At 45.2% G+C, this 72,089-nt stretch overlaps 1 pseudogene; it reads left to right on the top strand.

The window, feature by feature from the left end:
• Window positions 1–12,323: 12,323 nt before the first annotated feature.
• LOC148213640 (P2X purinoceptor 5-like) lies at window positions 12,324–41,177 on the top strand (annotated as a pseudogene).
• Window positions 41,178–72,089: the final 30,912 nt, after the last annotated feature.

The raw sequence follows: 72,089 nt of genomic DNA on the forward strand, positions 1-72,089 counted from the left end.
TGTGTAGGGAGTGTGTGCAAGTACAAGGATTGAGTGTGCAAGCAGTGCAGAGCATACAGTAAAGAAGATTCTGATACTCTGGTGCAGAGTTTCTGAACCTTCGTAACTCTAATCTGTGGGACTTCGAGAATTCCCCACCCAGCATACCTTAAGATGTGGGTGTTTAACTCCCAGAATTCCACCCATCTTAAAGCATGCAGGCTGGGGAATTCTGGGAGTTGAAGTCCAACCATCTTAAAGTGGCCAAGCTTGAGAAACACTGGGCTGAACAAACCCCGTTCCTTTAATGGTTCTTCATGGGAGAAGTCCACATGGGGCGCCATGCTTCGACCGCCTTCTCCCTTGCATCTTGGTCAGTTGAAGGATTCTTCTGGAAGAAAGCCGGTTGGCTTCCAGCCTTGAGTTCGGGTTTTGGGAAGAAGACTCCGTCCTTTCCTTCTCTCCCAGAACCCGGACACTCCAGATGCTTTGTGTTCCCGTGTCCAAGACTGCACGCCAGGAGAACCAGGGAGATCCGGCAATGGCATAATTGCTATTATTACTGTTGTTACTGTTGGGTGGTAAGATTAACAGAAGACATGAAATATAAATATCAAGCTTTACATCTATATCAAAAGATACAAAAGAGAAAAATTAGGCATAAAACGTATCTTCAACTATACATAAAAGAATCAACGAATACATAATACAATACAAATATAGCAAGACAGCGGGGAATTAAGCAATGAGCCTAAAAGGAAAAAGCAGAAAAGCAGAACAAGTGAGAAGAATTCTCTTGTTAATCTCTTGTTAACTCTATAGTTAACTCTATTAAAGCTGTAGATCTTGCAAATATCCAACACCCCTTCTCAAGATCTTATCAGCATAATGATTGTTAACTACAATTAAACATATTCAGCATTTCTTCAAAATGTATAAACTTTTCTCTTGTCCTTGGCTTGGTTGAAATGTCAGCGACCATTTCATCAGTAGGACAATATACAATATCTATTAGTCCCCTCGGGAATAAATCCTTTACAAATCGACACCTTAATCCAATCGCTCTACTTCTCGCCTTAATACTTTCTTCTTTACATTTAGGAATACAGGCTTGATGTCGTCAAACATCACAACTGGTGTAGTTCATTAATATCAAAGTCCTTGAATAAGTGGAGAATCCATTCCAATTCGTTGCACGCATTCGCTGCTGATCTCCATCCTGCTTCCGCTGAGGGTTGAGCCACGACAGTCTGTTTCCTACTAGTCCAGTCAACAAGATTATTTCCAAAATAAAACAGATATCCACTAGTCAACTTATATTCCATGGACTCTTCTCCCCAGCTAGCATCCATGCATGCAACTAATCCAGGATTTTCACAAGATGATTTCTTCAATCTTAAGTCCTCAGTTCCTTTCAAGTATCTCGCCACTCTCTTTATCGCATTCCAATCACGATCGCTTGGTGAACTCACTTTTCTACTTAAAATACTAACGGCTGCTGCAATATCAGATCTCGTGGTTTTACTCAAATAAAGAGGTTTACCTATAGCTTCTTCGTACTTACCATGATTTGTAAATAACTGTCTTCCAATTTTAAATCAGTTAATTCCAATGGACTACTTACAGGTTTACAAGTTTTCATGCTAACAAATTCTATAAAGTCCATGATCTTTTGCTTTTGACTTAAGAGAAAACTTCCATCATTATGTTTTTCAATTTCCATTCCTAAATAATATTTTACTTCTCCAAGCTCTTTAATTTCTATTTCCGCCTTTAATTTATTAGCAATTTCATTAATATCCTCCTTGTGTTGACAATATATTAACAAATCATCTACATAGGTCAGGATATATTGATATTGTTCATTCTTAAGTCTCATATAGAAGCAGGGATCAGCCTTTCCTTGCTGAAATCCTTGATGATATAAAAGGTTTGTTAATTTATCATACCAACTTTTGGCTGATTGTAAACTTAATATGAGTATATATGGGCTTAAACAAACAAGATTTTCTTGTCCAATTTTTTGAAATCCTTCAGGCTGTACCATATACATTTCTTCTAAAAGATCTCCATTAAGAAAAGCTGTTTTAACATCTAGATGTTCTACAAACATATTTCTTGAACAAGCAACATGAAGAAATGTCCTAAATGTTGTATCATGGACCACTGGTGCAAATGTATCCAAATGGTCAACTCCATATCTCTTGGAAAAACCTTTCGCAACCAAACGTGCCTTATATTTATCTATACTTCCATCTGAATGATATTTGATTATATATACCCATTTATTTCCAATAGCCTGTCTGTTAGGAGGTAATTCAGTAAGAGTCCAAACATGATATTGTAGTAAAGACTGAGATTCCTCCTCCATAGCTTCTATCCATTTTTCTCTTTCTAAGATAGGTCAAATTACTAATTTCTTCCCAATCTACTGGATCTTGCAAATTTTCACAAAATCCACATCTTTCCGGAGGTTTACCTTTATTACTTCACTCTGATCGTCTTACATTAGTTGTTTGTTCTGTTCCTGTTTCACACAGTTTAATTCTTCCTTCCCCTTCTGTTATAACAACATCTCCCAAAGATGGACCTACTGATTGATCCATGATCTCTATAGGTAACCCGGTGACCAATTCTTGTGGAACGGTATCTATGCCCTGTCAATCAGGTGTTAGCATAGCCTCAAGGGTCTTTTGCATTCTAGTTCTCTCATCCACATATCCAACATTGCAACATTTAAGTTCAAGAGGTTTAGGATCAAGGACTCTATACTCCTTCCTCTCAGAGGCATATCCAACCATAATTCGAATTTCAGCTCGTGGATCAAGCTTCCCCCTTTCTTCTTTTGGAACATAAGAATATGCTTTAGCACCAAAAGCTTTTATGTGCTTTAAACTTGCTTTCTTTCCAAACCATAGTTCAAAAGGGGTTTCACCTGTCACTTGACTAGGAATTCTGTTCTGCAAATAAGCTGCGGTAACGACCGCTTCAGCCCACAAAGAGTCAGGGAGTCCAGCTTGCATCAACGTAGATCTCGACATCTCCTGCAACGTCCGATTCAACTGCTCCGAACATCCCTTCTGTGGTGGAGAAGAAGGTCTGGTTCCTTCGTGTTCTGTGCCCTCCTGTTCCACAAACCTCCTAAACTCTGCCTGACAATATTCTCCACCTCCATCAGGACGTAGCGTTAAGGGTGCCTTCCCAAATCGATTCTTAATTGCGGCTACATAGCACTTAAACCTTTCAAGGGTCTCTTCCTTGTTTTTAAGTATACTGTACATAACGATATCTACTCTTAAATTCAGTAAAAGTAAGAAAATACCTGTTCTTGCCAGAAGATGATGGCATAGGACCCACAATATCTGAATAAACCTCTTCCAAGAAATCCTTATCTTGTACTTTGGATTGTCCTGAATAACTAGGAGCCATTCCCATTGCTTTTATACAGATTCCGCACCTTTCTTTTGCTTCACATTTAACAAATCACATTTAACAGCATTAACTCCGCTTTCTGTCAATCATTTTTCAATCCTTTGCATGTTCTTGTGGGCTAGCTTCACATGCCATGAATAAAGACAAGTTTTATGATCACAGACATCTTGCCTAGTTTGACATATAGGCCTCCCCTCATTTATTATAAGATTATAGTTAACTCCTTTAATCTACAATACTTAGCAATAAGCCCAGTCTTCGGGCACACATAACATGTCCTTTCCTCCAGATCAGGTCTTGTTCTTAACACTGACATCTCTCCAGGCGTGTTATCCATTACCCTTTTCAGGCCAGAGTCTCTCAAATGAGCAATGGTATCATCTAAATCCACTTTTGCCATAGACTCAAGCACAGCCTTTTGGGTTGCAAAGGATTGGGGCAGACTAAGGAAGATACAGGTGTGAAACTCAGAGCCAGATCTCTCTGCTCCTGCAGACTGAAGCTCTGAAACTAGCTTTAACGTTTCCTCTCAGTGCTCATCAAGACTAGTTCCTTCTTTCATCCTCATACTATGCAATCTTTCTTTCAAAATTATCACATTCTTACTTGATCTAATAAAATATTTCCCCTTGTGAGAAATGGATAAAATATGTTATTATTGGCAAAGAAATAGTAGCTTGAGCATGCTAAGAGTGCAGCTGTGTGAGAGAGAAGGAAGTAGTGTTAAGTGTTATGGTTATCAAATACTGGCAGATGGAGAGGAAGTTGTCTCCTCGTCTGGGACAATCTAAATAAAAGCTAATTTAACCTGGGGCAGTCTTTATCAGTATAATGCCATTAGCTGAAACCTTGAGCAAATTACCATAGACTTGCAATGGATGAGGTGGGAGGGACCAGGAAGAAATCATAGAGCGGCCGGAAAGACTGTACACCCTGATTCCCTTAGCCAATGGGGAAGAGGGGAGGGACTTGCGATCGGGAATGTATATAATGAGGCCGGAGGGTGTATGTGGGTGTGGCTTCCTATTGGCAACGAAGCCCACCAGCCTTTGCAGACGCTTCCAGTAAAACTTTACTTCTGACTGACCCAGAGAGAGATTTGTGCTGCTTGTTTCGCACACCCTGAAGAGCATTATATAAACCTTGAGCTGTTCTATAGTTAGTCCCTAGTGGACTTTCAAGCTCTTCTGTACAGGCGTATAATATCATTCAGACATTGGCTTCTTTCATTTTATACCCCTTCTGCTCTCATTGGCTTCCAGGCAGATCCTCATCTATGATGTCTAAACAGTCCTGTACTTGAAGGGAATCTCTTATCCTTGCACCCCACATTTGAAAGTTATTCCTCTTTAACTTTGGAATTACAAATACACTGTTGTTATTACTTGCACCCTGTTGGAAACTTTGAGTAGATATACAGTGGTACCCCGGGATACGAACTTAATCCGTTCCGTGACTCTGGGCGTATCACGAGTTGGTCGCACCCCGAGGAAAATATCCCCATAAGATTCAATGCAAATACGGTTAATCCGTTCCGCCCTCCGCCCGAATTTGGTCGCACCCCAAAGCAAATTTTCCCATAAGGTTCAATGTATTTACCGTTAATCCGTTCTGGCATTCGCGGACCATACGTCAGGGGCGCAAAAATGGCCGCGGACCTTGTGTCAGGGCGGAAAAATGACCGTACCCCGAGGCGGAGTTCGCACAGCGAGGTAAATTTTTGCGGCCGGAGCTGGTCATAACCCGAAAAGTAAGTTAGTAGAGGCGTTCGTATCCCGAGGTACCAGTGTAATAGCTTCGTCTGTTCAAGTGCCGAAGGTTACGGACATGCAAGCTCCTCTGCTAAATTCTCCTTTAGTTTAAAAGATTTACTATCAATATTTCACTTGCATAAATCACCTTCTCTCTTTAAAAATGTCCTGCCATCAAAAAGAAAAAAAAGGGGAAAAGCTCTTTGCTTCGCCATCTGGATCAAAAAAGAATCCACAACCCAACTTAATAACTTTTAATGTCTTCTCTTAAAAAAGCTCATCAGCTTCCCAAGCCCAACCATCCTCTGCTACCAATTTGTTGGGTAATAAGATTAAGAGAAGACAAATATAAATATCAACTTTTATATGTATTTCAAAAGATACAAAAGAGAAAAATTAGGCATAAAACATATCTTCAACTGTACGTAAAAGTAACAACCGACAAATACATGATATAATACAAGTATACCAAGACAGCAGGGAATTAAGCAAGGAGCCTAAAAGAGAAAAGCAGAACAAGTAAGAAGAAGAATTCTTCTCTTATACAGAGTTCGCCACCTGATTCGATTTTGTTCACAGCCAAAAAGCCATCTCTTGTTAACTCTACATTAACTCTACTAAAGTGGCAGATCTTGCAAATATCCAACAGTCACCCTTTATGGGAGTCATGTGTCACCCACTGCATTCGGTCATGGCGGCTTAGATGTGCAAGATTAAATCTTCATTGTAAGCCCCGTTCTTAGGGGGCTGTCGAGGGCCTCCAAAACTGTATTGGTTGGGGGGCTCTCCAGCATGCTGCCTGGGGAATTCTGGGAGTCGAAGTCCGCCCATCTCAGAGTGGCTCAGGTTGAGACAGGCTGGCGGGAAGCAAAGCTGGGCCATTCGTGGTCTCTGCCGCCCTCTAGCGGGCACCTGAGGAACAGCAGCACAGGCGGGGCCGTCTCTTCCCTCTCGCGACCGCCTTCGCCAGCTACCGATGCCGAAATGCGGCACTGGGGCGCAGGGATCTTCACGGGCACGGTCAGAAGAGTCAAGAAAGCGGACAGGGCGGTGCGAGGGAAGCGCCACGCATGTTTCTCAGGTGCTGGGGGTTCTCCTTCGCTGGAGAGGCTTAAACAGAACTGGGGGGCGGGGGAGGGAAGCATCCGTCAGGGGTGCTGCGGGACTGCCCTGGGAGGGCTGGATGACCTCCCGGACCCCTTCATTCAGTGCTTCTGGGAGCGGGGGTGGTGAGGAAGTATGGCAGGAGACACTGGCTGCCTCCACCATGGCAGTGGAGCTCTTCCTTCCTTCCTTCCTTCCTTCCTTCCTTCCTTCCTTCCTTCCTTCCTTCCTTCCTTCCTTCCTTCCTTCCTTCCTTCCTCCCTCCCTCCCTCCCTTCCTTCCTTCCTTCCTTCCTTCCTTCCTTCCTTCCTTCCTTCCTTCCTTCCGCAGTGCTCTTCTGGGTCCCGCGCTGAGCTGCACGTCTGAACCGCCACGATGCGGACGATGGACTGAGGGCCGCGGGAGCCGCAGGAGGCTACCACTCTCGCCCACCATCTACCTGATCTGATCTCTGCAGCCCCAACATGCCGCCTGCCCCCAGTCTTTCTCCCCGGTCCAGCCTGTCCTGCGTGGCCCCGCTGCCCTCCGCGGTTCGGCTGCATTCTGCTGGCTGGCGAGGTGCGAACGCAGCTGCCGTCGACCGAAGCTGTGCTCCCCTGACCTGCTAGGCTGTGATACAGTTGGCCAGTTTCTTGAGTGTTCACGTTCCCATGCAGCGTTAACCCTGGTTTATTCAAACCCAGTTTTGGGGGTCCCTGTGTCATACTTAACCCTAAACGTCTCCGAGAGGCTGACTTTGTAGAACAACTGGGCTAAAACGTTGCTGGTGTGATCATATATTATGATATTCTCCCTAGAACAGCGTTTCTCAACCTTGACGACTTTAAGGTGGGTGGACCAACTCCCAGAATTCCCAGCGAATGTGCTTTAAGATGTGTGGGCTTCAACTCCCCATGCTGGCTGGGCAATTCTGGGAGTTGAAGTCCACACAATCTTAAAGTCGTCAAGGTTGAAGAACCCTGGCATGGATGAATGGGTGCAATTGTTGGAATAGACACCTGACTTTTCTTGTATTGTTTTTATTACTGTTGTTAGCCACACAGAGTTGTGTGTCACAAAAGGGGCAGCCATATAAGTAAATAACTGACAAAATTATGATTAAAAATGTTACGTGAAAGTTGGCAATAGGATAAATTTCCCCTTATTCTCCTTTCTGTCCCTCTACATATTCACAATTTCTTTGGTTATTTGTGTTAAGCGAGCAATTTCATCTTCTTGGATTCTCTTCCTCTTTTTTAGTAATCTTTATAAATTTTTAAATGTTATGTATTTATCGGTATTTATGGTTTTAATGTTTTGTGTAAACCGCCCAAAGTCCCCCATTGGGGGGAGATGGAATGGGAGGAATTTAATAAATTAAAAATTAAAAAATTATAAAAATTGTAAATAAATAAATACATAAGAGAAGGGGCCCCGACAATCTGATCAATTTGATGATTTTTGTCCCCTGGCTTTGAATCCCACAAATGAAAACCTTTCTCATTCTCTCTCTCTCTCTCCTCTCTCTCTCTCTCTCTCTCTCTCTCATTCCTTCTCTACTGAAATGAAGCTGCAAAAATTCTCAGAAAAAAGGTACGGAGCTGGCCATTTGGGTCGGCAACTCTCTCGATAATTGGAGAGCACGAAAACGTTTCCCCAGGCCTTTCACCATGAAGGGTTCTGCTGTTACTGCACAAAGTGGACGGGGAGGGTTGGCTGAGAAAACAGAGATCTTAAAAAAAGTGTAACCACACCAAGACGGATGAGCAAAGCCTGAGCCATCCGCGTGTTCAAAGATCAACAGCTATGTGAAGTGAAAGCAAGCTTCTTCAGAATCGTTTTATTAATCCAAGACTCAAGGGGATGCTCCTGTAGACCCGCCACGAGCATCTGTTCCTTCACTGCTGTCTGCAAGACTCTGAAATCAAAAGGAGAAAAGTCGATTGAAACACAGCTCCCTGCAGGCAGAAGCTTGGATGGCTACGGATCCAAGATACAGCTCTCTCACTTTGCTTGCTCTTTGCGTCTCTCTAAGAGAACCAGGCCTTCGGTCAAGCTTGGGATTGTATGGGACGTCCACGGTTTGCCCCCTGCCTTCTTCTCGGAGGTCTTCTCGACTCTCCAATCCGGGCTACCACCTTGGGGTTTCCTCGCCATCTCCCATCGGAGAGTTAACCGGGTGAGATTCTGCTTTGCTTTTTCCAGGTCAGCTAAGTTGTGCCAAGAAAAGAATGCCAACTTTGGCTAGCTGAAAGGAGAGAAAGAACAGCTTAGGGATAGATTGTCATGCAGAAAAGTCTATCTATGTGGTGGCTAAGAGTCGAAAACGACTGGATGGCACTTAATCAATCCATCAAAGTTTTCCCAAAGCAGCTGGGAGATATGCAATGGGCAAATCTGGGGTGGCCAAAAGATGCTTCCGGGCTGGCAAAGCCAACATCAGAAGTGTGGAGCTGGACACAGAAACCCACAACGTTCGAGGCTGGGAGGAAAGAGGAATTCCAGGAGCTGGAGAAGTGGGTGGCTTTGACGGCAAAAAACTCCAAAAGAGGTTTCAAAAGCACGAAAGAGCCACGTAAAGGCTCGGCTTCCCGGGATCGCAGCTCAAGCCAGAGGAAAAGGGGGCTTACCTTTTCGCACTCTTGGCAAAGCACAGCAGTGCGACCCCGAAACCCCAGGTCTTCCCCGGAGAGAAGGCATTCAGACAAACCGCTGCCCACAACAATCTCCAGCCGCTCGACCGGCACCTGCAACGCAGAGGCTCCGTCAGAACAGACTCCGATCCCCGGGCTCCTATCGTAGTGCTGCAGAACTAACAGAAACCTTCAAACCTCCCTGGCTTTTACGCCAGGATTGCAACGACCCGCCGTTGAGCGGCTCGGCAAGCTACGGAGGGAAACGCCTGTCTTGGTATCAAGTCAGAAGGGCTTTCCAGGGCAGATGAAAATGGTGGAGAACCCCGAACGTAGAGGCAGGAAGGATGCCATCTGGGGCAAAAATACCTGGACTCAGAGTTTTATTTTTTTTTGAAGGGGGGGAACTCAAGATAGCCAACGAAAACCTTTCCTGTTGAAGATTTCCATGAGCTCTAAAGGCGTGGGGGGGAGGGATTTATTTCTGTATTTATTAATCAAATTTCTACGGCCGCCCATCTTACAAAAAGTGACTCTGGGCGGCGCACCGTTATTACATAAAGCCAAGATGTAATAATTATGAAAAACATGAAAAACTATAAAAACAGAACTAAAGCAGCAGGAGGAAATAATAGGCTGAGGGATGTTCATAATACAGCCACCTCACTAGTGACCTCATGTGGGCCGTGACATGGCAAAAAGGACACAAATGTGCATTATTCGCACTGTGAGGTCACCGTGAAAGGTCTTTGGGGTGTGCACGAGGGACCTACGATTGCAAGGCACAAAATGGAGCCGAGTAGACAACTTGGTCAACCACACCTGGGTTTGTGCATTATCCTCAGCTACGTTTGTCTGGAGTTTATTGGCTGGAGTTTACAGCTCACGGCACCTACTAAGCCAAAACCAGACCAATCACATTTATGGCCTAGGCCATTGTTTCTCAGCCTTGGCAACTTTAAGATGGGTGGACGTCAACTCCCAGAATTCCCCAGCCAGCATTGAGATGGGGAAATTTGGGGAGTTGAAGTCCGCCCACCCTAAAGTTAGAGGTTGAGAAACACTGGTGTAGAGAGAGCAAGCCAACTATAGTGTGCGTCTATTACAGATATAGTGTGTCTACACACACGCACAAATATATCCACGTACTATCTCTGCATCTATTATTCGCTGCCCCTTTTCCTCTTCCTTTCTTAGATCAAAGCGGTTATAACAAACGCCATAAGCCCCTGGCTCCTAGACCCCGGTCCTTGAACCGGGCCCGGCCTTCAGGGGCCGACTCCCTGTTGCCCCGTCTCTTTCCCCTGCCCAGCTCCTTTTCTTGGGGGGGGTCGCCCTTTCATTTCCAAAGGATACTTACGGAAGGAGGAACAGAGGAGACGTAGAGGCTCTCCCTGCCTTGGGAGAGGGAGGGAGGGGGACGGGAGAAGGAAGAGGGGGAGAGGGAGAGAAAGACAGGACAGGACAGGACAGGACAGGGTTAGTCTTCGTGTTCGTGTTAATGTTAGGGTTACGGTTAGTGTTAGGTCAGGACAGGACAGGGTTAGTCTTCGTGTTCGTGTTAATGTTAGGGTTACGGTTAGTGTTAGGTCAGGACAGGACAGGGTTACGGTTAGAAAGGAAAGGAGAGGAGAGGAAAGACAGGAGGGAGGGAGGAAGAAAAAAGGAAGGAAAGAAGGAAAGGAAGGAAAGGGAGGGAGGGAGGGAGGGAGGGGAGAGAAAGGAAGGAAGGTCAGGAAGGAAGGAGAGGAGGGAGAGAGGGACAGAGACATGAAGGAAAGGAGGAGGAGGAAGAGTGGAAGGAAGTACAAGGAAGAAGGAAGAACAGACATGAAGGAAGGAGGGAAGGAGGGGGATAGGAAGTAAGGAAGGAAGGAAGGAAGGAAGGAAGGAAGGAAGGAAGGAAGGAAGGAAGGAAGGAAGGAAGGAAGGAAGGAAGGCAGACAGGAAGGAAGGAAGGACAGGAAAGAAGGAAGGAAGGACAGACAGGAAGGAAGGAAGGAAGGACAGGAAAGAAGGAAGGAGGGGGAGGAAAGGAGGGGAGGAAATGGCAACTGGAGAGCCTTGATGGGTCCACTCCAACCTCCAGGCCTGGTCTGGCTCCCACCTTGGCTCAGCGTGATTGTGCCAGTTAGGAAACCATGGCAACCGGGACAGACAGACAGAGAGCCCCTGGGTTGCTATGGCGAGGCAGCAACCATTGGGCAGGAAGTTGCATTGACACGGGGCAGAGAGGGAGACATCTGTTATGAACAGGACCGAGTTTTGCTTTTCAAAGACTAACTTGTCAATCATGCCCTACGTTTGCATAGCCCACGGTCCAGTCCCTTAAACTCATGGAGCCTTCCCTGAACATCATCAGGCAGACAGTGATCATCATCTATCATGATCTATAGGCAGTGGCACAACATTCACAAAGCTCTGGTTGGACTGGAAAAATATATCCCGGTCTGCATAATAAGTGATGATCGCCTGCATAAGCCCCCCAACCCTCCAACCCTACGTGAAAATGCCGGGATTGTCACGGGGTGTCTTCTGTGTGCAAAACGGGGGCTTTACCGTCCCTTTTTCTTGGTGAAGCAGACTCTGTGTTAGAATGACAAAGAGAGAAACGAGACGAGAAAAGCAGCAGCACAGGGGACTGGATAGAGCGGGGTTTCTCACCCTCGGGCATTTTAAGATGGGTGGAGTCCAACTCCCAGAATTCCCCAGCCAGCCGTGAAGTCCACCCATCTTAAAACGCTCAAGGTTGAGAAACACGGGGATAGAGGGTGGGGTTAGGGTTAGGGTTAACCCTAATTCAAACCACTGTGCATTTAACTTGAATTTTGCTGCCATAGGCTCCGTTCTTCTCTATGGCTGGTCCGTAAACCGGGCACTATTAACCCGGGGACTCCCTTTAAATGCCCGTTTCCCCTCTGGGGTTTTGTGGCTAAATATCCTCTCCACAAGCCGGTTCTTGTCCCCAACCCAGTTACTTCATCAACAAGCCAAGGTCGAGGCTTCCGGCCTCTTCTGCTCAACTAGGCCTAACCTAGCCAGTTGCCACGGCAACCGTCTTCCCTCACGCGGTCCCATCCCGCCGCTAGCGAGAGCGATGGAGACGGAGGCCGCTGACTCCTCTCGTCCTCCTCGGGTATCCTCCTCAAACATCTGGGCAGAAAAACACCTTTTTTGCCCCTTTTGCAATCTAAGAGGAAGAATTTTCTCTTTTGCTGGGCTTTTCTCCACCAAATTACTTTATGATCTGGTGCATTTCCAAAGTATGAAAGAGAACTTGGTGGCCGAAGTTCAAATCTAACAATCGCTTTACTTTTGCCTTCTTTGTTTTTTCTGATTTTAGTCTCACAAATAGCACAGAATAGAATAAGTTTATTGTCATTGCACTATTCGCTATACACCAGGTTCATAATGAACTGATTTCTTGCATCAGGAAAGTCCTCCGATGCAGACCCACGAAAGAGGAGGCTTGCGAGGGACCCTGGAGGTCGTCCAGTCCCACCACCGGTCCAGGGCCGGTAGAGACTGTCACGACATCCCCGAGAGGGCCGGCCGGCCAGCCTCTATTTCGGTGACGGCGAACCTGCGACACGCGTGTCAAGGGTGACACGCCACCATGTTTTGGGGGATGTGCCAGCGTTCACCAACCCCTGACAACAACTATCTCCCTGCGTTACCACAGAAACTGAGTTTGTTTTACTCGTATTTCGTTTTGGTAATTATTTGACGCCTCTTTCTATAAGACAAAGCGCCAGATTTTATAAAAATGCGTGAATATGGAAAGAATTGTTTCTCTGTTGTTCCGGGGGAAGGTGTGACACTCCAGCAGAGTCAAGATAGGCATTTTCTGAATTTTTGACACGCCGAGCCCAAAAGCTTCGCCTTCCCTGGTCTATTTAAATACTTCCAAAGGAGATGCCACCAGCTTGTGGCTGAACTTAAAAATCTGTTCCTGAACCCCCCAGAATAGGCACTCCTGAAATTTAAAACCTGACTCCATCCGCTCCGATTCACACAGACCCCGTGCCCTTTTTTCACCGCTTAACCTCTTTCCTCTGGCTGCATAAACAGGGGGGTGTTTCTGGCCAAGAAGGGGTACCAGGAAGAGGATCCCTCGATCAGAGTTCGGTGATCCCCAAGGCGAAGGGGGTCGCCTTCACCAGCGCCTCGGAGATGGGCAAGAGGACCTGGGACGTGGTGGACTACGTCATGCCCCCGCAGGTACCGGGTTCGGACTTCCCGTGGTCCGACCCTTTTGCTTTCAGAACTGGGTTCACGTCCTCTGCGTTGTCTCCTCCAAACCTCCCGAAACGGGTAGGCCCTAGAAGGCTTGGGCTTCAGGGCCCATCATCCCCAGCCAGGAACTCAATGCTGGAGATGGGGGGGTAGTGGCCCAATCCATTTAAAAGGCCCAGGTTTGGGGAAGGGTGGTGTCCTTTGGACTGGCAGAGGTCCTCTGATAGTTCAGGCAGAGGAGAACAATTTCCAGACTTCTCATGAAATCTCACAGATGACCTCAAGACCACTCCTGGGGACCTCTTGGCCACGATAGAGAATTGGTTTGCAGTAACCTTCTTCTGGAATGTCAGCTTCTGAGTCTAGCCTACAACCCTGGGATCCCCTGGTGGTCTCCCATCCCACTAAATCCAACGCTGCTTAGCTTTTATGGAATCAGCAATGACTAGCCAGGATGTATTAAAACCAACTACTGTATTCCTATTAAAATCCTCCCATCCTCCCACACTGGACATCAGATTTGGGAATATTGGGATTTCAAGGAAAGGGGTGGAGGGATAAACTATGCCCATGGTTTAAATAGAGCTATAATCTCCTTCCTTCCTTCCTTCCTTCCTTCCTTCCTTCCTTCCTTCCTTCCTTCCTTCCTTCCTTCCTTCCTTCCTTCCTTCCTTCCCTCCCTCCCTCCCTCCCTCCCTCCCTTATATTACTTCTGCTTTGTCTAGAAAAATTCTGCAACAGTATTTTTCTAATTCTTTCCCCAATCTTAGGGCGAAAGTGTTGGTTTCCTAATGACCAATCTGATCATCAGCCCCAACCAGCGGCAAGACAGCTGCTCTGAGGTAGGACAGGATTAAAATTGACAAGGCCGGCGTGTGTGTAAGGATTGTGTGTAACTAAAGGAGTGAGTGTGCAAGCAGTGCAGAGCATACAGTAAAGAAGATTCTGATACTCTGGTGCAGAGTTTCTCAACCTTAGCGACTCTAAGATGTCGGACTTCAACTCCCAGAATTCCCCACCCAGCATGCTTTAAGACGTAGAACTTCAACTCCCAGAATTCCACCCATCTTCAAGCATGCAGGCTGGGGAATTCTGGGAGTTGAAGTCCACCCATCTTACAGTGGCCACGCTTGAGAAACACTGGGCTGAACAAACCCCGTTCCTTTAATGGTTCTCCGTGGGAAGAAGGGAACGTGGAGCGCCATGCTTCGACGGCCTTCTCCCTTGCATTTCGGCCAGTTGAAGGATGCTTCTGGAAGAAAGCCGGTTGGCTTCCAGACTTGAGTTCGGGTTTTGGGAAGAAGACTCCGTCCTTTCCTTCTCTCCCAGAACCCGGACACTCCAGATGCTTTGTGTTCCCGTGACCAAGACCAGTCCAGGAGAACCAGCGAGATCCGGCAATGGCCTAATTGCTGTTCTTAATGTTGTTGCCCTTTATGGAACTAATGTGGGACCTACTGCACTCAGTCATGGCGGCTTAGATGTGCAAGATTAAAACATCAGTGTAAACCGTGCCACATTGATGATGATTAGAGATGATACAAGCTTTCTAACGAGATTAAAAACTCCAACAAAATCTCTAATAAAATCGAGCAACAACTCTAAATAATGTAACAATTTAAAATCAATCACTCTATGGTCCCCCACGTTCATATTATAAGGTAGAAGGGTTATTAACCGCCAAGACTTGGAGACCCTCTGGAATTCAGTGAGGCTTAAAAGTTTGCAAACGCTTTTGAATTTTCAGTACACTTTTGCCACACACGAATATGTACCTGTAGACGACTTTCCTGCACAAATAAAGGAACAAGTATAATGTTTTTGACTTATTTGTTTAACTGGGTTCGCTTCATCTGGGAGTAGGACTTGTGTGGAGGACAGATGACATTTTCGGTCGTATTTAGGCATAAATGCAGATAATTTAAAAGGGTTCACAAACTTTTAAGCACCGCTGAATTTCAGTGTTTCGTTCAGTGTTTCCCAACCTCACCAACTTTAAGATGGGTGGCGTTCAACTCCCAGAATTCCCCAGCCAGTATAGGTATCTGCTTTTTTCTTTTTTCTTTCTATTCCTATTCCTATATATTCAAGGAATTGATTTTGAATTTGTATGCTGGGGGTGGGCATTCTAGAGTTTATTTTACTTTTATGGACCTCCCCACCAAAGTTCTTGGCAATTTTTTCTTCTTTGAAATGTGCCTTCATCAAAAAGAATGAGCGCAGCCAAAAAATTCCGTGCAGGATAATTTTTAAATTACTCTTTTCATGATAGCATCCACAATTACATAGTGGCATCTGAAGGGGAGGTCAAAAAAATAAAAATGGAGGTTATAATTGTGTGATTGAAAGCCTACCACTTTCTATGTCCATCATGTCTAGTTGTGACTGCCATCTTGACTTTTTTGACCACCACCCATCCACAGTCATGCCTGTGAGTATCCCTCTTCCGAAACTCACCTGAAAATGATTGCAGTGAGCCACAAAATTACCGTCTGGCTGACATTTTTCTCATCATCTTGTTTGCTCCTACAGGGATGAAGACCGGGCTGTGTAGAAACATCGGGAACAACATCAGTGGGATATGTGAAATACTAGCTTTGTGTCCGGTGGAGAAGAAAGACAGCCCAAAGTTGGTTGCCCTGCATTTTTTTCTTAAAAAAATTTCCATAGAAGCTGAGCATTTGAATCCCAGAATTGGGAGGCTCCCTCGAGGTCATCGAGTCAACCCCTTCGCCAGGGCAGGAACTCAAATGAAAGATCCCTAAGAAAGGGGTCCCCGGTCTCCGCTTGAACCCCTGCGTCCCTCATTCCACTGTCACGTGGAAACGATAGATCCATACCGGATTCGCCCTTTTGGCAGACGTACCTAAAATACAGCTTGGGCCTACTCAAGGACGAAAGAATTCAGTTAACCAATGTCCTTATTTATTTTTAAGATCAGCTCTTCTGGCCAATGCTGAGAATTTCACGGTTTACATGAAGAACACCATTCGCTTCCCCAGGATTAATTTTTCCAAGTAAGTCTTTTTTTTCTTCTTTGCTTCTTTTTGTCGTTTCCAGCCCATTAGAGGAGAGGTAATGCCTTGGAGGAGAGTCTTGGGAGAAAAAGGAGGACGATGCTCAGCGATATGTGGACCGAGAGTTGTGAGAGAGGGGAATAAGGAAAGGAGAGGAAAAAGGATTTCAGCTTTTGCAGGACGCTCCATTTCAGCGCTGCTGGGAGTGGAGTGTGCTGACCCAGGACTGAAATTCTCGGGTGTGCCATGGTTTAACTTTTTTTTAGTTAGATTTAGAAGGCCGCCCAACTCCCTAAGACTCTGGGCAGCATACAACTTTAAAATTATAAAAACAGTGTAAAAGTGAAAAAGAACAACGTGCCCCAGGATAAACATTCTTACTAACAGTTGAAGTCCTGTACGTGACGCAGCCCCCACCTAACCCAAGGTCTGGGAAACAGACCAGCTTTCAAGGACTTCTTAAACATGACCAGGATGGGAACCGGACGGATCCCGCTTCTTTCACAGCCACAAGCTACCTTATTTGTAATGCTCCTTTAAATACCTATTTTGAATAGTCCTTTAAATGGCTAAATATCCTCAGGGGCACAGCGGTGGTGTGCAGACATCTCCACCGCATGGTGTCAGCTAGCAACTTTGACCTTTCTTGATGTATTGTGTGTACCGTGTGTGACTGGTATCCTAAACCCGTTGCAGAATCGGCACGCAATTCCTTTTCACTTACCGTCTAGACTCACAGTTCAGCCAAGCATTTTAGGTACCAAAATGGACCCCAAAAATCAGGTTCCAAAATCAGGGTAACCAAAATACCATAAAATGCGCCTTTTGTTTTGGTGATCTGGCTGAAAATTCGAGGGTCTGCTTATAAAAGTATATACCGTATTTTTACGACTATAAGATGCCCCCATGTACAAGACGCCCCCCATTTTTCCAACCCAAAATTAAGAAATCAATATTTTAAAGATAAAGCAGAGCACATTTTTTTTTAGTAATTAGGTAACATTTACCTGATACACTCAATGGGAAGAGGTCCAGACTGTCTCTCTGCAGCTCTGTTTCCATGCTGTTTTGCAAAACTGACTACATACAGTTAAATTTTGCAGAGTAAGACATTCTCTTATTTATATTTTTATTTTCTGACATCTTTATGGGCTCTCCACCTCCAATGGGATGCGTTCCAATTGGTTTGTTCAGCATCAGCTGACATCAGTTAAATAAGGCTCCTGATTGGAGGAAGCCCGTTCGCAGAGACAAGGTACGGGCAGTTTTGCCGCCGCCCCGTTCTCTTTTTGGCTGACTTCCTTGAATAAGACGCCCTTCAATTTTGAGCTTAAGGATTTTAGAAAGAAGTATCGTCTTATAGTCGGAAAAATACGGTACACTAATACTGTTTTTAAAGTACCCGTATTTCCAGTATATACTGGCGGATAAGTCGATCCGCGTATAAGGAGACCCTTAGATTTTTAACCAAAACAGCAGGATGTAAGAGACTCATGTGCCTGTGAGTAGGTGTTATAACGGGATGTGATACTGTGCTCAATTACGACAACGAGGGAGCCTACGTTGCTCACGGACACTGCATTTTTGCTTGACCAGGTTCCTGAACCTCTCACTTCCCTGCCTTTCTGACGCAGAACCACCGTTCTTGACACCAAAGACGATGCCTATCTGAAAACGTGTCGCCACGGAGCAGAGCAAACTTACTGCCCCATCTTCTCACTGGGGAAACTGGTCAGCTGGGCCGGGAGCAACTTTCAGGAGATGGCATGAGAGGTATGAAAGAACTAGGTCCGCTCCTTCCTTCAGGTGGTGGTCCCTCCTACAGTGATGAAGGATGAAGAGGTGCAGCAGGGTCTCCCTTCCCAGTGGAGGAGCCTCATGGACTTCCATTTTCTGGGAAGGACTATCTCCCCACTGTGGAGCTTTAATGGGACCTTCAGACGCGGCTTGGAGGGCGCTGAGATGGCAGAGGTGGGGTTGGGTTGAGGGGACTTGTGGTCATCAACCCTAACTGTGAGAAGTAAAGCTGCAGAAATAATTCTTCTTGGATTTGGAAAGGCAAAGTTTATTTCCAAGCGTTTGCAAAGGCTGACGCTTCTCAGCACACAGGCTTCAAGAAGCGGCCCATTAGAGATTTCAACAAGGTTTTTACACATCCCTTCACGCCTCGCGTTGGTCCTGCCTCATTTTTGCCCTGAAGTGTGCAAATCTGAGTTCACTACCTATCCGACAAGCCTAAAACAAATACATTATCTCTTTTTTGCAATGATTCCCAGCCCCCTTTTTTTCTTGTTCACAGTTTATACTTCTCTTGAGATCAGTGTCAAGGCCCAGGACCATCCTGTCTCCACTAAATCTCTGTCCTTTGTGTTGTTATCTTCCTTGCTTCCCTGATTCACACATTCTTACCAACAAAAGGCAACGTTTGTTTCATTCCCTTTCATCCCCATGTCTCTCCTTGGTGTGACCCCTTCCTTTTTGTACACACATTCAAATTCCAAGCCTCATCACTTTAACCCTTAAGTGTCAGAAAGCCTTATTACCAGGAAGTTTTGTTAAAAGGTAATTTCTATTCCTTACAATCCCCCCTCTAAAATTTTAGACATTTTTACCTTTTAACACTCTGGAGGTTTCCTGGAATCGATGTAATGTCAATTCTTTCATTTCTTTTTCCTTTTCTTCTAGAGATTTAAGCATTAGGTTAATTCTTTTATCTCTTTGCTTTGGCTTTCCTTTCCTTAAGACCATTATTTTCTGGACTCCGTGCTGTTGCCCTCTAAGGGCTTTTTCTGTTGTTAGTTGCATTCCTTCCACCACTTTACCAATTAATCGTATAAAGCAAGGAATCAAACATGGTTTGAATAACAATCCAGTTACTGCACATAAAAGGGAACATCCAACTTTTTCCACCAGGCCCCCCCAACAAATTATCCCACCATTGGGTGTCCCAGGTGCTTTTCCAAGTCTGAACCCTCTTTCGAACCAGATCTTCCCGAACGTGTGCAAAATCCCGTACGCGCCCCTTGAATCGGTATGGATATTTCCAGACCTGTTTTGTAACAGCCTCAAGGCTTGTCTTAGAGCGTACAGTTCGCACGTCTGGGCGGACCAGTCCAAAGGCGACCTCCCCGCCTCCAGGAGCACATTCTGGTCTCCATCTATCACGGCGTCCCCGTTCAACCTCTCTCCTTCCACCACTCTAGAAGACCCATCTCTGGAAATATTCTTTGCGTTGTGCATCTTTTAAATCAGGTTGGATTTTCGTTTGGAGATCTATGAATTCCAGGCAGTCGTCCTCATGTGGTTCAGCCCCATCCCGGTCAGGACTCAGAAATTCAGCTGGGTTCATGTTGTGTTCTATGGTTAATAATAAATCAGGCTGTTCTATTCAGACAGCTTCATATTTCAGAATGCAGGGATCGGTGAGCCATCTGCCTTCCCTTTGATTTAAAATTGTTCCTCCTTGATGAGGGGTGCTTACTGCCAAGGCACCCCAAAGGTTAACTTTTTACTTTCCTGGACCAGCAGCTCAGAGGCAGGCACAGCTTGAACACACACTGGCCAGCCCCTGGTCACAGGGCCCATAATTCTAGACAAAAATGCAACGGGTTTCTCTCTCCCTGCCCAGTTGTGAGCCAACACCCCTCTGCTGCACCATTCTCCACCTTGACAAACCGATGGAAGGTCATTCTGAATCTGGCAGGCTCAAAGCAGGGGCAGTAGACAAGGACTTTTTAAGTCCCTCAAAGTGTTTTTTCCCCAGCCCTCCAGGTCAGTTCCCAAGGCTCGGAGTCTATCGATTGAGCATACAAGGGTTCGGATCTTCTGTCATCATCTTCAACCCACAGACGACAATATCTGGTGAGTCCAAGGAATTTTCTTAGCTCTTTTTTATCCTTAGGAAGGGGTTGGGTCGCTGTCCTCTCAATCCGGGAGGGAGTGATCCGTCATTTCCCTTCACTAATCAAATGGCCCAGATATTAAACTTCCTGTTGTACATATTGTAATTTAGACTTTGATACTCTTAAACCCTGTTGCCACAGGAAGTTCAATAAATTGTTGGGTGATCACTTAACTTGCTTTTTCTTTTCCCCTGAAATTAACACATCATCTAGATATAGAAATAATTAAGTTCCTGCTTGTGGTGTAAAGTTTTCCAGGACTTGTTCCAGCACTTGCCCAAATGGATTGGGGGCTTCTGTGAAGCCTTGGGGAAGGACAGTCCAATGGTTCTGCCTTTTTCTTCTTGTAAACGGGTTCTTACATTCAGAGGCAAACAAATCCCTTGAAGCCTTGCCCAGCGGACAGGAGAAAAATGCATCCGTTAAACCAAGGACCCTAAACCATTGATGTGCTGGTGCAATACGTCCCAGGAGGGTGTAGGGATTTGGAACCACAGTGTGTCTGCCTTGGACTATCGGATTCAACAATCTAGGATCCTGCACCATCCTCTACGTGCCGTCTGGTTTGCGCACTGGCAGGGTCGGAGTACTGTATTTTGACGTGGAGGGTTCCAGTAACCCATCCTTCAAAAAGCCATCAATTACTGGTTGGAAACCCGTTTTCCTCTCTGTGGTGATGCCATCTTGTTTGTGCTTTACCACTTCTCTTTCATGCTTTAATTTCACCCTTAGGGGTGGAATGTTTAATCCCCCCCATTGCCTTCTTTGACCCAGACTATGGGCTCTATGTCCTTTCCATCTTCCTCAGTAAGGAGGAGAATGTCTTGGGCATCAGGCGGGGTCTTGGGTGATTTTTCAATTTCTATTTTTATTCCAAAAAGGGCCTTAGCGTCTCTTCCCAAGAGATTGGTCCCTGCTTCAGGAAGATGTCACATTTCGAATTCAATGTGGTCTTCTCCAAATTGCAAAGTGGTGGGTTTCATTCGGGATACATAAAACACTTCACCCTTTACCCCCGAGACTCTGGTCTTTTCTCTGGAGAGTTCAGTTGTTGTTGTTATTGTTGTTTAGTCGTTAAGTCGTGTCCGACTCTCCGTGACCCCATGAACCATACTGCGCCAGGCCTTCCGGTCCTTCACTGCCTCCCTGAGTTTGCTCAGTTTCATGCTCATTGCTTCAGTGATGCTATCTAACCATCTCATCCTCTGCCGTCCTCTTCTCCTTTTGCCTTCAATCTTTCCAAGCATCAGGGTCTTCTCCAAAGAGATCTCTCTTCACATTAGGTGACCAAAGTATCTGACCTTGAGCTTCATTATCGATCCTTCCAATGAGCAATCAGGGTTGATTTCCTTTAAGATTGACTGGTTTGACCTCCTAGCCGTCCAGGGGACTCTCAAGAGTCTTCTCCAGCACCACAGTTCAAAGGCATCAATTCTTCGGCGCTCAGCCTTCTTTATGGTCCAGCTCTCACAGCCATACATTACTACTGGAAAAACCATAGCTTTGACTATGCGGATCTTTGTCGGCAAGGTGACGTCTCTGCTTTTTAATATGCTATCTAGGCTTGCCATGGCTTTCCTCCCAAGGAGCAAGCGTCTTTTAATTTCATGGCTGCAGTCTCCATCTGCGGTGATCTTGGAGCCCAAATAAATGAAGTCTGTTACTGCTTCCATTTCTACCCCTTCTATTTGCCAGGAATTGATGGGTCCAGATGCCATGATCTTAGTTTTTTTAATGTTGAGTTTCAAACCAGCTTTCGCACTCTCCTCTTTCACCCTCATCAAGAGGCTCTTTAGTTCTTCTTCACTTTCTGCCATTAGGGTGGTATCGTCTGCATATCTGAGGTTGTTGATGATTCTCCCTGCAATCTTAATTCCGGCTTGTGATTCTTCCAGCCTGGCATTTCTCATGATGTACTCTGCATATAGGTTAAATAAGCAGGGTGACAGTATACAGCCTTGTCGTACTCCTTTCCCTATTTTGAACCAATCGGTTGTTCCGTGACTGGTTCTAACTGTTGCTTCTTGGCCCGCATACAGATTTCTCAGGAGACAGGTAAGGTGGTCTGGTACTCCCATCTCTTTAAGAATTTGCCACAGTTTGTTGTGATCCACACAATCGAAGGCTTTTGCATAGTCAATGAAGCAGAAGTAGATATTTTTCTGGAACTCTCGTGCTTTCTCCATGATCCAGCGAATGTTGGCAATTTGATCTCTAGTTCCTCTGCCTCTTCGAAACCCAGCTTGTACATCCGGTAGTTCTCGGTTCATGTATTGCTGAAGCCTAGCTTGTAGGATTTTGAGCATAACCTTGCTAGCATGTGAAATGAGTGCAATTGTGCGATAGTTTGAGCATTCTTTGGCATTGCCCTTCTTTGGAATTGGAACGTAAACTGACCTTTTCCAATCCCGTGGCCACTGTTGTGCTTTCCAAACTTGCTGGCATATTGAGTGCAGCACTTTAACACCATCGTCTTTTAGTATTTTAAATAACTCAGCTGGAATACTGTCATCTCCACTAGCTTTGTTGTTAGCAATGCTTCCTAAGGCCCACTTGACTTCACTCTCTAGGATGTCTGGCTCAAGGTCAGCGATCACACCAGCGTGGACATCAGGGACATTAAGATCTTTCTTGTATAGTTCTTCTGTGTATTCTTGCCACCTCTTCTTAATCTCTTCTGCTTCTGTTAGGTCCCTGCCTTTTTTGTCCTTTATCATGCCCATCTTTGCACTAAACGTTCCTTTCATATCTCCAATTTTCTTGAAGAGATCTCTAGTCTTCCCCATTCTATTGTTTTCCTCAATTTCTTTGCATTGTTAATTTAAGAAGGCTTTCTTATCTCTCCTTGCTATTCTCTGGAAATCTGCATTCAGTTGCTTATATCTTTCCCTTTCACCCTTGCTTTTCGCATTCCTTCTTTCCACAGCTATTTGTAAAGCCTCATCAGACAGCCATTTTGCTTTCTTGCATTTCTTTTTCTTTGGGATGGTTTTAGTTGCTGCCTCCTGTACAATGTTACGGACCTCCGTCCATAGTTCTTCAGGCACTCTGTCTACCAAATCTAATCCTCTAAATCTATTCATCACCTTCACTGTGTACTCACAAGGAATATGATCTAAGTCATACCTGAGTGGTCTAGTGGTTTTCCCTACATTCTTCAATTTAAGCCTAAATTTTGCAGTAAGAAGCTCATGATCTGAGCCACAGTCAGCTCCTGGTCTTGTTTTTGCTGTCTGTATAGAGCTTCTCCATCTTTGGCTGCAAAGTATGTAATCAATCTGGTTTCGGTATTGACCATCTGGTGATGTCCATGTGTAGAGTCGTCTCTTGTGTTGTTGGAAAAGAGTGTTTGCTATGACTAGCTTGTTCTCTTGACAGAACTCTATTAGCCTTTGCCCTGCTTCATTTTGTAGTCCAAGGCCAAACTTGCCTGTTATTCCGATTACTTCTTGACTTCCTACTTTAGCATTCCAATCCCCTATGATGAAAAGGACATCTTTTTTTGGTGCTAGTTCTAGAAGATGTTGTAGGTCTTCATAGAAGCGGTCAACCTCAGCTTCTTCAGCATCAGTGGTTGGGGCATAGACTTGGATGACTGTGATATTGAATGGTTTGCCTTGGATACGCACTGAGATCATTCTGTCGTTTTTGAGGTTGTACCCCATTACTGCCTTTCCCACTCTCTTATTGACTATGAGTGCAACTCCATTTCTTCTAAGGGTTTCTTGCCCACAGAAGTAGATATAATGGTCACCCGAATTAAATTCACCCATTCCCGTCCATTTCAGTTCGCTGATTCCCAAGATGTCGATGTTCAATCTTGTCATCTCATGTTTGACCACATCCAGCTTGCCTTGGTTCATAGATCTTACATTCCAGGTACCTATACAATATTGTTCTTTGCAGCATCGGACCTTCTTTTCGCTTCCAGATACATCCACAGCTGAACGTCCTTTCGGCTTTGGCCCAGCCGCTTCACTCTTTCTGGAGCTACTTGGAATTGCCCTCCGCTCTTCCCCAGTAGCATATTGGACACCTTCCGACCTGAGGGGCTCATCTTCCGGCGTCATATCTTTTAGCCTTTTAACATTGTCCATGGGGTTTTCTTGGCAAGGATACTGCAGTGGGTTGCCATTTCCTTCTGCAGTGGACCACATTTTGTCAGAACTCTCTGTCATGACCTGTCCGTCTTGGGTGGCCCTGCACGGTATAGCTCATGGCTTCACTGAGTTACGCAAGCCCCTTCGCCACGACAAGGCAGTGATCCATGAAGGGGGGAGAGTTGAGTACCCGGAGATAAAGAGGAAAGAGAGGATTTCGACACTCCTGTATCCACGAGAAATACCACCTCTTCTCCCAAGGATCCCACTGTTAAATTGATTGAGGCCTCCCAGTGGGATCCTTTTATCAGGTGCCCCTGACCTCCCCAATCTTCTAATTCGATCAAGGAGAACACGTGTTGTTCGTTATCTGTTTCTCGTCCTTTTGGCGGACAGTCTTCCCAGAAGCGTCCAGGCTGGCCACACCCGTAGCATGTCTGGCCTAGCCCGAGGAACTCCAGGAGACCATGCAAATTCTGTTCAGCAAGGTTTATTAGCTACAACCTCTATCAAGAATCTTCCCAGACTGAAACTCTGTTCCCACAATAGCTGTAAAAACAGAGGTAATTCCTCAGGGAGGTGCCAGCCTCACCCTCTTCTCTCTTCCTCGCCCTTCTGGAGACGAAAGAGGATGCTTGCCTCCCTGAATGTGGCCTCCATAATTCCATTCCATCACATAGCGCTCCCTTTCAGGCCAGGGAGTTCCTGGTGTTCTAGTAAATCCCCGTCCTGTGTCCCGCCCAAGTGATGCTCTTCCACCCCTGTGCCCCACCCTGCCTCTGCCTGGTCTTACATCTGGTCGGTTCTCTGGTTTATCCGCAGGGGAAGCCTTTCTGCTAACTCCTTCATTTACAGTGCCTTTCATCGTTTTATTCTTTTGTTTCATCTTTTCAGTATCTCTGTTGACATAGACTTTGGGGGCTTCTTGTAATAGATCATTTAATGGCTGATCAGCCCATCCATCGAGTTTTTGCAATTTTCTTTGTATATCGGGCCATGCCCTAGTTACAAAATGCACTTTCAACAGCGCCTGATGTTCCGCGGTGTCTGGGTCCATGCCAGAATATTTTCTCAAGTTGTCCTTAAGAGGTTGTAAAAAGGCACTTGGTGCTTCCTCTTTTTCTTGTTCTAAATTGAAGGCTCTAGTTAAATTTTGACTTTTGGGTACCGCCTGTTTTATTCCTGAGACTATCATGGGTCGCAGCTGTCATACTCTGTCGATCTGCGTCATTATTATTTTGCCAGTTGGGAAACATCTGGTCCCCTTGGGCGTTATTGTTTGGTCCCGCAGGGTTTTCTCTGTCCCAAACTCTGATGGCTGTGCCTCTGATCAACTGGCGTTCTTCGCTAGTGAATAGACTTGTTCAGGTTGCCATCATCTCTCTCCAGGAATAAATGCTATGTCCTAGGAAGACGTCAAATTGCTCGGCTACCCCCAAGGAGTCTTCTACCAAACGTTTCATCTGTAGTTTAAAAGCTCGAAGTTCTGAACTGCTCAAGGGGTCTTGCACATAACTTATTACTGGAGCTCCATTAGCGTCTTCGCCATTCGGCACCTCCTTGAACAGGAACATTTTTCTTGTACTCGGCTAAACTCCTCCTCCTCCTTGTTTGGTTGTATTCTGGTAATTAATTGTCTTTCAGATCATCAAATAGGGCTTTTAATCCCCAAGAATAGTCACCAGGAGGTCTCAGGGTTACGGTTGGCGATGTGGAAGGATTGGTGCCTGGGGAACGGCTGGAATTTGTTTCCCTTGATTTCAATGTGGATTGTAAGGTGGAGGTAAATGGTCCGGGGGGTCCATTTCTTTACTGGGACCACCCCCTCTGTCTCTTCTCCTTGATCCTCTGCCAACAGTTTAAAGCAATTTTCTTCCTCACTTTTGGTCCAAACTCTAGCATAAAATCTCTCTAGTTCAGACGCCCTGTTTCTGTTTCAAAATTCCTTTAGTGCTTGACGTGTAAAATAGTCAGTTGTACCAAACTGCGGCCAATGAACCAAATCCCCTTGGATCGGTTTCTTGGGCCACACGAAATAACAATATTTCACCATTTTCTCTTTTTGTAGATCCAGGGTATACTTTCTCAGTGGTGGGACATCCCATCCACTTAACATCCTGCGTAACGGGCTTTCTGCAGGGATCTCTGGAGCCTCACAATTAGTAGTTCCTTCTGACCCTTTTTGCTAGTGTTATTTCCCATCCCGACTGGATATTTCAAGGCTTTACTGAGACTTTCAATCACATACGTTTAACCAAACCAATCACTTCCTCCGTCTCTGGCCAGGCTCCTCGCGGACAACTGGACTTGCAAATCGGGAGTCTGCTCTCGCTTCTCCTGTTCAGGGACCCGTGTCCCGTAATGCGTCTCGCACCGCTCCGTCATTCAAGTCTCACATACGTACCAGTCCTACCCGACCTGCCAGGTAATGCTTTGCGAATGCCTGCGTTTCTTACCTGGTTTCGTGCACGATGTTCAGGTCTCGGCCGGTTTTGGTGGGAAAAATGCCGGTCAGGAATTCACCCTGGTCAGCTTGCCCTCCCGAACCACCATTTCCAATCCGGTCCTTTAACGGGCAACGGGATCCGAAAGTTACAGCTCCCCTTCGGCTCCTGAAATCAGTAGGGCGCCCCCCAAGAGAGGGCTTGCAGCCCCGGACTTACCGAACTCCGCTTCAGGATCCCGGACGAGCCCCCAGTTGTGAGAATCAAAGCTGCACAAATAATCCTTCTCGGATTTGGAAAGGCAAAGTTTCTTTCCAGGCTTTTGCAAAGACCGATGCTTCTCAACTCGCAGGCTGTAAGAAGCACGCCATTAGAGATTTCAGTAAGGTTTTTATGCATCCCTTCACACGTCGCGTTGGTCCTGCCTCGTTTTTGTCCTGGGGGGGCAAATCCAAGTTCACCACCTATCCGAGACACCGAAAGCAATACATTATTTCTTTTATGATCCCCAGACCCCCTTTTCTTGTTCACATTTTATAATATTCTTGAGATAACTGCCAAGGCCCAGGACCATCCTGTCTCCACTAAATCTCTGTCCTTTGTGTTGTTATCTTCCTTCCTTCCCTGATTCACAAATTCTGCTTAAAAAAGACAACACTTGTTTCATTATCTTTCATTCCCAGGTCTCGCCTTGCTGTGACCCCTTCCTTTATGTAAAGACGTTCAAATTCCAAGCGTAACCACGTTAACCGTTAAGTATCAGAAAGCCTTGTTAGCAGGACGTTTTGTTAAAAGGTAGTTTCTACTCCTTACACAATGGCTCCTCGCTGCAAATTAGGATATTTTTTCTGCAGCTGGCCAATCTTGGCTGAACCTGAAAACCAGTCAGGATCAATCCTGGTTAGTGCTTAGATGGGGGACCACTCAGAGATCCCAGGTCTGCAGAGGTGACATGGAAATCAAAACCTCACTCCAAATGGCAATGGTAAATTGTGGCTGCGTAATTACCCTGAGAATCACCCTGAGATGTCTGTGAAATTTAAGGAGCCAGGAGGATTTCCTTCCCTTCGCTTCGCTTTCTCGGAGCCCCATCTCAACCCTGTGAGGTAGGCTGGCCGAGAGAAAGTGTGTCGCCCAAAGTCACCCAGGGAGTTTCCACGCCTGATGCGGGACTCGAACCTGGATCTCATCCAACGCTTTCTGCACTAGGTGACACCAACACACCGCAGCACCGTTCTTAGGGGGCTGTCGAGGGCCTCCAAAACTGTATTGGGTGGGGGGCTCTCCAGCATGCTGCCTGGGGAATTCTGGGAGTCGAAGTCCGCCCATCTCAGAGTCGCTCAGGTTGAGACAGGCTGGCGGGAAGCAAAGCTGGACCATTTGTGGTCTCCGCCGCCCTCTAGCGGGCACCTGTTGAACAGCAGCATAGGCGGAGCCATTTCTTCCCTCTTGCGACCTGCCTTCACCAGCCACGGATGCCGAAATGCGGCACTGGGGCGCAGGGATGTCCACGGGCATGGTCAGAAAAGTCAAGATGGCGGCCAGGGTGGTGCGAGGGAAGCGCCACACATGTTTCTCAGGTGCTGGGGGTTCTCCTTCGCTGGAGGGGTTTAAACAGAACTGGGGGGTGGGGAAGGGAAGCATCCGTCGGGGGTGCTGCGGGACTGCCCTGGGAGGGCTAGATGACCTCCCGGACCCCTTCATTCAGTTCTTCTGGGAGCGGGGGTGGTGAGGAAGTATGGCAGGAGACCACGGCTGCCTCCACCAGGGCGGCGGAGCTCTTCCTTCCCTCTCTCCCTCCTTCATCTTCCTTCTGCTTTGTCTGGCAAAATTCTGAAACAGTCTTTTTCTAATTCTTTCCCCCATCTTAGGGCGAAAGTGTTGTTTTCGTAATGGCCAATTTGATCATCACCCCAAACGAGCGGCAAGATACCTGCGCTGAGGTAGGATGGGATTAAAATGGACAAGGGCAGCGTGTGTGTAAGGAGTGTGTGGAAGTAAAGAAGTGAGTGTGAAAGCAGTGCAGAGCATACAGTAAAGAAGATTCTGATACTCTGGTGAAGAGTTTCTCAACCTTAGCAACTCTTAGATGCGGGACTTCAAATCTTAGAATTCCCCACCCAGCATGATTTAAGACGTGGGCGTTTAACTCCCAGAATTACACCCATCCGCAAGCATGCAGGCTTGGGAATTCTGGGAGTTGAAGCCCAGCCATCTAACAATGGCCAAGCTTGAGAAACACTGGGCTGAACAAACCCCGTTCCTTTAATGGTTCTCCATGGGAAGAAGGCCACATAGGGCGCCATGCTTCGACCGCCTTCTCCCTTGCATCTCGGTCAGTTGAAGGATTCTTCTGGAAGAAAGCCGGTTGGCTTCCAGCCTTGAGTTCGGGTTTTGGGAAGAAGACTCCGTCCTTTCCTTCTCTCCCAGAACCCGGACACTCCAGATGCTTTGTGTTCCCGTGACCAAGACTACACTCCAGGAGAAACAGGGAGATCTGGCAATGGCATAATTGCTGTTCTTACTGTTGTCGCCCTTTATGGAACTAACGTGTCACCCACTGCGTTCAGTGATGGCGGCTTAGATGTGCAAGATTAAAACATCAGTGTAAGCTGTGCCACGTTCATGATGATTAGAGATGATACAAGCTTTCTAACGAGATTAAAAACTCCAACAAAATCTCTAATAACAATCAAGTAACTTCTCTAAATAACGTTACGATTTAAAATCAATCCCTTTATGGTCCCCCACGTTCATACATACGGTAGAAGGGTAATTAAGAGCCAAGGCTTGGAGGCCCTCCAGAATTCAGTGCGGCTAAAAAGTTTGGAAACGCTTTTGAATTTTCAGTATACTTTTGCCACACACAAATCTGTAGCTTTGGACCACTTTCCTCCACCACTAAAGGAACAAGCATAATGTTTTTGACTCATTTGTTTAACTGGGTCCTCTCCATCTGCTAGTAGGACTTGTGTGCAGAACAGATGACATTTTAGGTCGTATTTAGGCAGAAATGCTGATAATTTAAAAGGGTTCACAAACTTTTAAGCACCGCTGAAATTCAGTGTTTCGTGCAGTGTTTCCCAACCTCACCAACTTTAAGATGGGTGGCGTTCAACTCCCAGAATTCCCCAGCCAGTATAGCTATCTGCTTTTTTCTTTTTTCTTTGGTAAATCTATTCTAGAAATTGATTTTGAATTTGTATGCTGCAGGTGGGCATTCTAGAGTTTATCTCACTTTTATGGACCCCCACCCAAAGTTGTTGGGAATGATCTGGCTGAAAATTCGAGGGTCTGCTTCTAAAAATCTATACAGTATTACTCTTTTTAAAGTACCCGTATTTCCAGGATATAGTTGCGGATAAGTTGATCCGCGTATAAGGAGACCCATGGATTTTTAACCAAAACAACAGGATGTAATTGACTCATGTGCCTGTGAGTAGGTGTTATAACGGGATGTGATACTGTGCTCAGTTACGACAACAAGGGAGCCTACGTTGCTCACGGACACTGCATTTTCGCATGACCAGGTTCCTGAACTTCTCACTTCCCTGCCTTTCTGATGCAGAACCAACGTTCTTGACACCAAAGACGATGCCTATCTGAAAACGTGTCGCCACGGAGCAGAGCAAACTTACTGCCCCATCTTCTCACTGGGGAAACTGGTCAGCTGGGCCAAGAGCAACTTTCAGGAGACGGCATGAGAGGTATGAAAGACCTAGGTCCACTCCTTTCTTCAGATGGTGGTCCGTGCTACAGTGATGAAGGATGAAGAGGTGCAGCAGGGTCTCCCTTCCCAGTGGAGGAGCCTCATGGACTTCCATTTTCTGGGAAGGACTATCTCCCCACTGTGGAGCTTTAATGGGACCTTCCGACGTGGCTTGGGGGGAGCTTAGATGGCAGAGGTGGGGTTTGGTTGAGGAGACTTGTGGTCATCAAGTGAAACCCTGCAGCAATTCGGATTCGGACCCTCTTCTTTTTGAACCAGGACCCTGCTCTGTTTATTTTATTAATTCATGTCAATTGAGATGGCCACCCTGCGCCCTCTCTCAAGGTGACACTAGGTGGCGAGGAAAACAATAAAAATAATCGTAGACACTTCTGCCACGTTACCCTCTCTTTCCACCCCTCCTGCTTGCGGGAGGGGTTGGAGTGGAGGAGCGGGTTGGTTTGGAAGGGTAGGGAATAGAGATGTAAGATTTCCAGAAATGTTGAAGCCTGAGAAAAAACCATTTTTTTCAGGAAAAAATAGAAATTTTGGAAAAATTGGAAAAAAAGTTCAGTGTGGAGCAGTTTTACAAATTGCGTGAAATGCAGTGTACATAAAAGTATTGTGCTTGCAATAAAACAGGTAACCACCCCCCTTTCCCTGAAAAGCAAGAAAAAAAGCAAGAAACCATCAACATAAAAAATCATCCGCTTTGCCCCTTAGCGCCAACGGCAAATAAAGTTAAGGTTCACCTCAATATTCAAGCTCCATGGAAGGTCTACCCTTTGAGTGGTGCTTTAAAGAAAAAGAAGCAGAAGACACAACATATACGTGCAGTTTATTCTGTCTCATTTTCTGAACTGCTGCCGTCATTTTCCGTTTCTTCCTCCTCTTCCTCTTTGTCGTTTTTCTCATGGACTTCTAAAAACGGTAGGTTTGCACGGATTGAAAAAAGCTTTTCTCCCCTTTCGTGGGTCAGTTTGTTTCTTGATTTGGTGTGAATATTACCAGACGTAGACCAGATTCTTTCACGTGCAGCAGAAGATGCAGAATCTGCAGTCAGCGAGATGCGAGCGGTGTCGGAGGTGGTGTGGCGCAGAGACCTGGCCACCGTGTTGCAGGAGGGATGTGTTTTGCAGAATCCAGGGGCGTTCCTGGCCCAGATCCCTGAGGATGGTCCATATCCTGCAACCTTTGAAAGTACTTTCCAACCTCAAGTCCGAAGAGCGCAGCGTCTTTCGTCTTCCAGTCAAACGCACCAGCTGTTTTCTCATCACTCACACCGCGGCCTTTGAGTCGTGGATCCACTAGATTTGCAGCAGCATGTATTGGAGGGCAACAAAATTCTTCCCGTTTCTTAACAAGATCTTTCACTTGAATTTGGAGATGCACTTAGGTTTCCAAAAAGAGATGTTTTTATCACAGCCACGTGGTTAGGAATTTCTGACAAAAGTGCTGGGTCTGATTCAGATGAACGGATTGCTGAAGAAATTGGCGTTAAAATCTGCCGGGAGTTCTGCAGCTGAACCCAAAACACGTCCACATCAAGCACAGCGTTCCTGATATTTCTGGGGATTTTAGGATCCTCAGTTATTCCTGTTGCTTGAAGAGCTTCTTTGTTTTTCAGTAAACTTTCAAAGGAGACCACCACTCCACCCCAGCGTGTTGTCCTACAGAGCTTCGGTGTCACTATTTTATTCTCTGCGTTTTTTTCTTCTTGCTTCTTCTTGAAGACTGCGGTGACAACATGAGTAGCTTTGACGTACTTGACAACTTCTTTAGCTCTTCTATAAATCCTTTGAAGGGTGTCCAGTTTCATGAAGCCACTCAGAAGTAAGTTTAGTCCATGAGGTACACATCCTAATGCAGTAATCTGTGGGTACTTTTCCATGATGATTTCCCACGCAGCTTCCATGTTACTTGCATCGTCAGCAAAGCCAAGACTTCACCCATGTTCTCAATGTCCTCTAAACCTGCACATCTTTCACTGCTGATATACATACTCTGCAGTATGTCTGTTCTCTCCAGTTTCAGTGCTTCTATAAAAGACTGGTTGTGGTGTTGTTATCACAAAGTTGATGATTCCTTCTCCCCGAACATTTGTCCGTCCATGTGTAAGTCCTGCGAGACATAGAGCTTCGCTGATTTTTCCTTGTGCAGATCCCATCGCACGCTCGTATTCTGACTCCGAAAGAGGCTTGCTCAAGGAATGTCTGCTTGGCAAACGATACGCTGGTCGTAATAATTGAAAAGCTTCCTGCCAATATGCATTTTCAGTTATGGACAATGCTGATCCAGAAGCAGATGTTGCTCTTGAAAGGGCATGATCCATTTTCTCCTGATTTTCAAGTGTCACTTTATGTACCAATGAAGGTATGGGGCATAATTGTGAGGCAGTGGTTTGCAACACTTCTTTACCTGAAGATGCTGCTGGTGAAGAAACACTTTGCAGTGATGCAGAAGCAGCAGAAAAAGCGTTTCTGGAATTCGAACTCTGGAAGGAAAAGCTACTTGCCCTTTCATTCTGGTCCCCATCATTTAACTCCATAAAGTATTTTTTAATGTCTTTAGGTCACCTCTGGCACGCAAGAATGTGTTTGGTCATCCTTGTGGCATTTGGAAAAGAGTATTTCTTCTCACAATATCTGCAAATTGCAGCTTTGTTGTCAGCAGAAATTGCACTGTGGAAATGTTTCTAAGCTCTAGGTGTTGGTCTCACCCTTTTCCTGAGAGGAGGAAAAGAAAAACCAATTTACTGACCAGACTATAGGTAAACATCCTGCTGCGATGGTGGAGAACCTTAATCAATAATCATTGAAGGGTTACAAAAGAGAAAGTGGTTTCTCAGACAAATTCACCCCTTCACCTGTCAGTCGAGGCCTGAGAGGAGGACGGAAACCATCATCCCCTGTGTACCAGCAATGACTCACCTGTTGGAGGTCCGAGGGTGACAAGGAAGCTACACTGGAGGCGTTTCCCTGCAGCGCCCCCTAGTGGCGCAGGTGCGCACTTCCCCTGTTTGATAACTACCTGGAGAAGTCCAGGGTTACCTGAATTCTCTTCCAGGCTTTGCTTGTCTTCAGCTGAGAGAACGTGCAATAAGTTAAGATTTACAAAAGTCTCAGAAATCTTTCAATAACGTCTTCCCAATTTTTCCGGCTTCTTTCCAGGCCTTCCCATCTCTATCACCTATCCGCCTATTTTTTGCATTTCAACCCAAAAGCTGCATCGAGAGGCTCATCTCACTGTCTTTCGGACAAACATCATTTGAATCGCTGCATCAGGTTGTTCCGTTTCGTAGCGGATGGTTTATTCCTGAACGCTGAACCTAATTGCCTTTGCCGGAGATTGTTTCTGTCCTCCGTTTTGTCGACCACTCTGGCCGTCTTTGGGAAGGCCACATGATGACCCGAATCGTGCGCTTGGTGCCTCCCTGAAGGATCCAAAAAGGGACTCCCGTCTCAGCTCCCGTCTCTTGCCAATAGCGCATCGGCTCCAACCATGTGGTTCAGGAGCTAGCGAGCTGGTGAGGAGGCTCAGTGGATATTACCATCCCTTCATTTACGTTCGTTTTAGCTCATTTCTTGTAGTTTTTTCATTGTTAATGATTAGAGTGTTTTTTTCGGTATTTCGTGCTATTTTGACTTTGTTGTGAAGCGCTCAGAGTCGCTTGTAAAAGTGAGATGGGGGCCTATCTAAATTGGATGGATAAAGAAATAAATGCGTATCCTAGATCTTTGGGAAGGATCTGGATTCAAGGAGAAGTATCTGGCAGACGTGTGAAAATGGCAGTAATAGGCCAGGACTCAGTGCAGGATGACCTACAGGTAGTCCTCAGTTTAAGACCGTAAGCCGGTACAGGATTATTGTATAATACTGTATCTGTAGTATTGTGTCATGAACTCAAACCACTGTGCATTTAACTCAAACCACTGTAAATTTAAGTTGAATGTTGCTGCCATAGGCTCCGTTCTTCACTATGGCTGGTCCTAAACTAGGCGTTCTTAGCCGGGGACTCCCTGTAAACGCCCGTTTCCCCTCTGGGATTTTGTGGCTAAATATCCTCTCCGCAACCCAGTTCTTTTCCCCAGCCCTGGTTATGTCATTAACAAGCCAAGGTTGAGGCTTCCGGCCTCTTGCGCTCAACTAGGCCTAACCCTGACAGTTGCCATGGCAACCTTCCTCCCTGAAGCGGTCCCCTTCCACCGCTAGCCAGAGAGATGGACACGGAGGCGACTGACTCCTCTCGTCCACCTCGGGTAACCTCCTCAAACATCTGGGGAGAAAAACACACTTTTTGCAATCTAAGAGGAAGAATTCGCTTTGGAGATCTCAGAATAATCTGTAAGGCTGAAGGGGTGTGTCCAAATGACAAAAGCAGTGTTCTGCTGTGGGAATGCAAAGTTTCATGTATATGGGCAACACACAGTGTGTGACCCGGTGCATCATGCTGTCATCCCACAGCTTTTCTCCCCTTGCCCCCAGGGACACCCCCAGGATATCTTCCACCTGCTTATTCACTCACCTCCTCTGATAAGAATTGCTCAGCTCTGCATGACATCATCTTCATCATCATCATCATCATCATCATCATCATCATCATCATCATCATCATCATATTTTTTCTTCCTCCCCTGCATTTTTAAGAAACGTATATTTTGATATGGTTTTAGCTTATTTGTTCCTATCATTATATTTTAATGGTTAAAACCGCTTGGAGGTTGACAATACAGGGAAATTGCTTAGCCTTCTATGAGATAATCGTAATGGTAGTAACGTTTAATTCGCTTTTTAATTCATTAGCTTTCGTTTTGGCCTTCCGTATTTCTGGGGTGTGCTGTTTTCACTCGTAAGCTGCCTTCTGTGTGTACCTGGAAAGTGAGTCCTGCAAACGAGCGGAGAGATGCTACTGGCTTTTAGCCCCCGTGTTCTTGGAACAGAGGACGGCATTATTGAAACATCGGATCAATGAACTGCAACCATAAATGGGACGGGAAGGATGAAAACAGAAAAGCTGGGGTCCCAGTATAATGCAAGCACTGAAGATCCAGGATTAATGAGACGCTGTCCTGATGCCCAATGCACACGACCTCTTCTCCATTTCATCCCTGCCACAAGGCACAGCAGCACATCTTCCCTTCTCTGTCTCCAACCAGACGAAGAGTGCAGTTGAGCCGGAAAGGTTGCTCACTTGGGAGGCACCCCATCGTTGTTCCTAATAAAGATGCCAGTTTGGGATTCTTTGAAGGATCGGAATTTAAACCAGATAAGAATTTCCTTCCAAGTCCACAGTTCGCTCATTTAAAAAAGGAAAAGAAGGATGACTCCTTAATCACGGCGCTCTTAAATCTTTTTTTTTATAGCAATGCTTCCAATTTCTAGCCGGCTGACATCAGAGGGAAGGAAAAGGAGAGGAGTGAGTGTCTTGCCTTCTGTTGAAAAGGGTTCCCACGTGTGTATGTACTAAGAAGTTATGGAAAAATATTGAACAAGTAATTTAGAAAACAGGAACCAGAATGGATTTATAAACCTGTATGCATTCATATTATACTCTATTATTGTATCATTATCATGGTTCAATAATTTGGCATGGTGTATATTGGCTAGAATTTTACCTGAGATGTAGATAAATACCCATAAAGGCACTTCCTTGTTGAAGAGATCTTACATTCTTCTGGAAGTCCTACTGAAATCAGCTTCCTTGTACTGTAATTTAATTTAATGAAAGGGTGTAAAGTTTGGAACAGTGTTTCTCCACCTTGGCAGCTTGAAGATGTGTGGACTTCAAGTCCCAGAATTCCATCCCAGCTGGCTGGGGAATTCTGGGAGTCGAAGTCCACACGTCGTAAAGTTCTCAAGGTTGAGAAAGGCTGGTTTGGAAGGAGCCATGGAGATAACTGCCCAGTGCAAATATTCTCCACTGTGTACTATATAGAGACAGCTTTGAAGAAGGAACGCCAGGAGAGGTGAGCAACTATCAGCTTAGCTGGGGAAAGAAGAGGAAGTGAGAAAGAAGCTCAGGAAACGCCTGACTTGATGTTATTGGCTCAAGAGGGGCACAGAGAAACTCTGTCAGGCGGTCAGATTTCAGATTTTACCCTTCTTAGTTTTTCTTTTTTTTTAATATGGTACAGAACACAGACCCAAAGACTGCCCTTGTTTTTCCTACACAAAACTGTTTTATCGTGCAAAATTAAACTCCTATCTTATTCTCCTATCTTGCTAATGCTATGAGTTGCCCACCAGGTCTATTATTTAATCTATCCATTTCAATCTCTGTGTTCTATTTCTATGTTAGCACTATGTTTTCTTATCTGAACTATTCCGTAGCTCCGTGTGTCTCAACCGTGGCAAGTTGAAGATGCGTGGACTTCACCTCCCAGAATTCCCCAGCCAGCATGGGGTCGCCTTCACCAACACCTCGGAGAAGGGCAAGAGGATCTGGGACGTGGTAGACTACGTCATGCCCCCGCAGGTACCGGGTTCGGACTTCCCGTTGTCCGACCCTTTTGCTTACAGAACCGGGTTCACGTCCTCTGCGTTGTCTCCTGCAAACCTCCCCAAACGGGTAGGCCCTAGAAGGCTTGGGCTTCAGGGCACATCATCCCCAGCCAGGAACTCAATGCTGGAGATGGAGGGGTAGTGGCCCAATCCATTTAAAAGTCCCAGGTTTGGGGAAGGGTGGTGTCCTTTGGACTGGCAGAGCTTCTCTGATAGTTCAGGTAGCGGAGAACAATTTCCAGACATCTCATGAAATCTCACAGATGACCTCAAGACCACTCCTGGGGACCTCTTGGCCACGATAGAGAATTGGTTTGCAGTAACCTTCTTCTGTAATGTCAGCTTCTGAGTCTAGCCTACAACCCTGGGATCCCCTGGTGGTCTCCCATCCCGCTAAATCCAACCCTGCTTAGCTTTAATGGAATCAGCAATGACTAGCAAGGATGTATTAAAACCAACTGCTATATACAGTACCTATTCAAATCCTCCCATCCTCCCACACTGGACATCAGATTTGGGAATATTGTGATTTCAAGGAAAGGGGTGGAGGGATAAACTATGCCCATGGTTTAAATAGAGCTATAATCTCCTTCCTTCCTTCCTTCCTTCCTTCCTTCCTTCCTTCCTTCCTTCCTTCCTTCCTTCCTTCCTTCCTTCCTTCCTTCCTTCCTTCCTTCCTCCCTCCCTCCCTCCCTCCCTCCCTCCCTCCTTCCTTCCTTCCTTCCTTCCTTCCTTCCTTCCTTCCTTCCTTCCTTCCTTCCTTCCTTCCTTCCTTCCTTCCTTCCTTCCTTCCGCTTTGTCTAGCAAAATTCTGAAACAATCTTTTTCTAATTCTTTCCCCCATCTTAGGGCGAAAGTGTTGTTTTCGGAATGGCCAATTTGATCATCAGCCCCAACCAGCGGCAGGATACCTGCGCTGAGGTAGTCTGGGATTAAAATTGACAAGGGCGGCATGTGTGTAAGGAGTGTGTGGAAGTAACGGAGTGAGTGTTCAAGCAGTGCATAGCATACAGTAAAGAATATTCTGATACCCTGGTGCAGAGTTTCTCAACTTCAGCTACTCTAAGAAGTGGGACTTCAAGTCTCAGAGTTCCCCACCCAGCATGCTTTAAGACGTGGGCGTTTAACTCCCAGAATTCCACCCATCTTCAAGCATGCAGGCTGGAGAATTCTGGTAGTTGAAGCCCACCCATCTTACAGTGGCCACGCTTGAGAAACACTGGGCTGAACAAAATCCGTTCCTTTAATGGTTCTCCATGGGAAGAAGGGAACGTGGACCGCCATGCTTCGACCGCCTTCTCCCTTGCATCTCGGTCAGTTGAAGGATTCTTCTGGAAGAAAGCTGGTTGGCTTCCAGCCTTGAGTTCGGGTTTTGGGAAGAAGACTCCGTCCTTTCCTTCTCTCCCAGAACCCGGAGACTCCAGATGCTTTGTGTTCCCGTGACCAAGACTGCACTCCAGGAGAACCAGGGAGATCCGGCAATGGCATAATTGCTGTTCTTAATGTTGTCGCCCTTTTTGGAGCTAACGTGTCACCCACTGCACTCAGTCATGGCGGCTTAGATGTGCAAGATTAAAACATCAGTGTAAGCCGTGCCACGTTCATGATGATTAGAGACAATACAAGCTTTCTAAGGAGATTAAAAACTCCAACAAAATCTCTAATAACAATCAAGCAACATCTCTAAATAACGTTATGATTTAAAATCAATCCCTTTATGGTCCCCACATTCATATTATACGGTAGAAGGATAATTAAGAGCCAAGACTTGGAGACCCTCCAGAATTCAGTGGGGCTTAAAAGTTTGTGAACGCTGTTGAATTTTCAGTATACTTTTGCCACACACAAATATGTAGCTTTGGACCACTTTCCTCCACCAATAAAGGAACAAGCATAATGTTTTTGACTCTTTTGTTTAACTGGGTCCTCTCCATCTGCTAGTAGGACTTGTGTGGAGAACGGATGACATTTTAGGTCGTATTTAGGCAGAGATGCGGATAATTTAAAAGGGTTCACAAACTTTTAAGCACCGCTGAAATTCAGTGTTTCGTGCAGTGTTTCCCAACCTCACCAACTTTAAGATGGGTGGCGTTCAACTCCCAGAATTCCCCAGCCAGTATAGGTATGTGCTTTTTTCTTTTTTTTTTTTGGTAAATCTTTTCAAGGAATTGATTTTGAATTTGTATGCTGGGGGTGGGCATTCTAGATTTTATCTTATTTTTATGGACCCCCACCCAAAGTTGTTGGGAATTTTTCCTTCTCTTTTAAATGCACCTTCATCAAAATGAATGAACACAGCCAAGAGATTCCGTGCAGGATAATTTTTAAAGTACTCTTTTCATGATAGCCTCCGCCATTATTTAGTGGCATCTGAAGGGGGTCAAAAAAGTCAAAATGGAGGTCACAACTATGTGATTGAAACTGTTTGCTATTTGCAAAATGTTTGGTTGTGACTGCCATCTTGACCTTTTTGACCTCACCTCATCCACAGTCATGCCTGTCATTATCACTCTTCCGAAACCCACCTGAAAATGATTCCAGCGAGCCACAAAATTACCATCTGGCTGACATTTTTCTCATCATCTTGTTTGCTCCTACAGGGATCAAGACCGGGCTGTGTATAAACATCGGGAACAACATCAGCGGGACGTGTGAAATACTAGCTTTGTGTCCGGTGGAGAAGAAAGACAGACCAGAGTTGGTTGCCCTGCATTTTTTACAAAAAAAAATTGGGTAGAAGCTGAGCATTTGAATCCCAGAATTGGGAGTCTCCCTCGAGGTCATCTAGTCAACCCCTTCCCCAGGGCAGGAACTCGAATGAAAGATCCCTAAGAAAGGGGTCCCCTGTCTCCGCTTGAACCCCTGTGTCCCTCATTCCACTGTCATGTGGAAAATATAGATCCATACCGGATTCGCCCTTTTGTCAGAAGTACCTAAAATACAGTTTGGTTCTACTCAAGGACAAAAGAATTCAGTTAACCAATGTACTTATTTCCTTTTAAGATCAGCTGTTCTGGCCAATGCTGAAAATTTCACGGTTTACATCAAGAACACCATTCGTTTCCCCAGGTCTAATTTTTCCAAGTAAGTCTTTTTTTTCTTCTTTGCTTCTTTTAGTCGTTTCCACCCCATTAGAGGAGACATTCTGCCTTGGAGGAGAGTCTTGGGAGAAAAAGGAGGACGATGCTCAGCGATATGTGGACTGAGAGTTATGAGAGAGGGAAATAAGGAAAGGAGAAGAAAAAGGATTTCAGCTTTTGCAGGACGCTCCGTTTCAGCGCTGCTGGGAGTGGAGTGTGTTGACCCAGGACTGAAATTCTCAGGGGTGTGTTCCATGGTTCAACTTACTATTTAGTTAGATTTAGAAGGCCGCCCAACTCCCTAAGACCCTGGGCAGCCTGCAAGATTAACATTATAAAAACAGTGTAAAAGTGAAAAAAGAGCAACATGCCCCAGGACAGACATTCTTACTAACAGTTGAAGTCCTGAACTTGATGCAGCCCCCACCTAACCCAAGGTCTGGGAAACAGACCAGCTTTCAAGCGTTCAGCATCAGAAGGATGGGAACCGTACGGATCCCACCTGTTTCACAGCCAGAAGCTACCTTATCTGTAATACTTTAAATACTTTAAATACCTATTTTGAAAATATACTCCTTTAAATACCTATTTTGAATAGTCCTTTAAATGGCTAAATCTCCTCAGGGGTACAGCGGTGGTGTGCAGACATCTCCACGGCGTGGTGTCAGCCAGCAACTTTCAGCTTTCTTGATGTATTGTGTGTATCGTGTGTGACTGGTATCCGACATCCGTTGCAGAATCGGCACGCAATTCCTTTTCACTTACCGTCTAGACTCACAGATCAGCCAAGCATTTTAGGTTCCAAAGTGCACCCTAAAAATCAGGTTCGAAAATCACAGTAACCAAAATACCATAAAAATGCGCCTTTTGTTTTCGCGATTTGGCTGAAAATTCGAGGGTCTGCTTCCAAAAGTCTATACAGTAATACTGTTTTTAAAGTTCCCGTATTTCCAGTATATACTTCTGGATAAGTCGATCCGCGTATAAGGAGACTCTTGGATTTTTAACCAAAACAGCAGGATGTAAGTGACTCATGTGCCTGTGAGTAGGTGTTATAACGGGATGTGATACTGTGCTCCATTTTGACAACGAGGGAGCCTACGTTGCTCACGGACACTGCATTTTTACATGACCATGTTCCTGAACTTCTCACTTCCCTGCCTTTCTGACGCAGAACCAACGTTCTTGGCACCAAAGAAGATGCCTCTCTGAAAACGTGTCGCTACGGAGCAAAGCCACCTTACTGCCCCATCTTCTCGCTGGGGAAACTGGTCCGCTGGGCCGGGAGCAACTTTCAGGAGATGGCATGAGAGGTATGAAAGAACTAGGTCCGCTCCTTCCTTCAGGTGGTGGTCCCTTCTACAGTGATGAAGGATGAAGAGGTGCAGCAGGGTCTCCCTTCCCAGTGGAGGAGCCTCATGGACTTCCATTTTCTGGGAAGGACTATCTCCCCACTGTGGAGCTTTATTGGGACCTTCAGACGTGGCTTAGAGGGAGCTGAGATCGCAGAGGTGGGGTTCGGTTGAGGAGACTTTTGGTCATCCACCCTAACTGTGAGAAACAAAGCTGCACTAATAATCCTTCTTAGATTTGGAAAGGCAAAGTTTATTTCCAACTGTTTGCAAAGGCTGACGCTTCTTAGCTCGCAGGCTGCAAGAAGTGCGCCACTAGAGAGTTCAGCAAGGTTTTGATGGATCCCTTCACACGTCGCGTTGGTCCTGCCTTGTTATTGCCCTGGGGTGGGCAAGTCGATTTCACAACCTATCGCCTAAAACGAATACATTATCTCTTTTTTGCAATGATTCCCAACCCCTTTTTTTTCTTGTTCACAGTTTATACTTCTCTTGAGATCAGTGCCAAGGCCCAGGACCATCCTGTCTCCCGTAAATCTCTGTCCTTTGTGTTGTTATCTTCCTTCCTTCGCTTATTCACACATTCTTACCAACAAAAGGCAACGTTTGTTTCATTCCCTTTCATCCCCATGTCTCTCCTTGGTGTGACCCCTTCCTTTTTTGTACACACATTCAAATTCCAAGCCTCATCACTTTAACCCTTAAGTGTCAGAAAGCCTTATTACCAGGAAGTTTTGTTAAAAGGTAATTTCTATTCCTTACAATCCCCCCTCTAAAATTTTAGACATTTTTACCTTCTAACACTCTGGAGGTTTCCTGGAATCGCGGTAACGTCAATTCTTCCATTTCTTTTTCCTTTTCTTCTAGAGATTTAAGCATTAGGTTAATTCTTTTATCTCTTTGCTTTGGCTTTCCTTTCCTTAATACCATTAATTTCTGGACTCCTTGCTGTTGCCCTCTAAGGGCTTTTTCTGTTGTTAGTTGCATTCCTTCCACTACTTTACTAATTAATCGTATAAAGCAAGGAATCAAAGAGGGTTTGAATAACAATCCAGTTACTGAACATAAAAGGGAACATCCAAGCTTTTTCCACCAGGCCCCCCCAACAAGTTATCCCACCATTGGGTGTCCCAGGTGCTTTTCCAAGTCTGAACCCTCTTTCGAACCAGATCTTCCCGAACGTGTGTAAAATCCCGTACGCGTACGTTGAATCGGTGTGGATATTTCCAGACCAATTTTGTAACAGCCTCAAGGCTTGTCTTAGAGCGTACAGTTCGCACGTCTGGGCGGACCAGTCTAAGGCGACCTCCCTGCCTCCAACAGCACATTCTGGTCTCCATCTATCATGATGCACCCGTTCAACCTCTCTCCTTCCACCACTCTAGAAGACCCATCTATGGAAATATTCGTTGCTTTGTCCATGGGTGCATCCTTTAAATCAGGTCGGATTTTGGTTTGGAGATCTATGAATTCCAGGCAGTCGTGCTCAGGTGGTTCAGCCCCATCCCGGTCATGACTCAGAAATTCAGCTGGGTTCATGCTGTGTTTTATGGTTAATAATAAATCAGGCTGTTCTATTCAGACAGCTTCATATTTCAAAATGCAGGGATCGGTGAGCCATCTGCCTTCCCTTTGATTTAAAATTGTTCCTCCTTGATGAGGGGTGCTTACTGCCAAGGCCCCCCAAAGGTTAACTTTTTACTTTCCTGGACCAGCAGCTCAGAGGCAGGCACAGCTTGAACACACACTGGCCAGCCCCTGGTCACAGGGCCCATAATTCTAGGCAAAAATGCCACGGGTTTCTCTCTCCCTGCCCAGTTGTGAGCCAACACCCCCCTGCTGCACCATTCTCCACCTCGACAAACCGATGGAAGGTCATTCTGAATCTGGATGGCTCAAAACAGGGGCAGTAGACAAGGACTTTTTAAGTCCCTCAAAGTCGTTTTTTCCCCCAGCCCTCCAGTTCAGTTCCCAAAGGTTGGAGTGTATCGATTGAGCATACAAGGGTTCGGTTCTTCTGGCATCATGTTCAACCCACAGACGACAATATCCGGTGAGTCCAAGGAATTTTCTTAGCTCTTTTTTATTCTTAGGAAGTGGTTGGGTCGCTGTCCCTTCAATCCGGAAGGGAGTGATCTGTCATTTCCCTTCACTAATGAAATGCCCCATATACTTTACCTCCTGTTGTACATATTGTAATTTAGACTTTGATACTCTTAAACCCTGTTGCCCCAGGAAGTTCAATAAATTCTTCGGTGATCCCTTAACTTGGTTTTTCTTTTCCCCTGAAATTAACACATCATCTACATACTGAAGTAATTTAGTTCCTGCTTTGGTGTAAAGTTTTCCAGGAGTGGTTCCAGCACTTGCCCAAATGGATTGGGGGCTTCTGTGAAGCCCTGGGGAAGGACAGTCCAATGGTTCTGCCTTTTCCTTCCTGTAAACGGGTTCTTACATTCAGACGCAAACAAATCCCTTGAAGCGGACAGGAGCAAAATGCATCCTTTAAACCAAGGACACTAAACCATCGATGTGCTGGTGCAATTCGTCCCAGGAGGATGGAGGGATTTGGAACCACAGTGTGTCTGGCTTGGACTATCGGATTCAACTATCTAGGATCCTGCACCATCCTCTACATGCCGTCCGGTTTGCGCACTGGCAGGGTCGGGGTACTGTATGGTGACGTGGAGCGTTCCAGTAACCCATCCTTCAAAAAGCCCTCGATTACTGGTTGCAAACCCTTTTTCCTCTCTGTGGAGATGTCATCTTGTTTTTGCTTTACCACTTCTCCTTCATGCTTTAATTTCACCCTTAGGGGTGGAATGTTTATTCCCCCCCCGCATTGCCTTCTTTGACCCAGACTATGGGGTCTATCTCCTTTCCATCTTCCTCAGTAAGGAGGAGAATGTCTTGGGCATCAGGCGGAGTCTTGGGTGATTTTTCAATTTCTATTTTTATTCCAAAAAGGGCCATAGCGTCTCTTCCCAAGAGGTTGGTCCCTACTTCAGGAACATATCACATTTCTAATTCAATGTGGTCTTCTCCTAATTGCAAAGTGGTGGGTTTCATTCGGGATACATAAAACACTTCACCCTTTACCCCCGAGATTCTGCTCTTTTCTCTGGAGAGTTCAGTTCCCAGAGGGAAAGAGGAAGGAGAGGATTTCGACACTCCTGTATCCACGAGAAATACCACCTCTTCTCCCAAGGATCCCACTGTTAAATTGATCAAGGGCTCCCAGTGGGATCCTTTTATGAGGTGCCCCTGACCTCCCCAATCTTCTAATTCTATCAAGGAGGACACTTGTGGTGCCTGATCTGTTTCTCGTCTTTTTGAGGGACAGTCTTCCCAGAAGCGTCCAGGCTGGCCACACCCGTAGCGCTTCCTTTCAGGCCGGGGAGTTCCTGGTGTTCTAGTAAATCCCCGTCCTCCGTCCCGCCCAAGTGATGCTCTTCCACCCCTGCGCCCCAGCCTGCCTCTGCCTGGTTTTACATGTGATTGGTTCTCTGGTTTATCCGCAGGGGAAGCCTTTCTGCTAACTCCTTCATTTACAGTGCCTATCATCGTTTTATTCTTTTGTTTCATCTTTTCAGTATCTCTGTTGACATAGACTTTGGGGGCTTCTTGTAATAGATCATTTAATGGCTGATCAGCCCATCCATCGAGTTTTTGCAATTTTCTTTGTATATCGGGCCATGCCCTAGTTACAAAATGCACTTTCAACAGCGCCTGAGGTTCCGCGGTGTCTGGGTCCATGCCAGAATATTTTCTCAAGTTGTCCTTAAGAGGTTGTAAAAAGGCACTTGGTGCCTCCTCTTTTTCTTGTTCTAAATTGAAGGCTCTAGTTAAATTTTGACTTTTGGGTACCACCTTTTTTATTCCTGAGACTATCATGGGTCGCAGCTGTCATACTCTGTCGATCTGCGTCATTATTATTTTGCCAGTTGGGAATCTTCTGGTCCCTCTCGGGCATTACTGTTTGGTCTCGAAGGGTTTTCTCTGTCCCAAACTCTGATGGCTGTGGCTCTGATCAACTAGCGTTCTTCGCTAGTGAATAGAGTTTTTCAAGTTGCCATCATCTCTCTCCAGGAATAAATGCTAGGTCCTAGGAAGACGTCAAATTGCTCGGGTACCCCCAAGGGGTCTTCTACCAGACGTTTCATCTGTAATTTAAAAGCTCGAAGTTCTGAACTGATCAAGGGGTCTTGCACGTAACTTATTACTGCAGCTCCATTGGCCTCTTTGCCATTCGGCACCTCTTTTTTTTAAAAAAGTTTTTTATTTTTTTACAACAAACACAAACATACGTAAACAAACAAGAGCATAAAAAACATAAAACCATCTTCCATCTTATACCGTGTGTGAGCCAGTTGCCAATCATTTGTGCCATCCTTTCATAGTCTTCACTCACCATTTATATAAATTCTCATGTTAACTATCCAACGTATATTTGTATATTTATCAGTTATCAATTATTAATCATTTATGACTGGTCTATCTATAACACCATTTATTACGAGAAATTATAGCTTTCATTATAAGATTTGTATCATTTTTGTCCATTGATTTTATATATATATGTGTGTGTGTGTGTGTTTGTGTGTGTGTGGTAATTTGTATCAGTTTACCGAGTTTCTATTGTAAAATTTCCTAATCTATTACATTACTGTATCTTTTCGTCCAACCATTGATAAAACAAATCCCATATCATAAAAAATTGTTTGTCTTCTTGCTCTCTACTTTCAAATGTCAATTTACTCATCTCAGCCCATTCCATAAGTTTCTTAATAACTTCCTCCTGCATAGGTACTTTTTCATTCTTCCAATTCTTAGCGAATACAATTCTAGCCGCTATCAAAACATTTACAAGCAGATATTTCAATTCTTTACGGTATGTTTCCGGTATAATCCCCAGTAAAAATGTCTCTGTTTTAAAGTCTATGTGTTGTTTTGTCATTTTTTCCAGCCATGTGTGGATTTTAAGCCAATATCTTTGGGCTTCTGAACATGTCCACCACATATGGTAATATGAGCCGGGTATCTGATGACACTTCCAACATTTATCGGACTTGTTCTTACACATTCTCGCGATCCTCGCTGGGGGTAAATGCCACCTGTAAAACATCTTATACAAGTTTTCTTTATATGCAGTTGAGATTGTCATTTTATAGTTTTGAGACCATAGTTTTTGCCACTTCTCTAAATCAATTCCATATCCAAAATTTCCCCCCCATGCAATCATTGTTTCTTTGACCTGTTCTTCCTCCATTTTAAGTTCTAGTAAATGTCCATAAAGTTTTTTAATCACCTTTCCATCAGTACCCATCAAAATTTTATCTAGAACAGTCAGCTTATCATCAATACCTTCTGCTTTAAAATCTTTATCAAATCTAGATTGTATTTGCAAATATGAAAACCAATTTATTTTTACACCTTGTTCTTCCAACGCTTGCATAGTTTTAAGTTCACCCTTTTTCATTCAATACCTCAGTATATCTAACTGTTTGTTCCTTTTTATATATTATTGGGTAAGAGAAGGCTTCGATAGTGGATATCCATCGTGGAACTCTTAAGTAATATTGTCTTCTTGTCTTCTCCCAGTTTAAAAACAATGCCTCTCGAATATAATGCCTTCTAAAATAACCCTGTGTTTTCGTTCCCTTATACCATAGGAAAGCATGCCAGCCCAACAACAAGTCATGTCCCTCTAACGTCCATAATCTATTATTTCTTAAAGTTATCCAATCCTTTACCCACATCAAATTTGTCGCCTGGTGATATAATTCCCAGTTAGGCAAGGCAAACCCACCTCTTACTCTCGCGTCTTGTAGTAATTTAAGCTTTAGTCTTGCTTTTTTACCCTGCCAGATGTATTTCAATACAATTTTATTTAAATCATCAAAAAACTCTTTCCCTAGACGAATAGGGATTGTGTGAAATAAGTATAATGTTCTAGGCAATATATTCATCTTAACGGTGGATATTCTCCCAATCGTTGATAATTGTAGGTTCTCCCATTTTATCACATCTCTTGCGATGTGTCGTTTGAGTTTAACATAATTATCCTCCTTCAATGTACTACATCTTGGTGTAATATATATCCCTCGGTATTTAACCCTATTTGTGACCTGTATTTCTAGAACGTCTTCCAGTTCTTTCTTTCGCCTTGCTAACATATTCTTTGTCAATATCTTTGTTTTATCTTTATTCATTTTTAAACCTGCTACGGTTCCATATTCTTCTATCTTTTCAATTAATTTGGGTGCTGTTTCCAATGGATCTTCTGGTATAAATACTAGGTCATCCGCAAAAGCTTGCGATTGTACTCTTCCTTTTTGATCTTCATTCCTTTTATTTCTTTCTCTTCTCTTATATTCCTATTCAACACTTCTAATGTTCAAACAAACCACAGAGGCGACAGTGGACAGCCTTGTCTCGTCCCTTTTGTTATATCTACAGTATCTGTTCTGTTAAATCTCCGTTGATCATAACCTTTGCCGTCTGCTTATGGTATATTGTTTCAAGGGCTTGAATAACATTTTTGCCAAAGCCCATTTGTACCAACTGCAATAACATAAATCGCCAACTCACGTTGTCAAAGGCTTTTTGTGCGTCTAAAAATGTCAAGGCCATTTGCTTTTCAGGATGTGCCTCATAATACTCCAAAGTGTCCAGAATTCTTCTCATATTATCTTTAATTTCTCTCTTTGGTAGAAATCTGTTTTGATCGGCATGAATAAAATTATTTCAATATCTTTTCAGTCTCTCTGCCAAAATTGAAGCAAACATTTTATAATCTGAATTTAAAAGAGATATAGGTCTATAATTTTTAACCTGTTGCGGGTCAGTGTCCTCCTTCGGTATAAGTGTAATCTATGCTTCAGTCCATGTTTTAGGTATCCTCTTCTTTGTCATAACTTCATTCATGACTTCCAATAGTTGGAGGCTCAATATGTCCTGGAAGGTTTTGCAGAATCCCACTGGCAGCCCATCTGGACCTGGGGCGTTCCCAACATTCTGCTTTTTTAGAGCTTCTGTTCGTTCCATCATAGTTATATTCCCCTCTAACATTACGTGAATATCTTTAGGTATCTGGGGTAATTTCGCTTTCTGTAAATATTGTCTTACTTCTTCTTCTTGAACATTCTCTTGGTAGTACAATTTTCCATAATAATCTTGTATAATTGTTTTCTTGCCCTCATTACCAAAGCAGATCTGTCCTTCTTCATTTATCAATTGATTAATCCTTTTGATTCTCTCTCCTTTCTCAGTTTATAAGCTAGCCATCTGCCTGGTTTATTTGCATCTTCAAAGTAGTTCTGTTTAGCATTTCTGATTTTTTGTGCTAGTTCCTCCTTTTCCATTAGTCCCATTTTATGTTTAATTAAATCCATTTTAGCTTTAATGTCTTTTTTTTGCGGGGATTTCTGTAACTCTTCTTCCAGTTTTTTATGGTCATCCTCCAGTAATTTAAAGGTCTTTTTCTACATTATGTTTCTTTTCCTTGTATAATCTATTATTAAACCTCTTGTATAGGCCTTCATTGTGTCCCAAAGATTCTGTAATGATGTATCCTCTTTTTTATTTTCATTAAAAAAGAAGGCAAGTTCTTTCTCTATTTTCTGTTTAAAATCTTTTTCTTTTAGTATCCTGTGATTTAAGGTCCATCTAGATCCCTTCCGTTGTCCTTTCCAGATAACTACCATTGGGTTGTGGTCGGCCCAAATACTTGTCGGTATTTCAATTTCTCGTACGTTGGCAAATAAATCCGCTGACATCCATACCATATCACTTCTAGACCAAGATGCATGTCTATTTGAATACAAAGTGTATCGCTTATCTACCGGATTTCTTTCTCTCCATGCATCTTTCAAATTTATTTCTTCTATCATTCGAAGGAAGGATTTTGGCAGTGTCTTCCTAGTTCTCTTTGTCGATTTCTGTGTTTTGTAATCCAATTGATCATTAATTATTCCATTGAAATCTCCCATCATACAAATATTAGCATAGTCCAATTCAACTATTTTCATATGTAATTTCCTGTAAAATTCTTCTTGATTGTCATTAGGAGCATAAATTGCAATTCAAAGAGTTTTAGCATTATTATCTATTATTTCAACCATCAGAATCCTTCCATCATCATCTGCATAAATTGGTTCTGCCAACGTTGTATCTCTAATATATAAGACCACACCTCTTTTTTTACATTGTGTCAAAGAAGTGAATAACTTACCTAATTTTTTTTGCTGCAGCAAGTATTCATGTTGTTTTTTGATATGTAGTTCTTGCAGACAAATTATATCAAACTTTACAAACTTTGACATCACCAGATGGTCAATACCGAAACCAGATTGATTATATACTTTGCAGCCAAAGATGGAGAAGCTCTATACAGACAGCAAAAACAAGACCAGGAGCTGACTGTGGCTCAGATCATGAGCTTCTTACTGCAAAATTTAGGCTTAAATTGAAGAATGTAGGGAAAACCACTAGACCACTCAGGTATGACTTAGATCATATTCCTTGTGAGTACACAGTGAAGGTGATGAATAGATTTAGAGGATTAGATTTGGTAGACAGAGTGCCTGAAGAACTATGGACAGAGGTCTGTAACATTGTACAGGAGGCAGCAACTAAAACCATCCCAAAGAAAAAGAAATGCAAGAAAGCAAAATGGCTGTCTGATGAGGCTTTACAAATAGCTGTGGAAAGAAGGAATGCGAAAAGCAAGGGTGAAAGGGAAAGATATAAGCAACTGAATGCAGATTTCCAGAGAATAGCAAGGAGAGATAAGAAAGCCTTCTTAAATTAACAATGCAAAGAAATTGAGGAAAACAATAGAATGGGGAAGACTAGAGATCTCTTCAAGAAAATTGGAGATATGAAAGGAACGTTTAGTGCAAAGATGGGCATGATAAAGGACAAAAAGGCAGGGACCTAACAGAAGCAGAAGAGATTAAGAAGAGGTGGCAAGAATACACAGAAGAACTATACAAGAAAGATCTTAATGTCCCTGATGTCCACGCTGGTGTGATCACTGACCTTGAGCCAGACATCCTAGAGAGTGAAGTCAAGTGGGCCTTAGGAAGCATTGCTAACAACAAAGCTAGTGGAGATGACAGTATTCCAGCTGAGTTATTTAAAATACTAAAAGATGATGGTGTTAAAGTGCTGCACTCAATATGCCAGCAAGTTTGGAAAACGCAACAGTGGCCACGGGATTGGAAAAGGTCAGTTTATGTTCCAATTCCAAAGAAGGGCAACGCCAAAGAATGCTCAAACTATCGCACAATTGCACTCATTTCACATGCTAGCAAGGTTATGCTCAAAATCCTACCAGCTAGGCTTCAGCAATACATGAACCGAGAACTACCAGATGTACAAGCTGGGTTTCGAAGAGGCAGAGGAACTAGAGATCAAATCGCCAACATTTGCTGGATCATGGAGAAAGCACGAGAGTTCCAGAAAAATATCTACTTCTGCTTCATTGACTATGCAAAAGCCTTCGATTGTGTGGATCACAACAAACTGTGGCAAATTCTTAAAGAGATGGGAGTACCAGACCACCTTACCTGTCTCCTGAGAAATCTGTATGCCGGCCAAGAAGCAACAGTCAGAACCGGTCATGGAACAACCGATTGGTTCAAAATAGGGAAAGGTGTACGACAAGGCTGTATACTGTCGCCCTGCTTATTTAACCTATATGCAGAGTACATCATGAGAAATGCCAGGCTGGAAGAATCACAAGCCGGAATTAAGATTGCAGGGAGAATCACCAACAACCTCAGATATGCGGACGATACCACCCTAATGGCAGAAAGTGAAGAAGAACTAAAGAGCCTCTTGATGAGGGTGAAAGAGGAGAGTGCAAAAGCTGGCTTGAAACTCAACATTAAAAAAACTAAGATCATGGCATCTGGACCCATCAATTCCTGGCAAATAGAAGGGGTAGAAATGGAAGCAGTATCAGACTTCATTTATTTGGGCTCCAAGATCACCGCAGACGGAGACTGCAGGCATGAAATTAAAAGACGCTTGCTCCTTGGGAGGAAAGCTATGGCAAGTCTAGATAGCATATTAAAAAGCAGAGACGTCACCTTGCCGACAAAGATCCGCATAGTCAAAGCTATGGTTTTTCCAGTAGTAATGTATGGCTGTGAGAGCTGGACCATAAAAAAGGCCGAGCGCCGAAGAATTGATGCCTTTGAACTGTGGTGCTGGAGAAGACTCTTGAGAGTGCCCTGGACTGCTAGGAGGTCAAACCAGTCAATCTTAAAGGAAATCAACCCTGATTGCTCATTGGAAGGATCGATAATGAAGCTCAAGCTCAGATATTTTGGTCACCTAATGCGAAGAGAGATCTCTTTGGAGAAGACCCTGATGCTGGGAAAGATTGAAGGCAAAAGGAGAAGAGGACGGCAGAGGATGAGATGGTTAGATAGCATCACTGAAGCAATGAGCATGAAACTGAGCAAACTCAGGGAGGCAGTGAAGGACAGGAAGGCCTGGCGCAATATGGTTCATGGGGTCACGAAGAGTCGAACACGACTTAGCGACTAAACAAGAACAACAAACTCGTCCTCCTCCTTGTTTGGCTGTATTCTGGTAATTCATTGTCTTTCAGGTCATCCAATAAGGCTTTTAATTCCCAAGAATAGTCACCAGGAGCTCTCAGGGTTACGGGTGGCGATGTGGGCCGAGGAGAAGGAAGGATTGATGCCTGGGGAACAGCTGGAATTTGTTTCCCTTGATTTCAATGTGGATTGTAAGGTGGAGGTAAATGGTCCGGGGGGTCCATTTCTTTACTGGGACCACCCCCTCTGTCTCTTCTCCTTGATCCTCTGCCAACAGTTTAAAGCAATTTTCTTCCTCACTTTTGGTCCAAACTCTAGCATAAAATCTCTCTAGTTCAGACGGCTTGTTTTTGTTTCAAAATTCCTTTAGTGCTTGACGTGTAAAATAGTCAGTTGTACCAAACCGGGGCCAATGAACTGAACCCGCTTGGATCGGTTTCTTGGGCCACACGAAATAACAATATTTCACCATTTTCTCTTTTTGTAGATCCAGGGTATACTTTCTCAGTGGTGGGGCATCCCGTCCACTTAACATCCTGCCTAACGGGCTTTCTGCAGGGATCTCTGGAAGCTCGCACTTAGTAGTTCCTTCTGATCTTTTCGGCTATTGTTATTTCCCATCCCGACTGGATATTTCAAGGCTTTACTGAGACTTTCAATCACATACGTTTAACCAAACCAATCGCTTTCTCCGTCTCTGGCCAGGCTCCTCACGGAGAAATGGACTTGCAAATCGGGAGTCTGCTCTCGCTTCTCACGTTCAGGGACCCGTGTCCCCTAATGCGTCTCGCACCGCTCCGTCATTCAAGTCTCACACACGCACCAGTCCTACCCGACCTCCCAGGGAATGCTTTGCGAATGCCTGCGTTTCTTACCTGATTTCGTGCACGATGTTCAGTTCTTGGCCATTTTTGGTGGGAAAAATGCCGGTCGGGAATTCACCCTAGCCAGCTTGCCCTCCCGAACCACCATTTCCAATCCGGTCCATTAACGGGCGACGGGATCCGAAAGTTACAGCTTCCCTTTGGCTCCTGAAATCAGTAGGGCGCCCCCCAAGAGCGGGCTTGCAACCCCGGACTTACCGAACTCCGCTTCAGATTTCAGGACGAGCCCCCAGTTATGAGAAACAAAGCTGCACAAATAATCCTTCTTGGATTTGGAAAGACAAAGTTTCTTTCCAAGCGTTTGCAAAGGCCGACGCTTCTCAACTGACAGGCTGGAAGAAGCGCACCATTAGAGATTTCAGTAAGATTTTTATGCATCCCTTCACACGTCGCGTTGGTCCTGCCTCCTTTTTGTCCTGGGGGGGCAAATCCAAGTTTACCACTTATCCGAGACGCCAAAAGCAATACATTATTTCTTTTATGATTCCCAGACCCCCTTTTCTTGTTCACATTTTATAATTTTCTTGAGATAATTGCCAAGGCCCAGGACCATCCTGTCTCCACTAAATCTCTGTCCTTTGTGTTGTTATCTTCCTTCCTTCCCTGATTCACAAATTCTTACTAATGGTTTCTTCCAGGCCCATGGTTTAAATAGAGCTATAATCTCTTTCCTTCCTTCCTTCCTTCCTTCCTTCCTTCCTTCCTTCCTTCCTTCCTTCCTTCCTTCCTTCCTTCCTTCCTTCCTTCCTTCCTTCCTTCCTTCCCCCGGACCCTCCTGTCTCCACTAAATCTCTGTCCTTTGTGCTGTTATCTTCCTTCCTTCCCTGATTCACAAATTCTTACTAACAAAAGGCAACATTTGTTTCATTATCTTTCATTCCCAGGTCTCCCCTTGGTGTGACCCTTTCCTTTTTGTAAAGACATTCAAATTCCAAGCGTAACCACGTTACCGTTAAGTATCAGAAAGCCTAGTTAGCAGGACGTTTTGTTAAAAGGTAGTTTCTACTCCTTACACAATGGCTCCTTGCTGCAAATTAGGATATTTTTTCTGCAGCTGGCCAACCTTAGCTGAACCTGGAAAGCCAGTCAGGATCAATCCTGGTTAGTGCTTAGATGGGGGACCACTCAGAGATCCCAGGTCTGCAGAGGTTACGTGGACATCAAAACCTCACTCCAATGGGCAATGGTAAATTGTGGCTGCGTAATTACCCAGAGAATCACCCTGACATGTCTGTGAAATTCAAGGAGCCAGGAGGATTTTCTTCCCTTCGCTTCGCTTTCTCGGAGCCCCATCACAACCCTGTGAGGTAGGCTGGCCGAGAGAAAGTGTGTGGCCCAAAGTCACCCAGGGAGTTTCCACGCCTGATGCGGGACTCGAACCTGGATCTCATCCAACGCTTTGTGCACTGGGTGACACCAACACAACGCAGCACCGTTCTTAGGGGGCTGTCGAGGGCCTCCAAAACTGTATTGGGTGGGGGGCTCTCCAGCATGCTGCCTGGGGAATTCTGGGAGTCGAAGTCCGCCCATCTCAGAGTGGCTCAGGTTGAGACAGGCTGGCGGGAAGCAAAGCTGGGCCATTCGTGGTCTCTGCCGCCCTCTAGCGGGCACCTGAGGAACAGCAGCACAGGCGGGGCCGTCTCTTCCCTCTCGCGACCGCCTTCGCCAGTTACCGATGCCGAAATGCGGCACTGGGGCGCGGGATGTCCACGGGCACGGTCAGAAGAGTCAAGAAGCCAGCCAGGGCAGTGCGAGGGAAGCGCCACACATATTTCTCAGGTGCTGGGGGTTCTCCTTCGCTGGAGGGGTTTGAACAGAACTGGGGGGCGGGGGAGGGAAGCATCCGTCGGGGGTGCTGCGGGACTGCCCTGGGAGGGATGGATGACCTCCCGGATCCCTTCATTCAGTGCCTCTGGGAGCGGGGGTGGTGAGGAAGTATGGCAGGAGACCCCGGCTGCCTCAACCAGGGCGTCGGAGCTCTTCCTTCCCTCCCTCCCTCCTTCATCTTCCTTCTGCTTTGTCTAGCAAAATTCTGAAACAGTCTTTTTCTAATTCTTTCCCCCATCTTAGGGCGAAAATGTTGTTTTCATAATGGCCAATTTGATGAACACCCCCAACGAGCGGCAAGATACCTGCGCTGAGGTAGGATGGGATTAAAATGGACAAGGGCGGCGTGTGTGTAAGGAGTGTGTGGAAGTAAAGGAGTGAGTGTGCAAGCAGTGCAGAGCATACAGTAAAGAAGATTCTGATACTCTGGTGAAGAGTTTCTCAACCTTAGCAACTCTTAGATGTGGGACTTCAAGTCTCAGAATTCCCCACCCAGCATGCTTTAAGACGTGGGCGTTTAACTCCCAGAATTCCACCCATCTTAAAGCATGCAGGCTGGGGAATTCTGGGAGTTGAAGTCCAACCATCTTAAAGTGGCCAAGCTTGAGAAACACTGGGCTGAACAAACCCCGTTCCTTTAATGGTTCTTCATGGGAGAAGTCCACATGGGGCGCCTTCTCCCTTGCATCTTGGTCAGTTGAAGGATTCTTCTGGAAGAAAGCCGGTTGGCTTCCAGCCTTGAGTTCGGGTTTTGGGAAGAAGACTCCGTCCTTTCCTTCTCTCCCAGAACCCGGACACTCCAGATGCTTTGTGTTCCCGTGTCCAAGACTGCACGCCAGGAGAACCAGGGAGATCCGGCAATGGCATAATTGCTATTATTACTGTTGTTACTGTTGGGTAGTAAGATTAACAGAAGACATGAAATATAAATATCAAGCTTTACATCTATATCAAAAGATACAAAAGAGAAAAATTAGGCATAAAACCTATCTTCAACTATACATAAAAGAATCAACGAATACATAATACAATACAAATATAGCAAGACAGCGGGGAATTAAGCAATGAGCCTAAAAGGAAAAAGCAGAAAAGCAGAACAAGTGAGAAGAATTCTCTTGTTAATCTCTTGTTAACTCTATAGTTAACTCTATTAAAGCTGTAGATCTTGCAAATATCCAACACCCCTTCTCAAGATCTTATCAGCATAATGATTGTTAACTACAATTAAACATATTCAGCATTTCTTCAAAATGTATAAACTTTTCTCTTGTCCTTGGCTTGGTTGAAATGTCAGCGACCATTTCATCAGTAGGACAATATACAATATCTATTAGTCCCCTTGGGAATAAATCCCTTACAAATCGACACCTTAATCCAATCGCTCTACTTCTCGCCTTAATACTTTCTTCTTTACATTTAGGAATACAGGCTTGATGTCGTCAAACATCACAACTGGTGTAGTTCATTAATATCAAAGTCCTTGAATAAGTGGAGAATCCATTCCAATTCGTTGCACGCATTCGCTGCTGATCTCCATCCTGCTTCCGCTGAGGGTTGAGCCACGACAGTCTGTTTCCTACTAGTCCAGTCAACAAGATTATTTCCAAAATAAAACAGATATCCACTAGTCAACTTATATTCCATGGACTCTTCTCCCCAGCTAGCATCCATGCATGCAACTAATCCAGGATTTTCACAAGATGATTTCTTCAATCTTAAGTCCTCAGTTCCTTTCAAGTATCTCGCCACTCTCTTTATCGCATTCCAATCACGATCGCTTGGTGAACTCACTTTTCTACTTAAAATACTAACGGCTGCTGCAATATCAGATCTCATGGTTTTACTCAAATAAAGAGGTTTACCTATAGCTTCTTCGTACTTACCATGATTTGTAAATAACTGTCTTCCAATTTTAAATCAGTTAATTCCAATGGACTACTTACAGGTTTACAAGTTTTCATGCTAACAAATTCTATAAAGTCCATGATCTTTTGCTTTTGACTTAAGAGAAAACTTCCATCATTATGTTTTTCAATTTCCATTCCTAAATAATATTTTACTTCTCCAAGCTCTTTAATTTCTATTTCCGCCTTTAATTTATTAGCAATTTCATTAATATCCTCCTTGTGTTGACAATATATTAACAAATCATCTACATAGGTCAGGATATATTGATATTGTTCATTCTTAAGTCTCATATAGAAGCAGGGATCACCCTTTCCTTGCTGAAATCCTTGATGATATAAAAGGTTTGTTAATTTATCATACCAACTTTTGGCTGATTGTAAACTTAATATGAGTATATATGGGCTTAAACAAACAAGATTTTCTTGTCCAATTTTTTGAAATCCTTCAGGCTGTACCATATACATTTCTTCTAAAAGATCTCCATTAAGAAAAGCTGTTTTAACATCTAGATGTTCTACAAACATATTTCTTGAACAAGCAACATGAAGAAATGTCCTAAATGTTGTATCATGGACCACTGGTGCAAATGTATCCAAATGGTCAACTCCATATCTCTTGGAAAAACCTTACGCAACCAAACGTGCCTTATATTTATCTATACTTCCATCTGAATGATATTTGATTATATATACCCATTTATTTCCAATAGCCTGTCTGTTAGGAGGTAATTCAGTAAGAGTCCAAACATGATATTGTAGTAAAGACTGAGATTCCTCCTCCATAGCTTCTATCCATTTTTCTCTTTCTAAGATAGGTCAAATTACTAATTTCTTCCCAATCTACTGGATCTTGCAAATTTTCACAAAATCCACATCTTTCCGGAGGTTTACCTTTATTACTTCACTCTGATCGTCTTACATTAGTTGTTTGTTCTGTTCCTGTTTCACACAGTTTAATTCTTCCTTCCCCTTCTGTTATAACAACATCTCCCAAAGATGGACCTACTGATTGATCCATGATCTCTATAGGTAACCCGGTGACCAATTCTTGTGGAACGGTATCTATGCCCTGTCAATCAGGTGTTAGCATAGCCTCAAGGGTCTTTTGCATTCTAGTTCTCTCATCCACATATCCAACATTGCAACATTTAAGTTCAAGAGGTTTAGGATCAAGGACTCTATACTCCTTCCTCTCAGAGGCATATCCAACCATAATTCGAATTTCAGCTCGTGGATCAAGCTTCCCCCTTTCTTCTTTTGGAACATAAGAATATGCTTTAGCACCAAAAGCTTTTATGTGCTTTAAACTTGCTTTCTTTCCAAACCATAGTTCAAAAGGGGTTTCACCTGTCACTTGACTAGGAATTCTGTTCTGCAAATAAGCTGCGGTAACGACCGCTTCAGCCCACAAAGAGTCAGGGAGTCCAGCTTGCATCAACGTAGATCTCGACATCTCCTGCAACGTCCGATTCAACTGCTCCGAACATCCCTTCTGTGGTGGAGAAGAAGGTCTGGTTCCTTCGTGTTCTGTGCCCTCCTGTTCCACAAACCTCCTAAACTCTGCCTGACAATATTCTCCACCTCCATCAGGACGTAGCGTTAAGGGTGCCTTCCCAAATCGATTCTTAATTGCGGCTACATAGCACTTAAACCTTTCAAGGGTCTCTTCCTTGTTTTTAAGTATACTGTACATAACGATATCTACTCTTAAATTCAGTAAAAGTAAGAAAATACCTGTTCTTGCCAGAAGATGATGGCATAGGACCCACAATATCTGAATAAACCTCTTCCAAGAAATCCTTATCTTGTACTTTGGATTGTCCTGAATAACTAGGAGCCATTCCCATTGCTTTTACCCTGATTCCGCACCTTTCTTTTGCTTCACATTTAACAAATCACATTTAACAGCATTAACTCCGCTTTCTGTCAATCATTTTTCAATCCTTTGCATGTTCTTGTGGGCTAGCTTCACATGCCATGAATAAAGACAAGTTTTATGATCACAGACATCTTGCCTAGTTTGACATATAGGCCTCCCCTCATTTATTATAAGATTATAGTTAACTCCTTTAATCTACAATACTTAGCAATAAGCCCAGTCTTCGGGCACACATAACATGTCCTTTCCTCCAGATCAGGTCTTGTTCTTAACACTGACATCTCTCCAGGCGTGTTATCCATTACCCTTTTCAGGCCAGAGTCTCTCAAATGAGCAATGGTATCATCTAAATCCACTTTTGCCATAGACTCAAGCACAGCCTTTTGGGTTGCAAAGGATTGGGGCAGACTAAGGAAGATACAGGTGTGAAACTCAGAGCCAGATCTCTCTGCTCCTGCAGACTGAAGCTCTGAAACTAGCTTTAACGTTTCCTCTCAGTGCTCATCAAGACTAGTTCCTTCTTTCATCCTCATACTATGCAATCTTTCTTTCAAAATTATCACATTCTTACTTGATCTAATAAAATATTTCCCCTTGTGAGAAATGGATAAAATATGTTATTATTGGCAAAGAAATAGTAGCTTGAGCATGCTAAGAGTGCAGCTGTGTGAGAGAGAAGGAAGTAGTGTTAAGTGTTATGGTTATCAAATACTGGCAGATGGAGAGGAAGTTGTCTCCTCGTGTGGGACAATCTAAATAAAAGCTAATTTAACCTGGGGCAGTCTTTATCAGTATAATGCCATTAGCTGAAACCTTGAGCAAATTACCATAGACTTGCAATGGATGAGGTGGGAGGGACCAGGAAGAAATCATAGAGCGGCCGGAAAGACTGTACACCCTGATTACCTTAGCCAATGGGGAAGAGGGGAGGGACTTGCGATCGGGAATGTATATAATGAGGCCGGAGGGTGTATGTGGGTGTGGCTTCCTATTGGCAACGAAGCCCACCAGCCTTTGCAGACGCTTCCAGTAAAACTTTACTTCTGACTGACCCAGAGAGAGATTTGTGCTGCTTGTTTCGCACACCCTGAAGAGCATTATATAAACCTTGAGCTGTTCTATAGTTAGTCCCTAGTGGACTTTCAAGCTCTTCTGTACAGGCGTATAATATCATTCAGACATTGGCTTCTTCATTTTATACCCCTTCTGCTCTCATTGGCTTCCAGGCAGATCCTCATCTATGATGTCTAAACAGTCCTGTACTTGAAGGGAATCTCTTATCCTTGCACCCCACATTTGAAAGTTATTCCTCTTTCACTTTGGAATTACAAATACACTGTTGTTATTACTTGCACCCTGTTGGAAACTTTGAGTAGATATACAGTGGTACCCCGGGATACGAACTTAATCTGTTCCGTGACTCTGGGCGTATCACGAGTTGGTCGCACCCCGAGGAAAATATCCCCATAAGATTCAATGCAAATACGGTTAATCCGTTCCGCCCTCCGCCCGAATTTGGTCGCACCCCAAAGCAAATTTTCCCATAAGGTTCAATGTATTTACCGTTAATCCGTTCTGGCATTCGCGGACCATACGTCAGGGGCGCAAAAATGGCCGCGGACCTTGTGTCAGGGCGTAAAAATGACCGTACCCCGAGGCGGAGTTCGCACAGCGAGGTAAATTTTTGCGGCCGGAGCTGGTCGTAACCCGAAAAGTTCGTTAGTAGAGGCGTTCGTATCCCGAGGTACCAGTGTAATAGCTTCGTCTGTTCAAGTGCCGAAGGTTACGGACATGCAAGCTCCTCTGCTAAATTCTCCTTTAGTTTAAAAGATTTACTATCAATATTTCCCCCTTCATGGATCACTGCCTTGTCGTGGCGAAGGGGCTTGCGTAACTCAGTGAAGCCATGAGCTATACCGTGCAGGGCCACCCAAGACGGACAAGTCATGACAGAGAGTTCTGACAAAATGTGGTCCACTGGAGAAGGAAATGGCAACCCACTCCAGTATCCTTGCCAAGAAAACCCCATGGACAATGTTAAAAGGCTAAAAGATATGACGCCGGAAGATGAGCCCCTCAGGTCGGAAGGTGTCCAATATGCTACTGGGGAAGAGCGGAGGGCAATTCCAAGTAGCTCCAGAAAGAGTGAAGCGGCTGGGCCAAAGCCGAAAGGACGTTCAGCTGTGGATGTATCTGGAAGCGAAAAGAAGGTCCGATGCTGCAAAGAACAATATTGTATAGGTACCTGGAATGTAAGATCTATGAACCAAGGCAAGCTGGATGTGGTCAAGCATGAGATGACAAGACTGAACATCGACATCTTGGGAATCAGCGAACTGAAATGGACGGGAATGGGTGAATTTAATTCGGGTAACCATTATATCTACTACTGTGGGCAAGAAACCCTTAGAAGAAATGGAGTTGCAATCATAGTCAATAAGAGAGTGGGAAAGGCAGTAATGGGGTACAACCTCAAAAACGACAGAATGATCTCAGTGCGTATCCAAGGCAAACCATTCAATATCACAGTCATCCAAGTCTATGCCCCAACCACTGATGCTGAAGAAGCTGAGGTTGACCGCTTCTATGAAGACCTACAACATCTTCTAGAACTAGCACCAAAAAAAGATGTCCTTTTCATCATAGGGGATTGGAATGCTAAAGTAGGAAGTCAAGGAGTAATCGGAATAACAGGCAAGTTTGGCCTTGGAGTACAAAATGAAGCAGGGCAAAGGCTAATAGAGTTCTGTCAAGAGAACAAGCTAGTCATAGCAAACACTCTTTTCCAACAACACAAGAGACGACTCTACACATGGACATCACCAGATGGTCAATACCGAAACCAGATTGATTACATACTTTGCAGCCAAAGATGGAGAAGCTCTATACAGACAGCAAAAACAAGACCAGGAGCTGACTGTGGCTCAGATCATGAGCTTCTTACTGCAAAATTTAGGCTTAAATTGAAGAATGTAGGGAAAACCACTAGACCACTCAGGTATGACTTAGATCATATTCCTTGTGAGTACACAGTGAAGGTGATGAATAGATTTAGAGGATTAGATTTGGTAGACAGAGTGCCTGAAGAACTATGGACGGAGGTCCGTAACATTGTACAGGAGGCAGCAACTAAAACCATCCCAAAGAATAAGAAATGCAAGAAAGCAAAATGGCTGTCTGATGAGGCTTTACAAATAGCTGTGGAAAGAAGGAATGCGAAAAGCAAGGGTGAAAGGGAAAGATATAAGCAACTGAATGCAGATTTCCAGAGAATAGCAAGGAGAGATAAGAAAGCCTTCTTAAATGAACAATGCAAAGAAATTGAGGAAAACAATAGAATGGGGAAGACTAGAGATCTCTTCAAGAAAATTGGAGATATGAAAGGAACGTTTAGTGCAAAGATGGGCATGATAAAGGACAAAAAAGGCAGGGACCTAACAGAAGCAGAAGAGATTAAGAAGAGGTGGCAAGAATACACAGAAGAACTATACAAGAAAGATCTTAATGTCCCTGATGTCCACGCTGGTGTGATCGCTGACCTTGAGCCAGACATCCTAGAGAGTGAAGTCAAGTGGGCCTTAGGAAGCATTGCTAACAACAAAGCTAGTGGAGATGACAGTATTCCAGCTGAGTTATTTAAAATACTAAAAGACGATGGTGTTAAAGTGCTGCACTCAATATGCCAGCAAGTTTGGAAAACGCACCAGTGGCCACGGGATTGGAAAAGGTCAGTTTACGTTCCAATTCCAAAGAAGGGCAATGCCAAAGAATGCTCAAACTATCGCACAATTGCACTCATTTCACATGCTAGCAAGGTTATGCTCAAAATCCTACAAGCTAGGCTTCAGCAATACATGAACCGAGAACTACCGGATGTACAAGCTGGGTTTCGAAGAGGCAGAGGAACTAGAGATCAAATTGCCAACATTCGCTGGATCATGGAGAAAGCACGAGAGTTCCAGAAAAATATCTACTTCTGCTTCATTGACTATGCAAAAGCCTTCGATTGTGTGGATCACAACAAACTGTGGCAAATTCTTAAAGAGATGGGAGTACCAGACCACCTTACCTGTCTCCTGAGAAATCTGTATGCAGGCCAAGAAGCAACAGTTAGAACCAGTCACGGAACAACCGATTGGTTCAAAATAGGGAAAGGTGTACGACAAGGCTGTATACTGTCACCCTGCTTATTTAACCTATATGCAGAGTACATCATGAGAAATGCCAGGCTGGAAGAATCACAAGCCGGAATTAAGATTGCAGGAAGAATCATCAACAACCTCAGATATGCAGACGATACCACCCTAATGGCAGAAAGTGAAGAAGAACTAAAGAGCCTCTTGATGAGGGTGAAAGAGGAGAGTGCGAAAGCTGGTTTGAAACTCAACATTAAAAAAACTAAGATCATGGCATCTGGACCCATCAATTCCTGGCAAATAGAAGGGGTAGAAATGGAAGCAGTAACAGACTTCATTTATTTGGGCTCCAAGATCACCGCAGATGGAGACTGCAGCCATGAAATTAAAAGACGCTTGCTCCTTGGGAGGAAAGCTATGGCAAGCCTAGATAGCATATTAAAAAGCAGAGACGTCACCTTGCTGACAAAGATCCGCATAGTCAAAGCTATGGTTTTTCCAGTAGTAATGTATGGCTGTGAGAGCTGGACCATAAAGAAGGCGGAGCGCCGAAGAATTGATGCCTTTGAACTGTGGTGCTGGAGAAGACTCTTGAGAGTCCCCTGGACTGCTAGGAGGTCAAACCAGTCAATCTTAAAGGAAATCAACCCTGATTGCTCATTGGAAGGATCGATAATGAAGCTCAAGCTCAGATACTTTGGTCACCTAATGCGAAGAGAGGACTCTTTGGAAAAGACCCTGATGCTGGGAAAGATTGAAGGCAAAAGGAGAAGAGGACGGCAGAGGATGAGATGGTTAGATAGCATCACTGAAGCAATGAGCATGAAACTGAGCAAACTCAGGGAGGCAGTGAAGGACCGGAAGGCCTGGCGCAATATGGTTCATGGGGTCACGAAGAGTCGGACACGACTTAACGACTAAACAACAACAACAACAATCAATATTTCACTTGCATAAATCACCTTCTCTCTTTAAAAATGTCCTGCCATCAAAAAGAAAAAAAAGGGGAAAAGCTCTTTGCTTCGCCATCTGGATCAAAAAAAGAATCCACAACCCAACTTAATAACTTTTAATGTCTTCTCTTAAAAAAAAGCTCATCAGCTTCCCAAGCCCAACCATCCTCTGCTACCAATTTGTTGGGTAATAAGATTAAGAGAAGACAAATATAAATATCAACTTTTATATGTATTTCAAAAGATACAAAAGAGAAAAATTAGGCATAAAACATATCTTCAACTGTACGTAAAAGTAACAACCAACAAATACATGATATAATACAAGTATACCAAGACAGCAGGGAATTAAGCAAGGAGCCTAAAAGAGAAAAGCAGAAGAAGTAAGAAGAAGAATTCTTCTCTTATACGGAGTTCGCCACCTAATTCGATTTTGTTCACAGCCAAAAAGCCATCTCTTGTTAGCTCTACATTAACTCTACTAAGGCGGCAGATCTTGCAAATATCCAACAGTCACCCTTTATGGGAGTCATGTGTCACCCACTCCATTCGGTCATGGCGGCTTAGATGTGCAAGATTAAATCTTCAGTGTAAGCCCCGTTCTAAGGGGGCTATGGAGGGCCTCCAAAACTGTATTGGGTGGGGGGCTCTCCAGCATGCTGCCTGGGGAATTCTGGGAGTCGAAATCCACCCATCTCAGAGTCGCTCAGGTTGAGACAGGCTGGCGGGAAGCAAAGCTGGGCCATTCGTGGTCTCTGCCGCCCTCTAGCGGGCACCTGAGGAACAGCAGCACAGGCGGGGCCGTCTCTTCCCTCTCGCGACCGCCTTCGCCAGCTACCGATGCCGAAATGCGGCACTGGGGCGCAGGGATCTTCAGGGGCACGGTCAGAAGAGTCAAGAAAGCGGACAGGGCCGTGTGAGGGAAGCGCCACGCAGGTTTCTTAGGTGCTGGGGTTCTCCTTCGCTGGAGAGGCTTAAACAGAACTGGGGGGCGGGGGAGGGAAGCATCCGTCGGGGGTGCTGCGGGACTGCCCTGGGAGGGCTGGATGACCTCCCGGACCCCTTCATTCAGTGCTTCTGGGAGCGGGGGTGGTGAGGAAGTATGGCAGGAGACACTGGCTGCCTCCACCATGGCAGTGGAGCTCTTCCTTCCTTCCTCCCTCCCTCCCTCCCTCCCTCCCTCCCTCCCTCCCTCCCTCCCTCCCTTCCTTCCTTCCTTCCTTCCTTCCTTCCTTCCTTCCTTCCTTCCTTCCGCAGTGCTCTTCTGGGTCCCGCGCTGAGCTGCACGTCTGAACCGCCACGATGCGGACGATGGACTGAGGGCCGCGGGAGCCGCAGGAGGCTACCACTCTCGCCCACCATCTACCTGATCTGATCTCTGCAGCCCCAACATGCCGCCTGCCCCCCAGTCTTTCTCCCCCGGTCCAGCCTGTCCTGCGTGGCCCCGCTGCCCTCCGCGGTTCGGCTGCATTCTGCTGGCTGGCGAGGTGCAAACGCAGCTGCCATCGACCGAAGCTGTGCTCCCCTGACCTGCTAGGCTGGGATACAGTTGGCCAGTTTCTTGAGTGTTCACGTTCCCATGCAGCGTTAACCCTGGTTTATTCAAACTCAGTTTTGGGGGTCCCTGTGTCATACTTAACCCTAAACGTCTCCGAGAGGCTGACTTTGCAGAACAACTGGGCTAAAACGTTGCTGGTGTGATCATATATTATGATATTCTCCCTAGAACAGCGTTTCTCAACCTTGACGACTTTAAGGTGGGTGGACCAACTCCCAGAATTCCCAGCGAATGTGCTTTAAGATGTGTGGGCTTCAACTCCCCATGCTGGCTGGGCAATTCTGGGAGTTGAAGTCCACACAATCTTAAAGTCGTCAAGGTTGAAGAACCCTGGCATGGATGAATGGGTGCAATTGTTGGAATAGACACCTGACTTTTCTTGTATTGTTTTTATTACTGTTGTTAGCCACACAGAGTTGTGTGTCACAAAAGGGGCAGCCATATAAGTAAATAACTGACAAAATTATGATTAAAAATGTTACGTGAAAGTTGGCAATAGGATAAATTTCCCCTTATTCTCCTTTCTGTCCCTCTACATATTCACAATTTCTTTGGTTATTTGTGTTAAGTGAGCAATTTCATCTTCTTGGATTCTCTTCCTCTTTTTTAGTAATCTTTATAAATTTTTAAATGTTATGTATTTATCGGTATTTATGGTTTTAATGTTTTGTGTAAACCGCCCAAAGTCCCCCATTGGGAGGAATTTAATAAATTAAAAATTAAAAAATTATAAAAATTGTAAATAAATAAATACATAAGAGAAGGGGCCCCGACAATCTGATCAATTTGATGATTTTTGTCCCCTGGCTTTGAATCCCACAAATGAAAACCTTTCTCATTCTCTCTCTCTCTCTCTCTCTCTCTCTCTCTCTCTCTCTCTCTCTCTCTCATTCCTTCTCTACTGAAATGAAGCTGCAAAAATTCTCAGAAAAAAGGTACGGAGCTGGCCATTTGGGTCGGCAACTCTCTCGATAATTGGAGAGCACGAAAACGTTTCCCCAGGCCTTTCACCATGAAGGGTTCTGCTGTTACTGCACAAAGTGGACGGGGAGGGTTGGCTGAGAAAACAGAGATCTTAAAAAAAGTGTAACCACACCAAGACGGATGAGCAAAGCCTGAGCCATCCGCGTGTTCAAAGATCAACAGCTATGTGAAGTGAAAGCAAGCTTCTTCAGAATCGTTTTATTAATCCAAGACTCAAGGGGATGCTCCTGTAGACCCGCCACGAGCATCTGTTCTTTCACTGCTGTCTGCAAGACTCTGAAATCAAAAGGAGAAAAGTCGATTGAAACACAGCTCCCTGCAGGCAGAAGCTTGGATGGCTACGGATCCAAGATACAGCTCTCTCACTTTGCTTGCTCTTTGCGTCTCTCTAAGAGAACCAGGCCTTCGGTCAAGCTTGGGATTGTATGGGACGTCCACGGTTTGCCCCCTGCCTTCTTCTCGGAGGTCTTCTCGACTCTCCAATCCGGGCTACCACCTTGGGGTTTCCTCGCCATCTCCCATCGGAGAGTTAACCGGGTGAGATTCTGCTTTGCTTTTTCCAGGTCAGCTAAGTTGTGCCAAGAAAAGAATGCCAACTTTGGCTAGCTGAAAGGAGAGAAAGAACAGCTTAGAGATAGATTGTCATGCAGAAAAGTCTATCTATGTGGTGGCTAAGAGTCGAAAACGACTGGATGGCACTTAATCAATCCATCAAAGTTTTCCCAAAGCAGCTGGGAGATATGCAATGGGCAAATCTGGGGTGGCCAAAAGATGCTTCCGGGCTGGCAAAGCCAACATCAGAAGTGTGGAGCTGGACACAGAAACCCACAACGTTCGAGGCTGGGAGGAAAGAGGAATTCCAGGAGCTGGAGAAGTGGGTGGCTTTGACGGCAAAAAACTCCAAAAGAGGTTTCAAAAGCACGAAAGAGCCACGTAAAAGCTCGGCTTCCCGGGATCGCAGCTCAAGCCAGAGGAAAAGGGGGCTTACCTTTCCGCACTCTTGGCAAAGCACAGCAGTGCGACCCCGAAACCCCAGGTCTTCCCCGGAGAGAAGGCATTCAGACAAACCGCTGCCCACAACAATCTCCAGCCGCTCGACCGGCACCTGCAACGCAGAGGCTCCGTCAGAACAGACTCCGATCCCCGGGCTCCTATCGTAGTGCTGCAGAACTAACAGAAACCTTCAAACCTCCCTGGCTTTTACACCAGGATTGCAACGACCCGCCGTTGAGCGGCTCGGCAAGCTACGGAGGGAAGTGCCTGTCTTGGTCTCAAGTCAGAAGGGCTTTCCAGGGCAGATGAAAATGGGGGAGAACCCCGAATGTAGAGGCAGGAAGGATGCCATCTGGGGCAAAAATACCTGGACTCAGAGTTTTATTTTTTTTTGAAGGGGGGGAACTCAAGATAGCCAACGAAAACCTTTCCTGTTGAAGATTTCCATGAGCTCTAAAGGCGTGGGGGGGAGGGATTTATTTCTGTATTTATTAATCAAATTTCTACGGCCGCCCATCTTACAAAAAGTGACTCTGGGCGGCGCACCGTTATTACATAAAGCCAAGATGTAATAATTATGAAAAACATGAAAAACTATAAAAACAGAACTAAAGCAGCAGGAGGAAATAATAGGCTGAGGGATGTTCATAATACAGCCACCTCACTAGTGACCTCATGTGGGCCGTGACATGGCAAAAAGGACACAAATGTGCATTATTCGCACTGTGAGGTCACCGTGAAAGGTCTTTGGGGTGTGCACGAGGGACCTACGATTGCAAGGCACAAAATGGAGCCGAGTAGACAACTTGGTCAAGCACACCTGGGTTTGTGCATTATCCTCAGCTACGTTTGTCTGGAGTTTATTGGCTGGAGTTTACAGCTCACGGCACCTACTAAGCCAAAACCAGACCAATCACATTTATGGCCTAGGCCATTGTTTCTCAGCCTTGGCAACTTTAAGATGGGTGGACGTCAACTCCCAGAATTCCCCAGCCAGCATTGAGATGGGGAAATTTGGGGAGTTGAAGTCCGCCCACCCTAAAGTTAGAGGTTGAGAAACACTGGTGTAGAGAGAGCAAGCCAACTATAGTGTGCGTCTATTACAGATATAGTGTGTCTACACACACGCACAAATATATCCACGTACTATCTCTGCATCTATTATTCGCTGCCCCTTTTCCTCTTCCTTTCTTAGATCAAAGCGGTTATAACAAACGCCATAAGCCCCTGGCTCCAAGACCCCGGTCCTTGAACCGGGCCCGGCCTTCAGGGGCCGACTCCCTGTTGCCCCGTCTCTTTCCCCTGCCCAGCTCCTTTTCTTGGGGGGGGTCGCCCTTTCATTTCCAAAGGATACTTACGGAAGGAGGAACAGAGGAGACGTAGAGGCTCTCCCTGCCTTGGGAGAGGGAGGGAGGGGGACGGGAGAAGGAAGAGGGGGAGAGGGAGAGAAAGACAGGACAGGACAGGACAGGGTTAGTCTTCGTGTTCGTGTTAATGTTAGGGTTACGGTTAGTGTTAGGTCAGGACAGGACAGGGTTAGTCTTCGTGTTCGTGTTAATGTTAGGGTTACGGTTAGTGTTAGGTCAGGACAGGACAGGGTTAGTCTTCGTGTTCGTGTTAATGTTAGGGTTACGGTTAGTGTTAGGTCAGGACAGGACAGGGTTACGGTTAGAAAGGAAAGGAGAGGAGAGGAAAGACAGGAGGGAGGGAGGAAGAAAAAGGAAGGAAAGAAGGAAAGGAAGGAAAGGGAGGGAGGGAGGGAGGGAGGGAGGGAGGGGAGAGAAAGGAAGGAAGGTCAGGAAGGAAGGAGAGGAGGGAGAGAGGGACAGAGACATGAAGGAAAGGAGGAGGAGGAAGAGAGGAAGGAAGTACAAGGAAGAAGGAAGAACAGACATGAAGGAAGGAGGGAAGGAGGGGGGATAGGAAGGAAGGAAGGAAGGAAGGAAGGAAGGAAGGAAGGAAGGAAGGAAGGAAGGAAGGAAGGAAGGAAGGAAGGAAGAAAGGCAGACAGGAAGGAAGGAAGGACAGGAAAGTAGGAAGGAAGAAAGGCAGACAGGAAGGAAGGAAGGACAGGAAAGAAGGAAGGAGGGGGAGGAAAAGAGGGGAGGAAATGGCAACTGGAGAGGCTTGATGGGTCCACTCCAACCTCCAGGCCTGGTCTGGCTCCCACCTTGGCTCAGTGTGATTGTGCCAGTTAGGAAACCATGGCAACCGGGACAGACAAACAGAGAGCCCCTGGGTTGCTATGGCGAGGCAGCAACCATTGGGCAGGAAGTTGCATTGACACGGGGCAGAGAGGGAGACATCTGTTATGAACAGGACCGAGTTTTGCTTTTCAAAGACTAACTTGTCAATCATGCCCTACGTTTGCATAGCCCACGGTCCAGTCCCTTAAACTCATGGAGCCTTCCCTGAACATCATCAGGCAGACAGTGATCATCATCTATCATGATCTATAGGCAGTGGCACAACATTCACAAAGCTCTGGTTGGACTGGAAAAATATATCCCGGTCTGCATAATAAGTGATGATCGCCTGCATAAGCCCCCCAACCCTCCAACCCTACGTGAAAATGCCGGGATTGTCACGGGGTGTCTTCTGTGTGCAAAACGGGGGCTTTACCTTCCCTTTTTCTTGGTGAAGCAGACTCTGTGTGAGAATGAGAAAGAGAGAAACGAGACGAGAAAAGCAGCAGCACAGGGGACTGGATAGAGCGGGGTTTCTCACCCTCGGGCATTTTAAGATGGGTGGAGTCCAACTCCCAGAATTCCCCAGCCAGCCGTGAAGTCCACCCATCTTAAAACGCTCCAGGTTGAGAAACACGGGGATAGAGGGTGGGGTTAGGGTTAGGGTTAACCCTAATTCAAACCACTGTGCATTTAACTTGAATTTTGCTGCCATAGGCTCCGTTCTTCTCTATGGCTGGTCCGTAAACCGGGCGCTATTAACCCGGGGACTCCCTTTAAATGCCCGTTTCCCCTCTGGGGTTTTGTGGCTAAATATCCTCTCCACAAGCCGGTTCTTGTCCCCAACCCAGTTACTTCATCAACAAGCCAAGGTCGAGGCTTCCGGCCTCTTCTGCTCAACTAGGCCTAACCCTGCCAGTTTCCACGGCAACCGTCTTCCCTCACGCGGTCCCATCCTGCCGCTAGCGAGAGCGATGGAGACTGAGGCCGCTGACTCCTCTCGTCCTCCTTGGGTATCCTCCTCAAACATCTGGGCAGAAAAACACCTTTTTTGCCCCTTTTGCAATCTAAGAGGAAGAATTTTCTCTTTTGCTGGGCTTTTCTCCACCAAATTACTTTATGATCTGGTGCATTTCCAAAGTATGAAAGAGAACTTGGTGGCCGAAGTTCAAATCTAAGAGTCGCTTTACTTTTGCGTTTTTTGTTTTTTCTGATTTTAGTCTCACAAATAGCACAGAATAGAATAAGTTTATTGTCATTGCACTATTCGCTATACACCAGGTTCATAATGAACTGATTTCTTGCATCAGGAAAGTCCTCCGATGCAGACCCACGAAAGAGGAGGCTTGCGAGGGACCCTGGAGGTCGTCCAGTCCCACCACCGGTCCAGGGCCGGTAGAGACTGTCACGACATCCCCGAGAGAGGGCCGGCCGGCCAGCCTCTATTTCGGTGACGGCGAACCTGCGACACGCGTGTCAAGGGTGACACGCCACCATGTTTTGGGGGATGTGCCAGCGTTCACCAACCCCTGACAACAACTATCTCCCTGCGTTACCACAGAAACTGAGTTTGTTTTACTCGTATTTCGTTTTGGTAATTATTTGACGCCTCTTTCTATAAGACAAAGCGCCAGATTTTATAAAAATGCGTGAATATGGAAAGAATTGTTTCTCTGTTGTTCCGGGGGAAGGTGTGACACTCCAGCAGAGTCAAGATAGGCATTTTCTGAATTTTTGACACGCCGAGCCCAAAAGCTTCGCCTTCCCTGGTCTATTTAAATACTTCCAAAGGAGATGCCACCAGCTTGTGGCTGAACTTATAAATCTGTTCCTGAATCCCACCAGAATGGGCACTCCTGAAATTTAAAACCTGACTCAATCCGCTCCGATTCACACAGACCCCGTGCCCTTTTTTCACCGCTTAACCTCTTTCCTCTGGCTGCATAAACAGGGGGGTGTTTCTGGCCAAGAAGGGGTACCAGGAAGAGGATCCCTCGATCAGAGTTCGGTGATCCCCAAGGCGAAGGGGGTCGCCTTCACCAGCGCCTCGGAGATGGGCAAGAGCATCTGGGACGTGGTAGACTACGTCATGCCCCCGCAGGTACCGGGTTCGGACTTCCCGTGGTCCGACCCTTTTGCTTTCAGAACTGGGTTCACGTCCTCTGCGTTGTCTCCTCCAAACCTCCCGAAACGGGTAGGCCCTAGAAGGCTTGGGCTTCAGGGCCCATCATCCCCTGCCTGGAACTCAATGCTGGAGATGGGGTAGTGGCCCAATCCATTTAAAAGGCCCAGGTTTGGGGAAGGGTGGTGTCCTTTGGACTGGCAGAGGTCCTCTGATAGTTCAGGTAGAGGAGAACAATTTCCAGACTTCTCATGAAATGTCAGAGATGCCCTCAAGACCACTCCTGGGGACTTCTTGGCCATGATAGAAAATTGGTTTGCAGTAACCTTCTTCTGGAATGTCAGCTTCTGAGTCTAGCCTACAACCCTGGGATCCCCTGGTGGTCTCCCATCCCACTAAATCCAACGCTGCTTAGCTTTTATGGAATCAGCAATGACTAGCCAGGATGTATTAAAACCAACTACTGTATTCCTATTAAAATCCTCCCATCCTCCCACACTGGACATCAGATTTGGGAATATTGGGATTTCAAGGAAAGGGGTGGAGGGATAAACTATGCCCATGGTTTAAATAGAGCTATAATCTCCTTCCTTCCTTCCTTCCTTCCTTCCTTCCTTCCTTCCTTCCTTCCTTCCTTCCTTCCTTCCTTCCTTCCTTCCTTCCTTCCTTCCTTCCTTCCTTCCTTCCTTCCTCCCTCCCTCCCTCCCTCCCTTATATTACTTCTGCTTTGTCTAGAAAAATTCTGCAACAGTATTTTTCTAATTCTTTCCCCCATCTTAGGGCGAAAGTGTTGTTTTCCTAATGACCAATCTGATCATCAGCCCCAACCAGCGGCAAGACAGCTGCTCTGAGGTAGGACAGGATTAA

The sequence above is a fragment of the Python bivittatus genome, unplaced genomic scaffold (genome assembly GCF_059951505.1).
Source record: "Python bivittatus isolate LINGU-HERP-01145 unplaced genomic scaffold, Pbiv_v1 ctg000940_np1212, whole genome shotgun sequence".
NCBI lineage: Eukaryota > Metazoa > Chordata > Lepidosauria > Squamata > Pythonidae > Python > Python bivittatus.